This window comes from Chamaea fasciata, unplaced genomic scaffold, assembly GCF_029207755.1.
Source record: "Chamaea fasciata isolate MVZ Bird 193981 ecotype frontalis unplaced genomic scaffold, bChaFas1.0.hap1 SCAF_6, whole genome shotgun sequence".
Taxonomy (NCBI): domain Eukaryota; kingdom Metazoa; phylum Chordata; class Aves; order Passeriformes; family Sylviidae; genus Chamaea; species Chamaea fasciata.
The window spans coordinates 33112901-33184989 of record NW_027094091.1 but is presented as its reverse complement, the minus strand read 5'-3'; positions in this window follow the sequence as shown (position 1 = coordinate 33184989).

Sequence of the window (72089 nt, the reverse complement as noted above, 5' to 3'; positions counted from 1 at the left end):
GTATTGGTGTGTACTGCCAGCATATCTGAAAACCTGAAGCAGCCAACTGAAATCTACCAGTAAATGCAGTAATATTCCTCAGTACATTCTAGAGAGTGTTTCTGTGTCTATTCTCTAGAAAACAATTCTTGGCTGAAAATTTTACAATGAATAATTGCTTTACAAGTATTATAAATTTTCATTTGGGCATTAAATATTAAAAATATTTACTAAAGCCATTAACATAAATTTTCTGAATGACATTAGCATAAATTATTGTCCACATTTTTCTGAATGTTTTTAAAAGACTGATTGCTCCCTTACTATAATGTTAATTTCATCACTCACTGTTATTTAGAATAAAACAATTTAAACAATCTACCAGCAATAGCTAATGCTCTTTTTGCTGTTAAATTTGGTGCTTTTTCATTACTCCTCAAGTATATTGATTAGATTGGAAATTTATAGTATGTGTTTCTCAAACAAGTGTTTGAGAAAAATATCTGTCTCTTAAATGTATTTACAGATAGACCCTGAAACATAATAACAATGAAGAAGGTCATAACACTTACTCTTCTATTCCTGGATACATAGTAAATCTCATTCTCCTTTTGACATGCCTTCCCATTCTCCTCTTTTTTTGTGCAATACCCTTTACCGTTATTAGTTTTACTACTTATATCATTTTAAGTATATATTAACTTGTGTCCTTCAAGAAACTACAATATCTGTAACACTGAATTTTTATGACTGTTTTTCCTTCATTATTTACATGTTGGAGCATGACTTTTTTGTCTTGTCTCATCCTTCCTAGACCAATCTGAGTGCTGTTTTGTTGGGATTTTTTAAATTAATACCTGTATTTATTGTTTCAGCCATGGCCAAAAAAGGTTTTTTTGTGTTCTCTGGAATGTAAACTTTTTTTTTCTCTAAGTTTTACCCCTTTTCACGCTTGATTTATTAGCTGACATGTTTGTTTTCCTACCTTTAATTTATAAATGATATAACCAATTATTTATACTTTTCTTTCCCTAGAGAATCCTAGGCAGAATATTTGATTGTCCTCAGATAATTCATGCCATGGGGGAAGATCTCTCAGGCAGCTGGCAGCAGTTAGCCCAGCTTGTTTCTAACCTCTCTTGGGCCCTGACATGTGTCAGGCCAGCCGAAGCTGCCCGTGTGTTGCATCAGTGGTGACTGGCACTGATGCACTGTGCACGCTCACTTGCCCCCTCTGCTGAGTTTGCCTTTTTGCCTCTTGCCTGTGCAGTCAGAGCCGGTCTGGGTAGGAGAGGGTAATACACGTTAACTTCAGCTGTGCAACAGCCTTGCTTCAAAGCTAGCCTAGTGACTTCACAAGGGTCTATAATCACATTGGCATTCATACAACCTGGCTGAAATCTGAGTAGTGTGCACACAGTATTACAGAACTTGTCCAGTTTGTCCAGGCTGGCCTACAAACACAAGAATATTACTGCCTTCTGAAGGGCAAGCAGTAGATTTGTGCCCTTTGCATTGTTGCTAATAAAGTCCCATAGCTGTTCATTTTTAACTAAAGTACTAGTTTTATAAGTAGATGGCACACTGTCTCCTAGATTCTAATTAAAACTTATTTTTGGTCCTTAGGTGTAATGACTACTCTTCTGAGAAGAACTCTTAATTAATGCACTGAGATCCTGAAAGTCCCACCTCTCAACAGTCATGATTGACATCCAAGGATACAAAAATTGCACTAATTGAGCTTTCCATTTATACACTTTTCTGCAGCCAGCTCATCAGAAAAGGTAGGAGAACAGATGAGCATAAGAACAGTTATTTTTCGGCCATCTATATTGTCCTGAGGGCAGGGAGGGGAGAATTCTTGGAGATCTGTGGAATCTAACTATAGGAGTCAACTCTTCAGATTTGAGATTTAAGATTTGTTTTACTACGTAAATTATAGAGGTTTTGTTAATTCATATACAGTTGAATAATGGCACAGTATTCAATGTTAAAAAACAACAGTACCTCAGAAGTCAGTGGGCAATGCTTTGCATCACAAATAGTGTTGCATAGCAATATATACTTTCTGAACAGAAGTTGTGTGGTATTAAACCAAGATATTTCAATGGGTGAGCAATGGCTTATCTGGAGATGTTGTCTTAATTTTGACCCACAGTCAGTATCAGAGAATTGATAATAATTGTAAAGCAATTATTTCTTTCAAGATTCAATTTAGTACTTCAATAATAAACTTTGCTTTTTGATTAATTTAACTGCATAATTTTCTGGGGTCAGTTAAGATTAAGTCATTGAATGAAGTCATGCCTACTCACCTGAGCTGAAGCCCGCAAAAAGGTACTGAGAAGAACATGATAGAGAATAAGGAATAAAGAGTGGTGGAAAGTATCAGAGATATTTGGCAGAACAATTGCATTGCAAATGGTATATAGGAGGTACAAGAAGCAGTAAGGAGGGGAAAAATGGAAAGGAGGCCAAACGTACGCATACATAAAGATTTTTCTGTTTCAAAAAGTAATCCAGGGTACAATAAGAAGATTTTTAGTCTCAGAGAAATTTTCTGACGATGATTTTTTGACTGGATAACGTAGAAGACTTAAGCTTATTTTTTCCTTATTTACAGCTTTAATTTCTGGTGACTTTTATAACAAATGTAAGTGAAAATGAAGGTCATGAAATAGGCATGATTTTCATGAAAGAAGTTTGTTCCATTTCAATGTTTATATTTTAGATTTACCTGGTATCTCTGCTTGTGTCTAGAGATGGGAAGCATTCAAGTTGTGGGGAAAAAAATTGGACCTATTTCAGAATCTTTTAGGATTCTAAAATGGAGCCAGCAGTGTTTAATCAGGGGGGATAAGCTTCAGGGATAGAGGAATTAGACTTTCTTGGGGAATGTCCATACTGAAGAAGAATGCATACTGACATATGCTTAAAACTGGAGTAGAAACAAATCTAGCTATTTGTGTCTAGATTAAGGGATCCTTGGGAAAAATGTAAATATGTGTATTGTGAGGTTCAGGCTCTCCAACTTCTGAGATGTTTTACCCCTCAACTGCAGCACAAAGGCTATAGAGAAAAGGATTGAAAAGAAAACTAAGGCAAGGATTACATAAGGGAGGTCCTGGAGAGAGAGCCATCCCATCAAAGCAGAACAATAATTTTGCAACATCCCCTTTGAGCCCAAAGAGGTTCTGAAAATGTGTATTTTCTGTGCAAGATTACAGAAGGAGGCAAACTAGAAGTGGGGGTAGAGAATGACTTAAGAGTCCAGGCCTTTTTATTTCTTCTAATAAAAATATAAGGACAAAGTAAAACTTAGAGTTAAGAGTAAATGGAGGCTGAAGGAAAAAAAAGTAACAATTTAAAAATAAATCATTACAAAAATGTCTATTTTAAATGTTCTTTGTGTCTAGAATAATTTTATACTATTAGGATTAATGCAAAACTATTACTAGACCTTCTATGAAAATATTAATTTCATCTCCTTTGTGAAGTCTTTGTCCAAAAGTAACCTATTGCAAATTTTTATATTTACCTATAATTTATAATGCTACTGTGACTTTCCATATGGCATGCATGAGGCAGAATATCTTAGTTTTAAGTAATTTTTTCTCTTATTAGCTGGACATGAGATTTAACTTTCTCAAATAGCCAAATTAGAGTGCGTATTATCTCCTCTCTAATTTGGCTACTTCGATAAAGATGAATTGCTTAAAATATTTTGGTAGAACCAAAGGACGTTTTTACTTGTTAAGGAGAACAAAGATGCTTTTGTACAACACAATGCAGCCACTAGCATGTCAAGGTCTATCTTTATTATCACGCCTTCAGAATTTGTATTTTTATCCTTAAGAAATGATGAAAGCTCGCTGTAAGTTTCACTAGACTGTATATATATAGAAATAGCTATCAAAAGGAAATGCTTGCCTAGGTTCAGAGTCCTGGCAGTGGTTTTAAACGTAGTTAAAATGTGTTTTGTCCTAATTCAAAATAATAGTTCTTGCTGTAACAGCAGCTTTAAAGATCGTAGCAAATGTGACATAAACTGAGGCCAATGTATGTCTCTTGCTTTTGGTAATCAATTAGACATTAATGATAGGTATTTCATTTTGGATATTAGCAACAATAAATTATTCTTAGGGTAACATGGTGGAGCCTAGTCTCCTTTGGCTTTTGGAACTAGTAAAATAACAGAACATCAGTCAAGTTAATAAAGTGTGCCCTTATTACACATTCTGCATCTGTACATAAACTGCCAGCGTATGATCAAAGACTGCAGCTGTTTCAGTTATATCACAGTCACATCATAGACATTTTATAGTTATAGCAGAAAGAATTCCAGGGACAACCCAGTCACCTTGAAGACATACAGAGTTCAGTGGAACCTCATTAAATTGCACCTTGCTATGGTATGAAACTGGTAGGACATCTATTAGGTATGGTATAATAATTTCCATGCTAAAATTGTTTTGTATGCATGTTTTATGCATTGCCTATATGTCTTCTCAATAAATCCAGGGTTTTGTTCACACAAAGCTGCAGAGTTCCATGTTTACGTATTTTAATTTTGAACTGGTCGCTGCCAAAACCAAAGCATTATTCATAGCCAAATGGCCGTGTTTTCTTGCACATGTGAAGACATTAATAAAATATGAATTACTAATTAAAATATTTTGAATGCAAGCTGGAATATTAAAGTGTGTTTTCACAACTGTTGACACATTTTTCCATTTTATCTCATGGAATAATGTTTTGCTTAAGACAGTGGGGTTTGTAATTGACTTTTTAAAAAAGAATTTTACCTAGTTAAGTTTTAGTTATAATCAGATGTGTTTTTATAAAAACAGATTATCTTTTCTGTATTACCAAGTTTCAGTCTGAGAAATAAAAAGAGGGAGAGACCTCATTAAGAAAATGATTCAAAGAGTTATTTCTGAAAAATGTTTTATGTATTACATAATGTCCTATACAGAGTAACTAACTGCTGTATTGCAACAAAATTACACTGGCAACTTCCTCGTCAGGAATTTGAAAGACACTGTAATGAAACTTCAGCCACATTGTTGTTTTAGTGACACATTAGAATTCACCAAAATAGTATAACCTTATCATTTAGGTGTCTAAGCTCAACAATTAAGTATAGGCAGACGCCTAATCTGAGACTTGAATCTTAATAGTTTTACAGTGTTGCAGGATTTAATTCCCAAAGTAAAATAAAGAAAAAAAAAAAGTGCCCAAGTTTACTCAGGCAATAGCTCCAATAAAAAAATACATCCTTGTGTTATTAGCTATTCTTCCTAAACCTATTCAGACTTTACAGATAACTACATATCTGTGTGTTTGTTCTGATAATTCTCAGTGCATGTGCAAAAAAAAAAAAAAAAAAAAAAAAAAAAAAAAAAAAAGGGGGGGAAGAGAATGGTTTGTAAAACTAAAATAAGTTAGGTGGGATAATAATCTATTATGGAAACTGTTAAGTTGCTTGTCATGTCATAAAGGGTTATGCTTTAATTAAGCAATAAGGCATGACAGGGTGTGAATTACAATGTAATAATTCTTGTCTAGTGTACTGTTAGGCAAGGGGCCAAAGGCCTAGTGCCACTGAATGCTGCAGGAATGAATTATTATGCTGTAATTTAAACAATTCAATATCATATTGCAATAACTGTAAAATATTACATTTTCAATTTTAAAATATGCATACAAGTTTTCTATACCTAATTGCTCCTCCAGTAAACTGTTTAGTTGCAAAGGCTATCACAGAAAAAAAAAAGCATTTTCTATTTAATATATTATATTTAGATTTCTATTGCAAATAAACTTAACAGAGTTGTTTCTGAGAGATTTGAAAGGTACTATTTTGATAGCATTCCTTCCTAAATAAAGAGAAAACATCCAGTTGTGAGGAACAAATGCTCCTAAATTCTTACTTTGGATTGTAGTCTAGCTCTGTCCAATGAAAAGGAAGGGCTTTGTGAAATTACCCTTACCTAGGATTTAGTGTAGGCTTTGGTATCACCTTTACTTTTTGAAAACACTTTTCTTCTTTTTCCCATTCTTCTTTACTGACACCTTTTCAGAAGACACATCATTTACAGAGCCCTTCAAATTCATCTTTACAACTAATGTTTTATTAAAAATTATATTTTATTCTATTTTTCCCCATCTTCAAAAGCAAAGCCAATAAGAAGACAAAAATATAGGAATATGAAAGAGGTCCCATTTTATTCCTCTGCTGCAAAGCACAAAATCAAAGATACTATATAGTTGGAAAATAGTTGGAAATTATCAAAAAAGTGATGAATATTGATACTTTTCTGTATTTTCATCTGTCATATGATATAGGTAGAAAACACTGTGTAGTCAAAATTTATGATGCATAATATTTCCCACAGAAATATTATGCTAGGGAATAATTTCCTATGGTCCATATTGTAAAGTTATGTCATCGTTTACATGCCTGACTGGAAAAAGTTCATGGTAGGTTCCATGCCTTAATTGGGAGAAGTTAGAAGCCTCATCCATTGATATATTTATTTGTTTGTAGCTCAGTGACATCAAACATGTTAGTGGTATCAAAAAAAAATCCCAAAACTATTTTTTCATACTTGCTAGATCAATAGAACTGAACTAAAATATAGGGGCTTCTCTCATTCTTTTCCATTTCTTTAGCAGCAGAAATGTAAATCAATACAGCTTCCAGATGTCACAGGTCTGCTGTACAGTATCTCTCCAATCTAAATCTTTCTGTGTGTTCTGCTTTTCTTTTTTTTTTTTTTTTTTTTTTTCAGTTGCATTTTCCTCTTCAATCTGAGGCTGACAGTTGCCTGATGCACTACTGAAAATCAGATACAGGAGCAAATTGCAAGTTGCAAGATTTACTCCTTAGCTGACTAAAGTTTGTTTTCCTTAAGTAAAACCAATATTTGCCAGTTGATTTAATCCCATTACAACTAATATACTTCCTTTCAGTGTTGCAATATTTGCTATGATAGTACTTGCAGACCATGTTTAATGCTCCATTTTCTTTATCATCACTTCTCTACTGTAGTTTAGATGTAGCAGTAATAATAGACCTCATGTAAGAAAAGGGTGGATGTTTCTGTTAGTACATGAGCAAAGAAACTTTTTTTTTTTTTTGCATAACACTTGAATTACAAACAAATTTGCCTTCAAAGGATTCTTTGTATACTAAGAATCTGTCACTATGACAGTTCACAGGAGGAAACAATTGGTTTAGTTTTCTCAACAGCTGAGTAGCTTCCTATTCTTCCTAAGTACAATTCATCAAAAATAAAGTATGTTTCACTTCTGATATGTTTTAGCCCAGACAGTCAAGGCATTTGCTTTTGTTTTCATAGTTGTTAGGCCATTTCTACTTGCTAGATTTCAGCAAACAGTTTGCTTTAACCTTAGACTGCAGTCTAGATAAGGATTCACAGCAATGATTCATCACTAAAATAATTTTAAAGCTTGTAAGTCCTATAAACTGATGTTTTCACTTACTTTCTCATTTTTTTAGTACACGAATCTGTATAAATACTACATAACTTTAAAAGAAAAATCAAGCAGCAACACAAATGTCCAGGGCAAAGAATAATAAACTGCCATTTCAAGTTTCTATTTTCAAAATAGTAATGCTTCTGAGATTTGATTAGCAATGACATATTATATGACAGAAGAAGAAAAAAGATTTAGAAATTGAAACTAAAAATAGTTGTGTAGTAATTTAATAACCTGGCAGATTTTATTCCATCTGTTTGGAAGAGTTTGAAAGCCATTTCCTGCTGCCATTCACACTGCAGAGGCTTCAGAGTTCAGAGATGGAATCAAATACCTGATGTGAAAATCTGCTATTATGATTCACATCCAAAGATTTATATCAATATCGTTGCCTAGATTATTTTGTAGGTTTATTTAAAGAAATAACTTGCATCTAGAGGTTTAGGATTATTATTTATCAGTCTTATTGTCAATGCCACACCTGGAGGCTGATAAAGTACTAAGAACATTTATTCCTTTCAAATTATGAAAACTGTTGAAACTATTCTGTGTGGACAATTCAAGAAACCAGGTTTTTCAGATAAGTGTCCCAGGATTCAAATTTCATTAACTTATTTTCACAGTGAAAATACTGCACAGAAAGTACAGTGTGGTATTGACCTGTCCTTTACTGTCATTTGGAACCGATAAGAAAATTGGAGGAAGAGAACATCAGTCAAATTAGCGGACAGAAGGTATAAAGGAGACCATGCGTGGTGTAAACCTGTAGCTGATGAACTGGCATTGCAAGAAACAATAAATAAGTATAGGCACGCAGTTTTCTGATGATGGCTTAGCTGAGCAACCCACATCTACCTGTATACAGCTGGAGAGATGCTATAACTGGTTATTTCTAGGTGATGTTTCACAGGTATTTGATGGATGTAACAAAATATAAATTACTTAATAACAGAAAAATCTCTAAGACTCATGGTAATGTTAATTGAATCGACAGTATCAGAGTGGGGGAGCAACAATACGGTTTAGAAGTGTACATGGGTGAGTGGCACAAGCTGCTGTCAGCACTATAAACTCATTTTACACAGAAAAGGGTCTTTTGCATTTGGTCATTCAGGAAAACAATCAAGGGAACACTGAAACTTCATTTGCAGCTGGAATTTGGTTTGGGGTTGGTTTTTTTTTCTAAGGTGACCTGAAGAAACACACATAAATGTGTTTGTATTTGAAGAAATAATCTACCTTCCTATTAGAGTTTACATGAAAAATTAAAACCCTTATGTAATGCACTTTCCACCCATTTTCACATTCTCATGCTCTTTGCAAGTTTTAAAATGCTCTGGCCCAAGCTTGCTTTATTTCATCTGAAATACTAGTAAGAAATGAAAATGAAATTGTTTATTTTAATCGCAATAAAAGGAGTACTGACAGATTTACCTGACAGTGAGGGGTTTTTTTATGTTTGTCTTTTAGAAAATTTCATTCCTAATTTGTAGGAATCTTTGCATGTATATGATGAAAGCAGCATGAATATTTATTCTGATTCTGCAGGATGTGCACTTGCTCATATATTTTCAGAATGGGCTAAAGCAGAGATGTAAGGGTATAAATCCTGGTGCTAGATTATTGATCAACAAAGCTGTCTGCTCTGTCAGATAACTTGTTTCTTGCCCAGTCTCTGCAAAATAAATGTTATATTTACAAATATATGTTAATTGAAATAACACCCGTGTTAAGGTGTTATCTCAAGCATAAGAATCATTGTAAAGAAAACATAAGCACATGCATAAGAAACATTGTAAAGACTTACACTAGCATCATTTCTCAGGCCTAAGATTAGCCTGGTGGAGTAATTAGAAGTTAATAATACTAGATGACCTTGCTAAAGCCAAACTCACAATGGGTTAATATGTTTTCTTATTGCAATAATTTTCTTTTCTCCCAGTAAATAGACCTTGGGTATAATAAGACCAGCTCAAGCAAACAGATTTGTTGATGTGCAAAAACGTGCTTGGTGCATGTTACCTGGGCTTCTGGATAGCCAGCTGTAGGCAAGGAGAGTTATTTGCACCATGCTCTTACCAGCTGAGCTAGTCTCAGTTGCTGACCATGTGTATGTTTTAAGTAAAAATAATATGGACTGCAGTCTCATAAAGTACATTCTTAAAACTAGCTTTAAGATAGAGTTTTCCACGTAGAACAGCAACAAAATTGTTTCCTTAGATAGATACAGAATATATGAAGTTTTAATTAATTAATGCTAATTAGTGTGGGGAAAACTTAGGTTCAACTTTTCCTTTTTACAAAGCCTCTTTTAAGCATTCCTCCCCTTTCCATTTGACCAAGCATTAACATTTGGATAGGTATACCTTGTGATACAATATTTACCTTTGTCGCTTAATTTTGGCATAAAAAATCAATCCCAAATGTGACACTCTTGCATATATATGTCTGCATTTTAGCAATGATTGCTAGAAAGAAATAACAGTACATTCAGAATTTGAATACCTGGGATCCATTCAAAAAGTAATTGTGAAGTAAAATAAATAATGTAGTATTCCTAATTATGCAAAAGATATGAAAATGAAAAAATTATCTCAAGCATTGCATTAGTATTATTTATCTAATCCTTCTCCTTCCCTTCAATTGTGTGCTAGAAGATTGATCGAGTCAGACCAGATTTTAGCCTTTCCATTTATAAAGCAAGGATTTTTTAGATCTATAACTGTGTGCTGCACACCCCAAGGTGGCTTGAACAGCCAATAGGAGTAATAGGGGTGATTAAACCTTGTCACAGGGGGTTAGATGCGGTGCTTTCTTCCTACATGACAGGCTGTGACAGTCAAACAGCACTGAAGCAGAACAAACGACAGTGGCAGTTTGCTGCAAGCAGTGCTACTGTCACAACTCCCACTAGAAGGCTAAACGCTAGGTATTCAACTCAGGGAAGTTTCAAATAGACCATGCAAATTCTGGTTTCAAAAATTTCCCTGCAAATCAGTAGTGACATGCATTAACTGCAGAGTGATTGTGTTATTTCGTGAGTGATTGTCCACTGTCGGATGCTGGCCATGATCATCGTTTATGAGTGACACCGCTGATCCATTTACATTTGTGCTTAGCTGTTGCTGTTATGGGAAATCTCCTGTCATCTGAGAGAGCTGCTGTACTAATGCAATTAGAATGAAGGTTATCATCACTCTTTAATGATTGCATGTGTTTGTCACTCTGAGTAACTGTGTACAGGATGCGACAAACACCATCCACCTGACTGAGCCCAGGATAAAATCATGTATTCGAACATGTAAGCTTTCATTCCTGAGTAAAAGGGACTGAGTTTAAGACTACAGAGGAATAACCATGAATTTTTAAAATTCCTTATATGGTAAAAGTTAACCAAGAAAATGCACTCCAAAGTTCAGTCTTTTGAAGTATAGCATTCCAGGCTTTTGTAACAAAACAGGAGAGGGAAATTTTACAAGAAAAGGAAGCTAAAGATCTTAGTAAGTTCCATAAGATAGAGACATAATATGAATACTTTGTTTTTCATTTTAAGCTGAATTAATACTGTATTCCAAACCCTGAAGACTAGTACTATGTGCCCACATATATTTGTATTTGATTCTCTAAAGAAGGGTAGGAAGGGGTTGGGAAAAGTTCAAGAAAACCTCTACAAAATCAATAGCAAGATAATATAGGTAAGAATCTTTTCATTATTTCAAGATACATCTTTTCTGTATATAGAAGTGTTACCCTTAGATTTCTTACTGCTCTCACAGAAACTAAGCAATTTTGAATAAATTCTGGTTTAAAATTTTCAAGTTACTGATTTTTGCTTTTAGCAATAAGATTAGATGAAATGGTCTCATTTTAATTGAAGGTTACAGCAGTGTAGTTGATGCTGGACTGAAAATGTCCTTTCTAAAGGAACTAAACCGTTCCTTTTTACTTATTTATTTAAAACTAATCCAAAATGTTGCCATTTCTGTTCACAAAATGTTTTAATCTTGGAATAATTTTTTTTTACTTTTTAGTAATCCTTTTCTATAAGATTGTTAGCAATTAGTTTTTCAACATTTGTTTTACAGCATACTATTTTTTTAATTTCATGTAGCTGTAGATATTAAACACGTAAAGCTTTCATATTTTTCTCCTTTTCTCATAAATTCATGTCCTGACTCCCATACCTAGTATCTTTTTCAATTCTAAAATCAGTTAAGAAAAATCCTATCTTATTAAGGCAAAAATGCCAAAATTTATCTTTTGTCTGGTCGTGTGCACCCGTCTTCAGTGAGCTACCCTTGCACTGCTGGAAACGTTTCTTCTTGTAACTCCTGAGCTCTACTTCTGTGCTATACCCAAAGCAGTAACAGCTGTGATAACATTTCCTAGTTGAAATACTGATATGGCATTCCGCTCTTTCCTGACAGGTCATCTCTTTCACTCTGTTCTTTCTCCTGCAAACTCTGTAAGATTTTTTCACGGAAGAGATCCATTCTGAAACACAGGTTCAGTCTCTCTGACATACCTGTCCTTTCCTTAGCCCTTTTATGCCCTTGTTCCTGATAGGATTTGAGACGTGCTGGGAGGGAAGGATTTGTAGGCAAAAATGCCTGAGAAACTATATAGGGAGCATTGTTTCCATCTGGTGAACATTGTGTGGTTCGCCAAAGAAAAACTCATACCCATCTGTCTTTTCTGGGTATGTAAGAAGAGATTGCTCTCTAATAAATATTTTTAGGGGACTGGACAGCAGCAGGAGTGGTTGTGAGATGAAGTGGGACTTTCACTGTGCAGTAGTAAATAAGGAGCTTCCTTTTGGAGCACCTTTTCAGCTGCTGGTGTCCTTTTTTCTCACTTCTCTGCCCAGATTTTTGCAGCTCCTCAGAGGGTTGGCTGGGGGGTGTCATAATCCAGTTAAAATGTGTCGCTGAGCTAGGAATTCAGCCTTGTAAATCAGGAAAGGCATTTACAAGAGAGAAGGATGATAATGGCTGTCTCAAAATTTACACTCAAATTAAAGAAAAAATATTAATGTCAACCTCAACAACATTATATGTTATATTATAGTTATATATTTGCTTTATAATTTCAGCCCATGAAATCATTAACAGAAGTTTGCTACTAGGGTTTGAGAGTCTTTCTGAAAAAACAGGCATAAGCATTCAGTTAAAGAAGTCTCATCTAATCAAATATCAGTCCAGAGTATTTTCACAAAAAGTATAATTTCTTGAAAATTATGCAATTTTCAAGCAGAAAAAGCTAGAGGAGGTGATACTAATATCAATATGAAATGATTTTTAATTAGTGAAATTAGGTTAGTAAAATTGACAGCAGCTGAGTGGAGAGTAATCATGTTCAGAAAGCTACTCAGAGGTTTGTTTAAAATAAGTCGTTAAAGTCATGATTTAGTTGTTTTGTCTTGCTTACCCACCACATAAGCAGTTAAACCAAAACATTCCATTTTACTGTTATGAAAGAAAAAATGTGGTTTTTAAAAAGAGCTGTAAATTAGGTTGTGCTGGAAGCATCCATTTTCTTGCCTCCATCACTGCCAACTCCCACTGTTTTCTTTGATAAATGATTTGCAGACTACTATTATTATTTATGTGTTTTACAATTACTACGAATGACACCTCCCCTTCCTCAGCCCTAAGCCACAAATCTGAAATGAATAAATGCTGTTTATTGTGACAGTCTGCCTTTTGTCTGTGGAACAATGACAAACTACACCACTGACAGCCAGTTGCCGTTTTTAACTACTGCTCTCGAGCTCAGTCTTTGAGTGTTCTTCAGAACATGACAACAGCCAGTGTGGAAGAAAATGAGTGAGATTGTGTTGTGTTTGTTTAGCATGCTGTGACACCATTGTCCAATACATTGAGTAAACAGGAAGAATAAATTACATAACCACAATAGCTTTTAGTTCTCTGTACTTCATTGGGATTTGTACAACTGTGGTCATATAAAAATTAATATATTATTGCTTTTGAGCATCAATCATTTTGATATTCATATAAAGAATTGCCTTCTCACTGGAATTAAGTGAGGGAGGAGAAATAAAGGGAACAGTTTTAATTATTTGTGAAATCGAAGAACATTTCTATTTCCTCTGTCTGAGCTCTTCAACAGCTCTAAAGGCAGCATGGAATTACTTTATCTGTATGAATTTTATAAATGTCTTGTGACCTGCAGCTAGTCAGTTTTTAAGTGCTACAATGACCTAGCACATGTTTAATATCTAATTGTGCCTGGCAGAGCAGAGTTAGTAGGTAAATCAGCTCTTTATATTTTGACTAGACCTCAGCTTTTATCTAAATGCAAACTTGCAAATATACCAGAGTATTTATTTATTTATTTATTTAATGTAATTTTCTCTCAGAGTTTGAACATTAATTTAGCATTTCTTCTTGAAACCAGATGTTATCCTTTTGTTAATGCTTCTCCTCCCTTTACATACACCTGGTGCACGTGTGTGCATGTGTATGCACACACAAGCATACAACACTGCTAGTTTATAATCCTTTTTCTCTGCATTTTTGTGCATTTGTGTGCATAAATAATTACTGCCTTGGTGTTTTACTTAACTATCTAAACACCACAACATCACAAAGGATCTTCTGATATTTGTATTACTTTGTTAAATAAAACCTTGTGCTACTATTAGTAATGGAATAGAGATGTCTAGTGATTAACTTAAATTTTGTTAAGTTTAAAATGCTGTGTCCAGAAAGGACTCTTTTCCTGAATTGCATACAGTATTCTGATCACTATAGGTCTTTTAAAATTCTTCAGTTTACATCTGATGTTCAGTTTTATTTTTTTCTCCAAGCAAAGATAATGGAGAGAATATAAGCAAATTCCAAGCCTGCATTGGTGCTGCCAGTTTGTAGAAAAAGTATTTATAATTGAAAAAGCATAATCTGCAGTCTGCAGAACCATAATTTCATCCATTAAAAAACTGCAGTTTATTTTTTAATGCATCTCTGATAAAAATATTACCTTCTTTTCTTCACCTATCTGTATCCCCTTTGTTAATGTCTTTTTAAAATACTTTGATTTCCCTTTGAAATCTCCTTTACACTTTTTATTTTTTAGACATCTTATCTTTCTCCTTGCAAAAACACCTAGATTTGTTCTCACTGTAGTGTTCTACCTGCTATGTAGTGGGATGTATTATTTTCATTTTAAAATACAATTAAAAGCCATAAAGTAGGGAGCAGGGTAGCTTCAAAGCGCACAGATTCTTGTCCTTGCAACAGTTATTCCTCCAGGATTGCAACTGTTGTGCTCATACCCAAGGAAACCCTTCAAGAAAATACATGAAGTAATGTAGGGTATCGTATATCTTTGTATATTGATTAATAGATAATATAAATTCATACTCTGGTCATCTATGAGACCTGTAAAGACAAATAACATTCTTGGATATTTGAAAGAACTGTTTTTAAAAACCTATTTGAAGGGTAAATATGGTAAAGTACATTAAAATATAGTGTGGCAATATAAGTATGAAAAGGCTCATATAACTAGGTAGGAAGAGGGTGTGTGTTTTTTGTGGGCAGGAAGTCAGAACTGCAATTAGCTTCTCTTGCCAAAAGCTTAATCCACACTGAACCCAAAAGAAAAATTCTTCTAATTTCAGCCTTTTTAGCTTGGCCATTTTTTATGGTGTTGGACAGCAAGAAATTAATGAGTGAATCACATAGCACAGCAATATATAAAATCAAGAACAGAAATATACATTGAGGAAAGAAAGCAATTTGGACATTCTTATCTAGGTATTCTAATCCAATAGAGAACACTTCATCCTCTTGCATTGCTTCCTGGCTGCTGAACATATTCCCATTTGAATAAACAGTGTTGGCTCATTCATGGAGCTGAGGTATCCTTCCTAAAGACATAAAATGTGGTTTAACTATATCAGATAATATCTAGGTTATAGCCATTATCTAGCTATGATAAGCTACTTGCCATCCATCAGTAGGGCTATCCAAACATTAATGAGTTCCTTTCAAATATAGAGAGTACTTAAGCTTTCATGATAGTTATTCACAGCTGTATATTGATTTGGGGTTTTTTTTCACTTTCGCTATGAGTTTTACTGAGATGATTTAAGAAAGTCACCTTATTAGTAATTTCCTGTGTATTTAATTGAAAACTATTGATAGTTTAAAATAACACTTTTACACAAGGACAATGGATTATCTCTCAAAACCTTAATACAAAGCATGTAGCACTGTTTCTGATATTTAAGATGAAAATCTAACAAACAAAATTCAGAATTAAACTGGTGCTTATTGTCATTTGAATCTATGCACAGAGATTGATAAATTTTAATTAAAAAGTCAGTAAAACATATGAAAAGGTGCCTTACTAGTTTAACACACAGAGGAGGCTTCATACTTCCTGGCAACTTCTGTTATCAATTACAAAAACTTCAGAATAGAAATAATATGAACTGCCCAAAGTTAAGCTTTCATCAGGAGTGTAACAGTGAAATCTAATTTTCTGGGTATAGTTTCCTAATGTGATTTTAAATGTTACAATCTATTTAGATATGAAGATTTACATGAACATAAACGTTTACTTGAGTTATAGTGATCTGATTAACTTTGCTATTTCTCAAACCTGTAGAGAAATTGCTGTTTCAGACAAATGGAATAGCTTTAAAATAACTTGAAACAAGCTAAAATGGCGATGCCACTATTGAACAGAAGTCTTTCTCATGCTTATGAAACTTTATTCAGGGTTGATGTAGCCACTTGCAGAATAACAATCAAATGATCTTTCTTCAAAAGCAGAAAGGTTGAGGTCCCTTCATTAAGAGTGCTGTGTCTCTTCCCCACTACTCTTGCCCAATCATATAGGTGCAAAAGCCAGAGCTGTATGCATTCAGCTTCTCTTTTCCCCTCTCTAGTTTCATTCATTGCAGAACTGGACACCGTGGGATCAGTGAATGTCTCCTATTTCAAGTGACAATACATACATTTAAAAATAGGAATATACAGCCATTTTGGCAATCTGGATTTGGTATTCTAATCTAATAGAAAAGCTTTCATGCACTAACATTGCCTCTTGGCAGCCTCAACAAATCTTCATCTGTGAGAATAGTACCATGCCAATCATGTGACTGTGCTAGTCACACTTCAATTTGGATATATTAAACAGGTTTTCGGTTATAAAGGCGTTTCTCTTCCTTGGGCCATGTGGTACCTAGCGATATAAACCAGGAGCACTAACAAGGACACTGTAAAATGATGAAAAAAGGGGACATAAACTCAGACCCACTGTGGTAAGGGATCAGTAATCATAAGATCATTTTCCTAAACTACTCATTTGAAGCACCCAAACAGGTAGCCTATATTTTTTTTGTCTGCTACCATGACCATTCTCTGAGTGCTGCTCTATGTCTCACATTCATAGATTTTAGTGGAACTTTGGCATGCAAATCAACAATGAACATCAGCAGAAACAGGCAGACCTAGAATCTGACTTGTGACTCCCAGACAGTCTAGCTTTGCTGCAAAGTTGCCTTAGCTATCACATCATGAACTTGCAAAACAATGTGAAAACACCTTCCGAGCTGAATGCAACTTTAATTAATAGTCACCAAAATTACATAAATAGAAATATCTCTGAGACTGTTGCTAGTGTCAGTTTAATTCCTGATCTTAATCTCTAAAGAAGCTGTTACATCAACTACGAACTAACTGAGCTAAGGAAACCTCAGACAAGCTACCATGTGATTGAAAAGTAAAATGAAACAAAAGTCTTGGAAACTTTATAAAAGTTTGCCAGAGATTTCTTGTTACCAGTTAATTTTTTCTATAGTACATCAGAAAATATTATGAAAAGCATCCATAGTTCTAGTTAAATTGTCTGTTTTGAAAACATATTGACCATATGCAATTTGCATTAACTTCAACTGTAATAGGGTGCTAAAGTCAGTTAGATTTAAAAATGATATCTTACCGCTAAATATCTGAATTCTATTGATATGTAGCAGAAATTACTCAATATTCAAAGATTTGCAAATTATTCTTCTGTTGTCGAGTCAATGTTTCCTTCTCTAGTAGGGAAAATTACAAAACCCAGGTCCATATGTGGTTAGTAGAACCTCTGAAAATTCCATTTGAAGAAATGTATTTTAAAATTTAAGGGTTTTAATACAGATGCTCTTTCTTTGATTGGTTTCCCATCAACATGGGAGTTGACAAAATACTTAAAACTTGTCTTTAAATTCTAGTACTGTCTTCAGAATACTAGGGTGCTCTCCAAACACCAGAGCGGTGTAGAATTCCCACTGTAAACAGATTTGCTGATTAAAAAAAAGCGATGAAAAGATTAGAACTAAAACATATGCCATCTTTTGTAGAATATATAATGAAATCCCTATTAACGTGTAGTCTTGGCTATGAAGCTTCAGCATGGATCCCTCAGACTTTGCAGAGGATATAAAAAAATCTTTTTTGAGTAAATACATAAATATGCAGAGGACATCTCTTCATTTCCTCATGTTATCTGGCAGAAGCTTACTGCAAATAACAAAAGAAAGGAATGTCTGGAAGGATGCTAACGATTGGTATTCTCTGGAATATGCACTATACCTGGTGCTGCTAAAAACCTAGAAGTGGGGACCATTTTACCAAGGAGAAAGTTTTAGCCAGTGGTGAAAGTTTGTATGGATTATTGAAGACTAAGGAGAAAACCATAAGAACCTGACACAGCAAATGAAAATAAATTCAACAGTGGCTGATGAAATTTATCCTCCCTGAGAGGGGAGCAGCACACACTGCAGTGACTGAATTACAGTATCCTTTTTGTACTGAGGGACTCTGAATTAGACATAGCCTCTCAGGACAAAGATCTAGGCATCACTGTAGACAGCTCAATGAAGACATCTGCTTAAAATGTATCAGAGGTCAAAAAACGGAATAATATTTGCGCTGTGTAGGGAATATTATGGAAAATATTACAATGTTATATAAATTGATGGACATCCTCACCTTAACTGTTAAAGTCCATTTTGGTCAACTCTTCTGTGAAAATTGTATGAAGAGGAAAAAGGAAGGTTACTCAAGGGCACCTATAGTTTCCTCCTGTTTAGAAGGGAGGAAAGTAAAAAGAAATATGAAATTCTGAATAATAATCAAAATCTCAACTGGATGTTTCCCTTTTACAATCTTAATAAAGAGATTAGCTAGAGGCATGTTCTTTTATGAAATGTGCCATTGTCTTTAGCACTTAGCACCTTATATTTCTTTCAGTTTGCGATTTGTGAAAGTTTTTATTTAAATGCTATGAGGTTTTTCCTATTTGTAAAAAATGGTCTTTTAAAAACAGGAGGGTAGAGGTGATAGCCATTGAGGCTACTTCCCTAGACTTCTATCTGTATGTTTTTCAGGAATACTTATCAAATTGTGATAGCAGAGTGGCAATTCAGAATGCACTAAGAACAACCCAGTAGCCAAATGCTCCAGTAGAGGCTTGCCCGAATATATTTTCAAAGTGTTGTAATACCCTTAGGTGACTGCAGCGATCAGAGTTGTTTTACACAGTATGCACACTTCTCCCTTATGTTCTGTTGTAGACTTTAAATGGCTAGATATATGGGTTAGTTATTGCAATGGCTGTTGGAAAAGAAGACAGTTATCATATGATTAATTATTATTTGATAGAAGGACATTATGGTGGAAGATCCTTTCAAAATTATCTGTGCAATTAAACATCAGAACAAAAAAGAAGTAAAATGAGGAAAAGGCTCAGGAGCCTTCTTTCTACCTTCCTTGCTTTTCTTTATTTTCATTTTTCCTGTTTTTTCCTTCTCAATGTTTCTCTTAACTCTTTTCTTGAGTTAGAAATGTTACTCTACAAAGGTGAAGACTTCTTGATAAATTCTGGGTTTTTACACTGCCAATTTATTACTTCTACAATATGTAGAATAATATGTTCTGTTCTTTTTAATTTTCCTGGTGCTTTGTTCCTGGAGGAATTAACAGTGTTCCTTCTGGTCTTCATCCTGGCAAAAATACTACAACTCAGTTGTACAGCAATATTTAAAAAGAATGAAGTCTAAGTAAAATATGTTTTATGTTTACATTTAAAATTCCTAACAAGCATATTTTTTAATCACTTGCAAATGCAAATAAGAAGGGTCATCAAGGGTGAATAGACCTGAGGTCTATCTCCCTTTAAACTATAAAATAAAAACGTTTGTCCACACTACTTCCTTAAAATATCATTATTAGCTAAGTTAGCTACATTTTACTGAACTTCAAAAACTGTTGAAAGGGCAAGAAATGAAGAAATGAGCTTCCTGCTGAAGTCTAGGTAGAAAACAGACAGTCATAGGTTTCTGGGCATAAGAAGTAGGAGAAAAATGTTGGAGAACTGAAGTGTGCTCCCAGTTGTCTGGCAAGATTTCATCTGATATATAATGAATTAAGTTAGAGCCATGGGTTGATCATTAGACAGTTTTTGATTGCTACACTTGCAGTAGTTCTTAAATATCATGAAGTACAAGTCGTACAACAAATCCGTTGAGAGCCAAAGACTAAATCACTGCAGTCTCATTTCTAATGTCTTTTATGGCTGTTGTATAAAAATTGGTCAAGAAATATTAAATTAGTTACATAACTGATGTTTGAATCCATCTCTTTTTTCATTGTACTTGGCCATAAAGTAATAAATTAAGATAAGGAGGATAGTAAAAATTTAGACACCATCTGCATGGTAATGACTCCCTTTTTCTCATTATAAGACATATTATTTAACCAGTGCTTTCTCTGTTAATTATGTGTTAAAATGATAGTAGAGAGTAAGCAAGATTCTATGCTTTATCAAGTTTTATATATCATTGAAGTCAAAACCTCCTATGTTCACAGTAAAATTCTTATCAATCAAATATGTCAAGATATAAAAAATGGATGGTTTTATTTTGATAAAAACTATTCTTTAAAAGCCCATCTTGACTAACATCAGCTGGATTATATTCCTTCTTATGTTTTATATTACCTTTAAATCTTCAGTGTTTTACCTGGTACTGTTGACAGGCCACAGGCCCATACTTACAAAGACTTCCCAGTGGGTTATTTCACAGACATGTTACCGCTTTGACTGTGGACTCATAATATTTCAGCCCAATTAATTCCTACACATACTGAAAAAAAAATTTGCTAGCTCATCAGTTAATTCTTTCAAAACTCTTCTAGTTTATCTGACATTCTGGTTTTAAAATGATGGGTTTAAGAACTGTGCTAAACATTACTTCTAGGTACTGTCAACAGGGAACTGATTTCATTACCATGATCACGTATACAAGAAGCTTTCTGCCTAAGTACACAATGAAACTATTTTTTGATAACTCTGAGACTTTTATTTGTGCTAGCCATAGTATTTTCCTTTGTACATGTTCCTCTTAACTTTTTTTTAATACATGTTTCTTCTAACTGTCAATTTTTCCTAATTATCATGGATAGTTTCAGTTTCATTTCAACTGCCTAATGTGTTGTTCTTGTATCTGGTTTTGATTTCATTTGTGTTTAAGTGTTTATTCTTAAGAAACCAAGATATGTATATTTATCTTTCAGACTTCATATTTAGTGCCTGAGAATTAAATAGTCTACCAATCTTTATTCATGCAGTCTGTGCTTTATGATTTATATGGCATGGTTAATAATCATCAACCTACCTATGCAGTCATTTTTAGAAGACTAATTTATATTTAGAGCTTTTATTGTTTTAGAAAGAATTTCAGAGTGCAGGCAAGCAGAGAAATATCTTCAAAGTAATAAGATTTTTCTCAAAGGAGTAGAGTAGATTTTAGTGAAGATCAAAAAAATTCAAATCTATTAAAAGTGACTTTATGTGTGAGAAATCTACTAGAGAATTACATGAAAGTGGTAGGAGCAACTTCTGAAATGTATAAGATAAAGCTGAAAAATAAGCTGAACCTCAAGCTGCCATTTATTTTCCAGCTCAGTGATGTCACTGTGGCTGACACAAGCTGTGTTGCCTTGCACATGGGGCTGGAAGCCTCATACAGTAGGTCCTTGTTCTCCCTTTGATTCCTCCGTGCCTTATCAGAAGAGAAATGCACACATACAACTGTGCATAATACAAGGCAGTATTATTTAACTGAGTGCTCCTGTGACATAAGCAAACCACTCATTTCTTGTTAATATGGCAACAGCAGAATGCCTCCAGAGGTTTGTCCAGCCTTATAATGAGAGGCCTGTGTTATGTGCAGTTCTGTAGACTCAGAAGTGGCCATGGATTCATCCCCTGCTGTGAAATTTGGCTGCTGCCTGAGGCCCTGTGGAAATCATGTTTCTTGCTATGCTCGACCACGTGCAAGCCTCCCTGCTGAGAAAAGCAAGGAAATTTGCTGAACTGCGTTCATCTATTTCTCTCCCTCACCATCTGAGACAGAAAGAAAAGGATCTTTTTTTATTTTTGAGAGGGAAGTAGAACAGCCACCAATACATTCCTTAGGATGTGTTGACTGATGAAGTCAGTAAGGGACTTGATTTTTGGACGACAATCAGACCAGGCAGATGGAGCAAACAATCTCAGCAACTATGACCACAATGAAAAGGCAATGGAAGAAGCCTTGAATATTCCTTTCTCTTCAAGAAGTTCCAAGACCGCAGTGTAGGAGAAAAAATGGAAGGTGTAATGTGTATCAACCCTGCTTTAGTTAAAATGTGCCAAAGTCAATGAAACAGTAAGAATCACATACCTGCTTTTATAGTTTATGTATCTAATCTCATGTAGCTAATGTCTAACCCCTCATTTTTCATCTGGGAGATGAGTTCCAAGAGCCAGTGAAATGTAAGGGACCAAATGCTGAGGAAAAGTCTGTCAAACTATGTATTTAAAAACAAAAAATAATTACATACAAAAAATATTGTACGGAAAAGGGTATTTTATATGCTGCAGTGCTGAAGTGTTTAGAAAACAACAAATCAGAAAACTTTCTTTATTCCCCCCAGAATGTACAAGAACCATCAAATAGACGGTTCATTTTGTATTTGTTGGGGTCAGTCTGAAGAACAGTAAACCTGGAATGAAAGAAACAGTATGTTAGATGAGTATACGTGAAAACTACTTTTGAGAATGCAACGGATGTGATGGGGGGGAGTAAAGACAATTTTATTTGCTTTGTTTTCTTCTTTTTCAGTGTAATCTTTCCTATTGAAAAACCTGCAAAGATCTTGTCTGGTATAAATTGTAAGTGTATTGAAGTTAATAGACCTGTTAATATTATATGTCATTGTATATAATGATTTGAACTGGTAAAAGGAAAAGGTAAAATGTCGCTGATAATGCTAATAGCAATGTTTTAATAAGCAGGCAGAAGACATAGGTTTTTTTTGGTGGTTTATTCCATTGTGCCGCAGAATTAGGGAATAGCAGGCACCAAGACTGGAGAGAGCATTACAGGGAGCATTACTATAGCTGGAGAGAGATCCTTCACAAGTGAGAAAATACAACTTGTTATAGTGAGAGAAAAGAAGGCACTATATACAAATTGCACTAAATACACATTGCAGAGGGGTGTGCTGAGAATGATTTCAGATGGACTGCAGGGAGATGAGCACAGGAAGCCAGTGCAAAAGTCAATGGTTCCTTTCTCAGTGGTTCAGAAAGGAGTGTCTGTTACAAAATAACAGATTCAAAGAACAAAAGAAAATTTAGATCTAGCTCCTACTGAACAGTAGAAGGTAAAAGAGTAATGTAATAAGGAAAATCAAGTAAAGGAAAGATTTCAGTTTTTAAGTATATTTTTATATCTATATATTCATCCATATTTTTAACATAAAGAAATAGCTACTAGTGTCTGTGTGTGTGTGTGTGTAGATATGCATGCAGGGGTTGTGAAGTGTAAATCCTTTTTTTCATTTGAGAAATAATAATGAAGAATAATAAATCTTGTAACCCATAAAATACTGCATTTGCAGTTTTTTTCTGCCACAGTTTGTATATATACTTGCATTCACTAATATGGATCTTTCAAGTAGAATACTGTGTTTTCAATATATTTTTTAAATATAACTTATGACCTAATTTAAGACTGATGAGTGGCAACATTTGTGGGAATCCTATAGGATTTTGTCTTTAGGTCTTTTTTTGCAATAAGGAACTACCAGAAATTCTTTTGCCAGACTACTGAATGCACCAAAAAAACCCAAAGCCCAAACCAACCCCTCCCCCAAAAAATCAAAAACAAACCAAAACAAAAAGTAATGTGTTTCACCTATTATCCTCATAATACTTTGGAGATAGAATATATAGAATTATGTGAATATATTATCAAACTGCTTTTGAAAAAAACTGGTCCACATGACATGCTAAAATATTTGTTTTAATATTTTTCCCTTTTAAATTCTTTTTTTTAATCAACTGACCATGTGAAATCATTCCTTAAAGTCAAGAAATTTTCAGTAAAAGATTAGTTCCTGTTCTGTGGCAGGAAATGAAATCTAGTGTATTTAAATAAAGGATTTTATGTGGTTATTTGGAATTGGTAAGTCAAACAGTAGGTAGATATAGATAGTGCAACTAATGTAGAATAGTCAAGTGCCTTAAAATTGAACTAGACATATAAAGAGGGAGAAAAAAACCTACTGTGGTTGGCAGTTGCATGAAAGTGGGGAAAAAATTCTTCAAATATTGCTGTAATCCAGTAATTCTAGAGTTTAATAATACAGCTGATATACAGTATTCTTTTTACCTCCCTAGAGCCTACTTCCTTTAGACAACATGAACAAAAAACCCAAAACCCTTTCCCATTAGGACTTAAAAGAACATTTTTCATCACACCAATTGTCATCTTGGCTGCATTATCTGGATAATATTTTACTTTATTTCTTTTTAATTGTTATAGATGACTATTCAAACACTACTATAGCATTTCCAAATCTAGTAGACATTTTTCCATGTTTTTTAATATCTATTAATACAATGCTTGCAATTCTTTGTCTAGTTTTTAATTGCTCTATAAAATAATTTGCTGCAGTCTTCCTCAGTGAATGTTTTGCTATCTCAGGTGAATAATCTATAGGGCAGTTCAGTTCAACTGCATAAAACAATAAAGGGTGTCATTTCATTGTGAGCCCCACTTTTTTATAGCATTTGAGTTCAAATTTTAGAAAGAGCTAAAGTACTTTCTAGGTAACAATATAGTCTGTATTACGGCTTTTATTTGTGACTTTGGGAATAAATTGCAGTGCGGGAAAAGCAGCTGAAAACACGGATAAAAGTCGAATGCAGGATTATTGTAGACCCTGTCAAAATAAATGGTAGAATATTTTTTAGTATGTAATTAAATGTCAAGATTTGTGAGTTAATGGAATTTCTGTAGTCACATCAAGGTCAGACGAGCAATTACTGTTTATGAATTATCTGAAATCTTTTATAGCCTCTTCTAGCTAGTCTTATAGCATCTATTTATATTAGACATCTTTGCCATTTCTGATGTTTCTCCCCCATAGTTTCTGTTAACAGCAATGTGGTGCATTTTGTCAATTCTGTAGTTGTTTGCAAAACCTTCCTTTATTTCACTGAAGTGCTTGCAATTAGCCCACTTCTCCCCATTGAGAAGCATCTTTGTAATAACAGCTTTCCTGGCAGAGCTTTTGTTAGGGAGATTTTAAAATCAAGAGTCTACAAAGGTTGGGAAAAATCCAATCATACAAAAGTTCAGCAAATCCCTTTCAAGGTCATATCAGTTAAGATTACATAGATCTTCCACTTCAGCAAGCAGTAGAGTTTTGCATTTTTAGGGATGAATTCAGAATGATAGAATTAATAAAGTAAACCAATTTTAAAAGAAATTGCTTGCTAAACTCAAAGAAAAGCCTGGACGCATTCCCCACCCCCAGGGTCTTTAGTGGGGTTACCTTTCTCCCCCATGTAGCCTCTTGTATCACTTCCTTTGAAGTCGTTCACAGCGTTTGCTTTGACAGCCACTGGGTGTGGGAAGTGTAAGGCTATAGCAAGTATATCCATAGCATAATCCGCCCAGTCACTGTTGGTCACTGATCCAGCTGCATGCAGCAGCTTAGTAGTCAAAGGGCATGGTAATTCCCTCCTTCTCTCTTTTCTTTCTTCCAGGGCAAAATCTTCACCTGGTGTTTTTGATTCATGCATTCTAATTATGATGGCTGCCATCATCAGCCCTGTGGGTGACACTAGAAATTCTCTGAGCTAACAGCTAATACCACAGCTTGTTAAGCGACCATGTCAGCCTGATTTTAGGGCCCATTTTGCAGTTCACCGCAGGCCTATCTAAAAGCATCAGGAGTCTCCGTCTAGCAGGACAGGCTCATTGTCTTTCTAAATGTCTCCTTCTGATAAGCAGATCCAAATATGGTTCATTCACTGTGGATTTGAAGGCACAGTGGGGAACTTGGCTCACATAGTGGATGCAACAAAATGCTTAATATTTTCACTCGGTATAGAGCTAAAGAACCCAATTTTCAATTTCAGGATACAAACATTTGCTCCCTGACTATGATCAAGAGTTTGAAATTTAAATCAGAAGTCTTCGAAAGCTATTCTAATTCTCAAAGGAGCAGGCTTTCCCATACTTAGTACAAAGAAAATCCTTGGTTTGTATCAGAGTTTGAGCACACAGAATTCACACGATGACCAGAAGTATCCTTTGTTGCCTAAAGATATTGTAGGATTTTTTTTCTCTGAAGAATTTTGTGTGAAATATGTGATTCTGGTGACTGTGAGGTTACTAACAGCTCTATGAATGCTGCAGTCTGATCTGCTTTGCAAACTTTATTTGCTTTTAAATAATTGCTTCAAATACATATTTGTCTATGCTGCTCCATGTATTTTTTTTAATGTTTTGTCTAACCGGAGCTCTGGAAGTATAAGGCAATGAATATCTTTCAGTTGCAGGAAATGAGAATTTTTTCAAAAAGTATACTATTGTGACTCTGTATATTTAACTGAGTCTCTGATCTGCAAACTCCTGTTTTTTATAGCTAGAAAGAGGGCTAAATCTTCTCTGACATCATAGGCGTATTTTTAACCAGAAAACAAATAGATGCCCTTTCCTGCTGCATAAATCCACAATTATAATATTAATGCAACAGTTTTTGTCCTCTAAGAAGAAGATCAGTCACTTACCAATGAAGTATGTAAAAGTGCTTATCTTGCAGAACTATCAGTGTGAACCAGTATGCATATGGGAAGAGCTAATTTAAGATCTCCACAGGAAATTAGAGTGGCTCTTTTATTATCAGCATCCATTTCCTAAATACTGTGTTGCTTTTGGCTTATATTCCATTGACCTACAATAATGATGCCGCAGACTTATTTCATCTCTTTGTAAGTTGGCAAACTGGCAGCCATGCCAATCTATAAGCTTCCTTGTGGAGATAACTAGGAAGTTCATTTTTTACAGAAAAATCTGAAATTTTGTAGCTTGTATTCACTGCAATGATTGTGCTTTTGTGTGTAACATGCTATTAAGAAACTTCTTCCCTCTTATCCTTCTCAAAGGATTTTATAGGAAGAGGACACTTCCAATGTACACCATAGTTGTGCTTTGGCTGACTTGTGTGATTTTCCATTTTTGCAGTGTAGATTCATGGTTGTAACTAAGTATCTGAGGCAAATCTTTGTGACTGCACAAGACAATAAAAAAGGTAAAGATTTGATTGTGATAGATAGAGGTTAAATCTCACAAAATTTATGTACCTCTCTCTAAATATTAAATTTGACTTAACAGGCAGAATTTACATTCTCCTTATTTTCTATCCACTTTTCCTCTAATGTGTCTAGGAGGCTTTTTAAAATGGTATAAAATTGTGACAGAAACCTGAGTACAAAGTGGAGCAAAAACTGTTCTTGTAGAACTACATCGGCCTATATGGACTTAAAATACTAGAGGTAGGGATAGATGTCTAAAATTAGACAAAAAGAACCGGATCATTCAGAAGGAATAAAATGAGTTCTGTCATGTGGAACATACAGAAAAACCAGGTGATCAGAGTTAGCCAGCATGTGTTTGAAGGCAGGTCCTGCTTGACCAGCCTGGTCAACTTCTATGACAAGGTGATCCACATGGTGGATGAGAGAAAAGCTGTGGATGTTGTCTACGTGAACTTCAGTAAAGCCTTTGTTATTAATTTCCACAACATTCTTCTGGAGAAACTGGCTATTCATGGGGTGCTTGTTTGATGGGTTAAGGGTTGGCTGGATGGATGGACCCAGTGTGGTGATGAATGGAGTTAAATCCAGCTGGCTGCTGGTCACAAGTGGTGTTTCCCAGGGCACAGTACTGTGGCCAGTCCTGTTTATTATCTTTATCCCTGATCTGGACAAGGGGTTTGAGTGCATTCACAGTAAGTTCTCAGAGCACACCAAGTTAGGTGTGAGTGTTGGTCTGTTGGAGGGTAGGAATGTTCTACAGAGAGATCTGGATAGGCTGGATCAGTGGGCTGAGGCCAACTGTAGGAAGTCCAACAAAGCCAAGTGCCAGGTCCTGTATGTGCCTCTCAACAAGCCCATGCAGCGCTACAGGCTGGGAACAGAGTGGCTGGAAAGCTGTGCTGTGTAAAAGAACCCAGAGGTGCTGGTCAACAGCTGGCTGAACATGAACCACCAGTGTGTTCAGCTGGCCAAGACAGCCAGTGAGACATCCTGGTTTGGATCAGAAATAGCATGGCCAGCAGGACCAGGGCAGTGAAGCCGCACTTTAAATACTCACTTCCTGAAAGACACCGAGGTGCTGGAGCACATCCAGAGAAGGGCAACAAAGCTGAAGAAGTCTTATGAGGAGTGGCTGAAGGAGCTGGGGTTGTTTAGCCTGGAAGAAAGAAGGCTCAGGGGAGACCTTATTGGTCTCTACACTACCTGAAAGGATGCTGTGGAGAGGTGCGGGTTGGTCTTTTCTCCCAAGTAAGACACAGAATCAAATGAAATGGCCTCAAATTGTACCCAAGGAGGTTTAGATTTTGGATATTAAGAAAAATTTCTTCACCAAAAAGGTTGTCAAGTATTGGAACAGACTGACCAGGAAAGATACTGAGTCACCACCCTGGAAGTATTTAAAAGATATCTAGATGTAGCTCTTAGGAATATGGTATTGTGTTGGATTTGGCAGTGCTTGGTTAATGGTTGTTGGACGGAATGATCTAAAAGGTGTTTTCCAACCTAAATGATTTTTTAATATGATATATTTTGTGAAAGTAAAAAGACAGCAGTAGGCTGAGGATTCATTCCCACTGCTGTGGTATAGAGCTACTTACGGAGAATTGCATTACATTGGACCTGATAATGTGGTTTGTTAAGCTTAAGCTTATTTGAAATTTATTGAGCCTAGTCTACACAAGGTCATAACAGGGCTTAAACTTGAGTACAGCACCATTTTCTCTTCTTCACTATCCTAAAATATAAAACATCTCTTCCACTTATGAAAATATCTTTTGTCACTGTAAGTATTTTTAGATTGTGGTTAGACGTTAATACAGTTAATTCCAAAGTGAACCAGCAAAAGTATTCCAGCATTGTTATTAAAAGATGAGCAAATGGATTTCACTAAAAAAGTCCTTCAACCCCAGCCAGGATGCCATTAAGAGGACTAAAACCCCACAATTATTATAAATCACATTTCTTTTTAATTTGTTCTCTCATATGCAAACTCTTAAAACTTGTTTTAGCAAGTCTTGTGTTTTTCTGTATGACTTTGTATAAGAGAAATACTGGTTATGATTTCAGTACTCGTGGACCAGTCTGCAGGCTGTCAATCAAAGTATCCTGTCTGGACTTTATCTCCCTCCATTCTTTCCAGCAGGCTGCAGACTGCTTTCAGGTCTCAGAAGATATAAGCCTTTCCTTTAAAAATAACCAAGAGCTTAGCAATGAATAGTACTGCTGCCTCAATTCCTTCCATTATAACATCCTGCCTAATGCTTTTCACTGTACGTTTCAATTCCTTTGTAGTGCTGAGATCTGGAAAAATTAAGATCTGTGGTACTCCGTATTTAAGCATATATTTGAGATTTGCAGCATTCTCACATGATCTCTGCTATTAGTGAATGCAAAAACAGTTTCTACCCATCTCCCTCTTCCTATTTCCTGAACTAATAGATCAGTGGGAGAAATTTTCCATGCATAATGTGAAGAAAGAGCAGTTTAGCTCAAAGATTTTTTGGTTTACCATTGATCAGAGGAGATGGGGAGAATCCAGAAATTTTTTTAAAATTTTTTTTTATTATTATTATTACTTTCTGCCTGGAATAACATCTCTAAGAAAAACATTATCCTGTTTCTTGTGGTAGTACTGGCAAATAGCTGTTAATTTCTTCTATAAACTTATTTTAATGAGTTACCAAAAGGCCTGGATGATTCTAGAAGAGTAATATAAACATTGTATAGGAAGACTTGGCAGGGGGAAAAAAACAACCATGAATCATTCATTTGGGTACTGGTCCACCATAGAAAGCTTATTATTACATTAGACTGTTACTATTAAGGCTAATGAGCAAGTATCCAAGTTGAAACTAGAGATCACCATGATACATGCAAGTACTAAGCGTACTATTCTTTGTAGACTGTCAGGATCAGAGGGCATGACAGATCTTTGCAGTGTATCTTGCTTTCTCATAAAATACATAGCTAGCACTGAAGAATTAATTTTAGTAGGAAGACCTTTTTTTTTATTATTATTTTTCAGTATGTGCATAAGCACAGCCTTCATCTGATTCTGTCTGGGACTTCAAAATTATCTCATTCCTGCCACTCATAAAATACTTTGCTTCTTGTTGCAGAGCAATCTCACAGTACATGAATTACGTATCTCTTGATTAAAAAAAAATTTGGAGATATTCTGGCAATATGCTTTATGTGCTCCAATTCCTAAACATTTTGTCTGTAGGGTCAAGAGAAAAGACACAGTCCATAACAGAGGCTGAAACATGTATGGTGTGTGATGAGATCTCAGTATCCACTGTTGAACTTTACAAATCTACTCTTATGGCATCACACTAATATGAAGACATAGCCGTAGTTTCTTCTGTTTTATGTAAGTTTATTTACCCATATCAATAACTTGGTAACTGTCTTATAAATTGCGGGAAATCTGGGAGAAACTGGAGTACTTCTTGATGGGTGTCTCAGCACCCAACAGTACTGGGAAGGACAGCCGTAGGAAATAAATCTTAGCTCTTCTCTATCCTTTTGTATTAATAAACATTCTTGCCTGCTGAGAAGAAATTGTTTTAACTCTGATGTCTGTGTCAGAGATGCTTTAGCAACTTCCCTGAACAATTTAGCCTTTGAATGTTTTGTCCCTAATTCCTAAACCTGATATTTCATTTTTACACTTAGTATGTATTTAACAAATAGTATTTCAAATAGAATTTAGAATACTGTAAGATACAGGCAGTGAGAAAGGACAAAAACATCTATTCTTTCCGAATATAATGAGGTCTGTAAAAAAGCAGTTCATCAAAAATGTAAATGTAACTGAATTACGAAGTTCTCATTTTCTGAGTAGCAGCAATTAAATAAACTTGAAACTGGTGGCTATAATCCTCAAGATTGAATTTGATTAATAAAGCAAATGATAGCCTGCTGATTTTGAAGTAAAAAGCTGAATAAATACCATTTTCAGCAATAAAGTAATAAGCTATTTAGAGTAATTGTGATTGTCATAAAATAATGTTAGAAACAATGTCTAATATGCTCCAGAAAAAAGGATGTTAGGATGGATTTCCATCAAATATATGCAGAGTTTGAGTCAGATTTGGGATGACAGATATGGTAACAAATTATTAACGGCATAAATTATGCCCTAACTTGTTCTCCAATAGCAGTATTTATTTAATCAGAGGATAATCATTCTTGGACAATTACTTTTAAGAACTTCCCTAAAATCAAATAGGTAATATTTGTACAATTGTAATGGCTCAGCTATGCAAGCATTTGGAAGACTTACACAGCTGTCCAAGGGAGTAGGGACCTAAAAGAATTTGGTATATCAGATCATCGCAATAAAGCTACTAACAAAATAAAACACTTTCTGCTAATAGAATTACTTGCATATTAAAGAAAGCAGATATTGATATTTGATATCTCAAACTTGAGAATTAACTTGCAAGAAACAGAGAAGCTGGTAGCCATGTAAATTGCATGGGATAATACAAGTTGTTTCCTTTCTGGTATGGCACATTTCTGGAAGTGCTTTAATTTTTCAGAGTATAGCAATGGCCCCAGCAGATCAGGCGACAGTTCTATCTAACCTCTGAGTCTGTCGCTAAGAGTGGCCATGGACGGATAGGCAAGGGAGGAGAGCTATGCAAGGCATGTCTTTCATTCCCTAATATTCTTCCAATTACCAACTCTTTTAAGCTTAGAACTTTGCAGAGACAGATGTGGTTGTATGTGTGTGTCCTCTTATTTGTATACCCTCTTTTGCAGTCTCCCCTCAAACCGATGAAGACTTTGCACATGTATAGGCTTTCTTAGGAGTGCCTTGGATAAGTATCCTCTCCTTTTCTTTCAAGCGTATCTTCTAGTTTCATCGCTGGTCCCTAATTCTTGAGACAGATGACCAGTCCCTATCCACCATCTCAATAAGATTTTTGATGTAAATTTCTGAAACCCACATAAACACATCTTTTAACAGATAAATGGACCTTAATGTGTTAATGGACCTATGCTATTCTTCTTCACAAGACCATGCTCCCACTATTTGGATAGCTATTGAATTCCTTTCTGAAGCTTTCTGAATTTTCTGAGATGGGGAGACACATGGTATTCAAGGCATGGGAGAACAATTATTTCAGGTGCAATTAAAATAGCACAGTGATGTTCATTGTGTTTCATCCTGACCTGTTCCTAGTACTTGGATCTCTTTCTGCTGCTAACCTTGACTTGCACTTTGTGTTAGAAGTCATTTGGAGATTGATGTTATCTCAACTGGACTACTCTGTACCTCAAGTGGATCATACACATGCTCCATGACTCTTCAAAAAAGCTTCAGAGTTTGCCAAAGTTATGCCTCCCAAGTAGAAAACGTCTATTCGTGTGACCATTAATCAGAATATTGATTTAGCTGGCACAGACATTAGGATTACATACAGTCATGCAATTCCTCAGATTTCTCCTGCCTTCCTTCATTTTCTTTGTAACTAAGGAAGTTTTAAGGAAGAGATTTTATACTAACATTAGCAGTACATACATTTCACTCCTGGGTTCTCTTAGAAAATCTGACTGAATACCATCTGGCCTGAGGTGTTTATGGCCATTCATTTCTTTTTCATAGTGTTCTGTAACAAATTCTACAATCTCTGTGATGTCAGATCCTCTAATGAGTCTCTGCCAGACAGTGGCTAGCAAGGAGTTGTTCCCAGTTTTTTCACAATGAATTCAGGGAATTAACTGAGTTTTTCTGGAAATAACTTAGTTTTTCTGGAATTACCTTAGGCTGTCTGAAAATTCTTTTGTGCTATCCTCATAAACTGATGATACAGAAACCCAGGAATGTGTATTTCTCCTGATACATTTTAAGAAAGTTTTTATTATTATTATTGTGTATCTTTCCTACTAGTTGTTCCTCAAACTCCTTTTTTAGACTGTTTGGTTTTTCTTTTACATTTAATCTGCCAGAGTTCATTGTTCTTTTTCTTTTATTCATTCTGATAAGATCTCAAGTATTTGAAGAGTAATTCCTTCTTTGTCATAACCTCTTTAACCCTTTTTTGATTGGCAACATGCACCTGGGATTTTTTTATTCCAATGTAGTATCTTTAAATCATTTCCATACTACAATTCCCACAGTGTCTGTAGAGATTTACTTCTCTTAGTTGCCCTCTGTAGCTTCTTTTCAATAAGTGTCATTAAATTTATTCTTGAAAAGCCTGAAAAACATGGTTCCTGAAATCTTCATGAGGAAGAAGGATACTATTTCACAGTGAGAAGCTTACATCGGACATATTGCAGCATAATTTTCCATAATTCATGCTGTCTGGGGTTATAATGACAATGTTATTTTTATTTTTTAATTCAATAACAGAAGAATTATATCAGCATGTATCAAGAAGGATATTATTAAACACTTCCTACAAAAAAACATTCCTTTCTGACCTTCATTAGAAAGTTTTAAAGTTTGATCTGGTACTTCCATAAAAGATCCCTGATAACAGGAAAATATCAGAGTTGTTAGAGCAGCCTGTTGTCTAACAAAGAAAGCAATTCAGTTTTCCAGGTGAGATGTTTTAGTTTTAATAGTGCATACATGCTGTCTTGACACCAGGGCAGCCATTCCTTCCTTAGCTTTTAAATTATGGCACAAACATTTCTCATCGATTGCAATTTTAGAGCCATTTGAAAGCTCAGATTTGGCCCCATGGTTTCACTGTGCCGGTACAATTGAGGAGAATAACTTCTGTGATGGGTACTATTATGGTCATTGTGTTCCTGTGAGGTGGACCCACGTCTCTGCTGAAGCTGAGACAAGTATCTGCAGTCTTGAGTATTGCTGAGGGATTTCTGTGAATTCTCAAGATGTAAAGTGTGCCGTTTTCTCTGTTCCATGCAGGCTATGAAAGTATACCAATTTTTCAAAGGTTACCTATTTGCACCACTACTCTGTGGTTGATACTTAATTTTAAGAAATGGGCTGTCTATAGAGGGTTGAAACAGGCTCCCTGAGTTTATGGAAGTAAATAATCATGCTCTGATGGTTTAAAATCAAGAGCTTAAGTATCTTTTTCCACAATTAGCTTTTAAAGTGTAGTTCTTCAGTTGGGTGCTTTTTGCCTGTAAAATTGAAATTCATGGAGTGTACTTTTATGTTTATAGGATACCTATTTTGTGTGATTTATCGTCTTTTATACTTAACGTATTGTCCATACTATGACTGTATATTAATGCACAAAATCTTGGGGAACTGAAAGTTTCAGAAATCCATTTCACAGCAACTGCTTGTACTGCTACAAATAGTATTAGCATAGCAATATGAAAATCATATTTAATAATATCTTTTTCAGAATTTTATAAACTACAGTCAGCTTTTCTCTGGACCTTTTCAATTTTATTGTTAATTATTATCTGTTTATCTGCTTAGAGGTATTTGAGTTAGACACTGGTATTACCAGAATTCAAGATGTAACCCAAGAAAAATGAAGAGTGGTTTGTCATGAAAATGGCAGCCCTTACTAGTGATTCACCATATTATCATGAAACCATAGTTTCCTATTAAATATGTTCTTATACCTTTACAATCTGCATATACCTTTGGACACAGTCAAAGGCATAATCATTGGCTGGAAGAACTTGTGGTGTGACCACAAGCTAAACTCATAAAATTTGCAAATACCAAATGGCAGTAACTGAATATTCAAGTTTGTTGACTAAATTGATGACCTATATTTTTATTTTTCCAAGTACTTCAAGTACAAATTACTTCTTGGCCAAGAAGTATGTCTTGGTTAAACAAGCTTGAAATTTTCTGGAAAGAAGCTTTTATTGTGCTGCCTGTATGTTTCACCTTTAATTCCCCAGTCCTATGTAGTAGAATAGAAGCACATGTAATCGTAAGAACTCTCAATTACTTCTGCCAGAGCAGATTATATTTTGTGCCTGTTTTAGCTTTGCTTAATCCTTTTAGGAAAGCGTAGAATTTAATTCTCATCAAAATGGGAAATAATTAACCTGGAAACATTGAATGGTTTAAAAAACATTTAAAAGACTTTAAAAATCCTGTAGTTGCAGACCCCCCACACACCGCCATGGGCAGGGAGGGACACCCCCCACTATATCGGGGCTCCATCCAACTTGGTCTTGAATACAGATAGGGTATTCAAAACTTGTCTGGACAGCCTGTCCCAGTGCCTCACTGGCTTCTGAGTCATGAATTGCTTCCCAACATCTAATCTAAATCTCTCTTTCACTCTAAAATCATTTCCCCTTGGCCTATAGCTATCTCCACTTGTAAAACCTCTAGTAGACGTTCTCCTGTTGGAGAAAAAACTTGTTGTTACTATTTGTGCGTATTCAGTGAACTGAATGGAGCCCAAATCCTGCTTGAAGTTTCAGGTTTTGAGTTTGTTTGGATCTAGTTTGCTTTCCTAAATCTAGCAAGGGATCTTCAAACTTCTTTCTAGGCAATTTAATAGAGCTCTTTATCTTCTAATTCTCCTTTATTATTTAAGTAAAACTCATCTCTGCCCATTAAAAGAGATGGGAAAATTAATATTCTGAACTGTAACTATTCTTCATAAATTCCCAGAAGAATTCTGTTGATAAGTTCCCTCTTCTATTAGGTTAAAACAGTAAGATGTCTGTGGTGTTCAGTTTTTCGTAGATTTACTTTGTTCCAAGGAGTCTGTTATATTTACTGACGTTGCCTTCATCATCTCTGTTCCATGGGTTAAAAAATCTCCCTTTTACCCATTCCTTTGAGATCTGAATGTAGTGATCTCATTCTCTATCAACAAAATGTATAATCTATTCTTTTATTTAGCCTATTCATGACTAATTTAATGCAATGCTGTGCTTATTTGCAGGTTACTTGAAGTATTTCTCTCTCAAATATTACTTTGCTGAACATATTACTGCACTAAAAATAATGATGTCAGCCTTAAAAGTCAAGGAAATCTAATAACTAATAAATAACTTCTTAAAGGTGGATATTAAATTTCTCTATTTCCACACTTAATTCAGATCTTTTTTTTGAACTGTTAGGCAGTTCACTGTTTACATAAACTCACTTACTTGATCTAGATAACTAGTTTTAGAAAGAAATTATTAGTCTTAATCCATAAAAACAAACAGAAAAAATTATGCAATTTCTCATTTGGGAATGCTGAAGAGTTTCTGTTCAAACTGCATTAATAGAAAAATGTCTGTAGCTAAAAAGAACCTGTAGAACTTTTAAAAATTAAGCTCAGTTAGTCTTATGATCTGAGAGCTTTGCACTGCATTACTACACATTTTCTGAGCGTTTTCTCACATGCAGTCACCTTGATCTTTAGGCCACATATACCCAAGGCCTGTCTGCAGGCATTCATGCAGATATGCCCTCAGCTTGTCTCGTTCCTCCATCTTCTACTATCCTTCTTTCCCTCTCTTTGAAGATCAGGCTATACGCTCTTTTTTTTAATGAAGCATGAAATTCTCTCTTAGTCACTCAGAAAAGGGTACTGGGAATTTACAAATAAAAAAAAAAAACCCTCTTGTGAGACTCAGCTTCTCATTTTGGTTTCCTAATTCCTATCAACTCAATGTTAATTGGAAGAACAGGTATTTCATCTTTCACACAGACAAACTTACCCATATTATAGTTCTGTAAGAACAGTTGTTTGCTACTCTCTGAACAGTCCTCACTATTTCAAGCTGCTTTCCACACACTGCATTTTCTAGGTCACTGAGACCTCATTAGGTATTTCAGAGCTGTGTTTGCAGATTCCTAATACTTGTAAGCCTGAAGTAAGTATTCTGTCCAAATGCTGAGAAACAATCTTTCAGTTTCATTCAAATGGCATGTAGTTTGCTGTTATTTTTCATTAGACATCATTATATCTGTAAATCTGGAATTAAAAAGTCTAGCCAGATTTTTTATGGCTTTATTAAAAAAAATTAAATCCCCAGATTATGACCTTTTAGAAAGATTCAAACCAGAAGAGCACGATTCAAAATGAATATACGCTTACATTGCAAATTACAGTTTGTCTTGATTTTTTAAAAGAATTTATAAGACCTTTTCTAGTTATTTCAGTGAATAGCATTAATGCTGAGGGCACATTTGGAAGTCAGCTTTCAGTCAAAGACATAAGATTACAAATCCAAGTTATAAACACTTTTCAGAATACATAGCAAATTTATGCTTCTTTGGTCACCAAAAATACACTGCTATGAATATGCTGTAATTTATGGGGGAATTTCCTCCATGGTTGCACTTGCTGAACATTAAATTTAGAATTTAGATTATCTTCTGAATTTATACAGTCCCTATGGAATTGAAACTACAGCGTGTAAAAAATTTTCTGTATTCACGCTTTAATCAAAGATGAAAAGGATGAAGCATGCAATCAGCATAGCCATTCAACAGAACTGGGTATTGTACACCCAAGAATGGCACCAGGAACCCCCATGGGGATGTGACAGGATGAGACTAGGAAATGTTTGTGACTAACAGGACACAGAAAGTTCTTTAACTTTCTAATGTAAACAGGTTCAAATTATCCATACTACAGCACTTCTCCTGTGGGTCACCTGAATATTTTCACAAGAGAGTTATAGAAAGAGGACTGAAAATCTACCATGTCTTCTAGTGCCCAACCACTGTTAAAATAAGTTGATTACACTTCTCTTGGTTTCAGAGGTTTGTAGATAACAATTTATATTTCTGAATTTCAGCATGACCTTGAAAGTGTAAGGTGTTGCAATAGCAACTTAGATTTTAGAGGCTGTTCAAAATATGGTATCTCTTCATAGCACTGACTTTCAAATCCTAAAGTACAGAACTGATTATTTGGACTACCTACTACCATCAAAGAACAGAACTTTGTGTCATTGTCAATTGCTCTCTATCCATTTTAAAGCATAATTCTTTTTTTAATCATATCATATCATGTTGTTTTGGAAAGTATATAGTGCTAATTCACAGCAGTATTTAAAGTATAGTTCAGTATCATCAACCTTAATTGAACTCATCAGACTGCTAAATTAAAAGTTCACATACAATTATATGAAAAGAAATATATATGAAGTTATATCTATAGACAATACTTCACTTATAAATATGGACAAGGAAATATCTGTGGTTCAGATTTTTTTTTATGCAGTCTTGCATTTGAAAAAATATTTTGACTGGTAAAAGCATGTGTTCACCTGGTGTCAATTTGTAGCAAAGGACTTTGTGATAAGTAATTTGTATTACTTGAAAATTCATCTGTATTGTTGGAAGGAATGCTGCATATTCTGGAGGCAGTGGAAAGTAGCCATAACTATGTATGCACAGGTCTTCAAGCTTAGAAGAAGCTGGAATTAGATCCAAGCTCTCAGTCTGTGGGTCTCGTATGAATATAAAAAGCACAGATTCTATACTAAAGAAACAATGCTCTTGTAAACACAAATGGAAATCTCTATGAATCTCATCTTGGTTACACACAAGGGGGGTGTATTCTCCACTGAAGTCTAATGGGATGTGCATCGAGGGGAGAATAATATGCACCATTGCCTTGTTCACTAACAGGTGAAGGGTAATATAGATGAAATTGGAGAACTAACGGGCAAGACAGTTCCATTAGCATATACACGGCGGTTTCACATTTTGCAGCAAAGTAAAGGAAAAGTAGTGGCATAAACCAAGGAAAGATTAAGTCTAAGACCTGCTGTCGATGTGATGAAAACAACTTGACATTTGAGTGTTTCAAGTGCTGGTTTATCACATGAGTGGCTCAAATGATTACTTTCTCTGTAGAATCTCACAATGAGAGAGCCTGAAGGACCTGCACACCATATCAGATATGGTGCAAAAAAAGATGTTGAACTGTATGAATTTGGAGATACAGCATGAAGTTGTCATTATCTTGGACTTTTATAGTAAATGACTGAAGGGAGCCACCTGCTTGAAGGAGTAGTCTGATATTTTTGCTAAAAAATAAACCAGTCAATCAACAGATCGATCAATATTTCAAAACCTCAATCAATTCAAGACTCATGTCAATGATGTTTTAGCATGGTAACATTCAAAGGTTCACAGTACATACAAACACACTTCCTTTTCTTCCAGTGCAGATGTAAAGTGGTTTTTTTCATTCCTCAGTAGATATCCAAGAATGAATTGCTCTTAAATGAGGTAATTCAAATACAGACCATATGATGTTTAAAATGTGTTTCTCAAACTTTTTAATATTGTGAATGGATCTTTGATATCTTCCATCTGGAGAAACATATTTTTTTCAGTGTTCTCAGTTAAAAAATAGAAAAAGGTCTTGTAGAACTGCTGATCAAAGATAATTATGCTCCAAAATTAAAACACCTCAAAATAGCAATATTTAGAAAAATACTATATCCTGCTCTAAATATGAAACAAACATATATAAGACCTGTCGTATTACTATTGAATAGCTCCAGAAGATATTTAATCTCATTTTAACTGGTTAACAATGCATCTGTGAGAAATCAAAGTCTTTCCTTTGTTTACTAGAAATAATAGAACAACACCTGCAGAGGAATCTTAGTATTCAGTGTTATCAATTAAAAGCTGTGCATTCTTTTCTCCTACAAGATAATATACATACAATAATTTTTTTATATTTTTGTCTTCTAATAATCCATTATGTTTTCTAGAGGTAACAAGAGGAAATGAAAAGTCCCTTGGCTGGACCAAAAGGTTTATTACATTCAGTATTTTGTCATTGTGGCAGTACTCAGTAGTTCTCTTTCATTATGGGCATGTATGACAGCAGTATACAGTACCTAAAATACCCATCTACTGTCAGAGCCTACATAGTACATAATCATAATTAACACAATTCTTCCAAGTTGAATAGTCAGCATAATACAAGGTATATAGACCTTTAAGATTTAATCTTTTGACTATAGGAGATCTGTTCCATAATTGTGTGTCTGATTGCATTCAGAGGATGATGATGAAGTAAAATATTTTACAAAGTGAGTTTTCAAAAGAGATGTACTGATTTAAGTAGGTTTTACTATGTTCCCATTAAAATACTTTTCATTTTAATGTAAAAGGTATTTCAAAAAGCAGCAAATCTCAATCCTGATTAACACAAACAATTTCCACTGAGTTTCTTAGCAACAGTTTGGAAAGCCACTGTTTTTCAAGCTGTAGTAAGCAAATTCTTGAAACAAAAGCTCATTTAAAATATTTTTTTTAATATTTTAAATTTCTGTTTATGTTCTTATTTTTTTTGCTTGAGGAAAACTCCTTTTTTTGCACTTTATTCAAAGCTATATGAGGCTGTTTAAATTATATGGGGTTATTTTCTGCACTCTATTAAAATTTTTGCCAGTGAAAGATATGCTTTGCTAGATTTATGTTAACCGGAAGTACTGTTATCTATATTCTACATTCTTGTTAGCAGCCAGAATTATTACTGGGAGGTAATGTAATGTTGCAGAGGGAAGCTTGAAAAATTTTTTTGCTCTATAAAACAAAGCTGGTAGAGAAGTGAGGTAAAAAAATCAGTGTCCCAGGGTAAGCTTTCAGAGGCTCTAAAACTTTCAAACTGTAATTTTTTTTTTTAATTTTTTTTTTTTTGGCTAAGCATTGTGGCAGTCCAGTAATTTCTGTGCCTTTGGGGGACAATATGTTCATAGGTGTGTGCACCTGTTTTTTTGCTCTCTGCTCATGTAGCCAAACCATTTTCTTCATAGAAACTAAGAACAGTGCAGGCATGACATGTCCTGATTATCATTTCGTGCTTTCGTGCTGAGAAGGAATAGTAGATCTTTTAGACCTATTTGATTTGGACTTCCCGTGCAGCACCTATCTACCTTTGCTAGTAGTAATACTAAATCTTAGTAAGCCTGCTGTGCCTAAAGGCAAATTCAACTTGCACGCAACAGGAACAAGTTTTAGTCACTGTACATCATGAAGGCTGAACTGGGGAGGATCCACTTCAACTTAAGTGAAAGTTTTTTTCTAATATTGCCAGGCTAACACCACTACTAAGCTGACTGCAGTATATAAATTTTCTGCTATTTCCATGCTCTTTTACTGATAGAAAAATAGTGGTCCTTGTCATGGTGAATAGAATGGGGCTACTGATGGTGGGCACTGAGCAGATGCAGCTGGTTGGAGCCATCTAAGCAGGTCCCTGGATGTCGGGGGGTACAACTGGGGAAGTGGCAAGGCATGAGGTGCAGGGCAATGTTCATTCTTGGGGCAGCAGTATTTCTTCTCAGCCATGAGACCAGGTGCTCCATCTGCAGCAAAAATTGCCTCTAAATGTAGTTTTCTTTTCATATTATTCTGTTCCAAAACTGAAGGCCCTGTTTTTTTCAAAGAAAATACAAGTATGCAAAGAAGAAATAAAGAAAATGTGCATGTATTTACTAAAAGAAATAGCATTTTTGAACTTACTTCCTTTGTATATGAAGTGTTCCAGGCTGCAAAATTTTATCAAAAGTATTTGTGTTTCTTGTGCTTCTATTCCAGTGGCACTATGAACAATTTAACCAGATGACCCATATTTTCTGTGATTTTTTTTTTCTTAAAAACACTGTCATTCTTGATGAGGTCTTGAATGTGTGCATGGTAGTAAATATAATCCTGTCTGCAGTCAGAGAAGTTGTATCCAGAGATAAAGCAGACCACAGGTTTTAACAGTATGTTATTAAAGGAACACAAATCCTCTTTAACAAAGGTAAACACAGTACACTCATTATAATGGAAATTAATATTAAGATACTTTATTTAAAACAATCAATTTTTAAATTGCTCTGAAAATGGCTTTATCAGAATTTTCTGAACTTAGGCCTGAGTTTTGAAGGGCCAATGATAAAAAACACAGAGTTTTTTGGCAAACATTTCTCAGAGGCCATTACATAATCTTGTAGGACAGTAGCTATAATCATCTTTAAATCATAATCATACTGTACGAGTACAAAATATTTTCACGGGTTTTCTTTATATATCCTCCCTTGCAGCCTAAAGACAGACAGGCACAGGCCCAACTGAGTGGCTGGATTTTTAGCTTCCTGCCACGAACCACAGTCCCCTGCTATCATGAGCATCCATGTCACATAATCCCTTTCATCAGTACAGAAAGCTAGTCACAGATCCCTAATTCTGAGGTCAGTTCTGCACCAGCACCATCCTCGATTAGAACAGCTGGGGGTAGAAGTGGTCTAATTTGTACCTTCTTATCCAGGCTCCAGAGAGGTTAGCCAGTGCAGCCCACTGTGGCCACCCCCTGCGGAAGCACTTCTAGCAGCCCAACACGCTGCACTGTGCATATTAAAATGCGTTTCATAAAAAGACAACTTCCTCTTTGCTCTCATTGCTCACCCAGTTTTCCTGAGCCAAACTGTGATTCTAGTGAACTGAATGGAAGGGTACTCTATGAGAAGACTTGTGCTTTTTATTTCTGGAATATCTCAAGCTAATATGAAAACCGTAGACCTCCTGATCAGTTCAGAAGGTGTAACAATCACCTTCATTTCATTTGGAGGAAGACGGTTTTGCTGCAGAATTACCTGTAATATGGCATCCTCTGGTTTGGGTTTTTTTGTCTTTTCTAATTTTAAAAACTGTGTTAGATATGCCTATTCTATGAAATTGAATTTAGGGACATACTTATCAGAAAGAATTCTAACTGCTGAGATTCTTCCAGTCCCCTCTTCTGAGACCAGGGAGCTTATTCATCCCTGCCCTTGCACTGCTGACAGTCATCCATATATACAGTGTGAAGAGTGCCCTCTGTTTAAAAATTCAACATGTGGTTTGCTAAAATGCACCCTATTTCCGTTTGCTCTGTGCAAAGTTGGATGATTAAGGAATGTCAAAGACTTAGGAGACTTGCACTTCATGTTTTCCAACATGTATTTCTGTTGGCAATTTCAGAGCAGGTAGTGTAGAAGCTCACTAAAACAAACCAAAGTGTGAATTTACATAAATCTGTGGTGATACTAAACTGGAAGGGTTTTCTTGACATCAGCATATAATCTGTAAATAAAATTCAGCATATTTGTGTCTGACTTTTTTTTTTTCAAATAGCTGTTTGAAAAATTGCATCAGTTGTTCCTGAGAAAGGGGGGTTTTAAAAAAAATAATTATCATGAGAAAATACTTATTTTGTTCAGAGAGTCACATACAAAATACTATTCTAATTGCAAAATGAAGAATTTGCTAGGTTGGAAAAGAGTGAGCATTTCAGCCAGCTCCCTCAGTTCCCTTGTGTGGTGTCCTCTGGCCCCACAGACTTGTGTGTGTCTAAGCGGTGTAGCAGGTCACTATCATTGTCATTGCCCCTTGAATTATGTGGTCTTCATTCTGCCTATTTTCCCTGTTTTCCATCTTAACAGGCTGGGTACCCTAAGAACAGCTGGCCTTACTATAAATACTGAGCCAAAGACATGAAGTCCCCCGGCCTTTTCATCTTTCTTTGTTATTGTTTCCCTCCCCATCCAATAAAGATGGAGATTCTCCTTAGTTCTTCTTTTGTTGCTAATTGATTTATAGTAATTCTTTTGTTTTCATTTACAGAAGTAGCCAGTTTAAGTTCTAGCTAGACTTTGGCTAGACCCACCCTATCTTCCTGAGGTCACAAACCCTTCTTTTTTTCCCAGCTTCCTGCCAAAGCCCTCTATTCAGTCAGAACAGTCTCTTCCCCACTGGCTTGTCTTTTGCCTACATGGAGACAGCCTGCTCCTGCACCTTCAAGTTTTCTTCTTGAAGAATGTCCAGCCTTCCAGGACTCCCTTACCCTTCAGGACTGCTTCCCAAGGGACTCTGTCAATCAGTGTGCTAAACAGGCCAAAATCTGCCCCTCAAAAGTCCAAAGTATCAGTTCAGCTGAGCCCCCTCCTTCTCCAAGGATCAAAAGCTGTATCATTCCATGGTCCCTGTGCCCAAGATGGCCTCCAACTACCACATCACCCACAAGTCCTTCTCTGGTCACAAACTGAGCCTTCCCTAGTTGGCTCCCTCAGCAGCTGTGTCAGGCAGTTCTCTTCCACATACTCCACAAACCTCCTAGACCATTTTCTCTCTGCCATGTTGTATTTCCAGCAGACATCTGGTAAGTCGGAAGTCTCCCACAGGAGCAAGGGCTAGTGATTGTGAGACTTCTCCCAGCTGCTTATAGAATATTCCATCTGCACCTTCACTCTGGTTCAGTAGTCTGTAACACACCACCGCCAGGAGACCTGCCTTATTGGCCTTCCCTTGACTGCACTTGACCATAAACACTTGATCCCTTAAGCATCATCAAGCTCTAGACAATCAAAACACTCCCAAATGTACATAACTACCCCATCACCTCTCCTGTCTTTCCTGCCCCTTCTGAAGTATGACAAAATGTATATCATATATGTATGAACATATATAAACACACAAAAGGATGTGCTGAACAGACATAACAAATGCTTTAACACAGCTTCAGCTGTGGCAAACACATGCCACTGTGAATTTTTGTGAGACCCAAGAACAGAAAAAAAATTTCTTTGCTAGATTGAGAGGTTGTTCTAAGGGTGTATGTGTTCTTTCAGATATTTTCATCTTTTCAAATCCTAGATCTTCATTTTTGCCTCATCTTGGCCCTTTCAGTGTAGGAGATGGAATGAGCGTTCGCAGTGAAATGAAAAATCCAGACCTATGAAGAGACATATAATGCAGCCAAAGCCAGTTCTAGAAGCCTTTTTATAAAGTATATTCTATTTTGTAGTTACCTATAAAATACGTGTCTGTTATGCCAGTTAATTAATCTTTGTTCTTCTTTTCATCTAAGATTCCAGAATTTTCTTATTGAGAACTAGAAAGTGAGTAAAATCTGATTTTGATCAGTTTTTAAAACAGTTATTAGGAATGCTTATATGTTAAGTGTATCTGCAGTTAGATATTTTCAATTAAGGTTAAGTGCTATTTATTTATTTGCAAGATCATGTGCTTTTCTTTCAAAAAAGAGTGAATACATTAAAAAGGCCTATACTAAATGACAAGCAATGAGAACTGAAATAGCTACATAATTTAAAAATTTATTTACATTATAGTATCAGAACTCAAAGTGGGAAACTAGCTTTATCAAATCACATAATGAAGGAAAAATCAGGTAATGTTCAATTTTTTCATTCCTTCCTCTTAAATTCTAATTTTATTAAAAAGTTTAAAATAAATGTTTTTGTACATAGCCAGTCATGATTGTAATTGCTTTAAAATGTTGAAAAACTCGAAAAAGTTGTGTCTCCATCATACAGAATTCTTCTCATCAAAGCTTATTTGACAAATAATAGAAGGGCCCAGATGCCATCTCTCTCATTTTGTTAATCCTTTGGCAGGTAAAGTTAATAGTTTCATTTTTTGCGTTACTTGTAGATAATCACTAAAATAGAATATAATGCAAAGTTGGAAAGGGAAGAAAAAGAATATGCAAATTCTAAAGAGCATTCTTTAAATTATTACTCAATGTGTTTTTCTTCAATCAATGTAAATGTTAAATAATGTTGTATAATGTCACTGAAAAAATACAACAGGAATAACAGAATCAGAGACTAAGGTCTTGAATGTGTGAAAACCGTAGGAAAGCTGATAAATAGAAAAAGAGAAAACAGTTATCATAAATTAAAAATACAGGACAGAAACTTAAACAAGATTCAAAGGTCAATTCAAAGCATATTTTTAAGGAGTTCTTTATCATATTCTTCATCCCCCACGAAAAGAATTCCATCGCAGGTTCATTTTTTAATAATTCACACAAAATTCTAATTTCTAGTAGAAATGTCATAATCTGGTTATGCTTTTATAAGCAAGAATGTTGGCCCAAAACGTGGGGGACAGTAGAAAGAGTTTTTCAAATATATTAATAGCAATATGCAGTGTAAAAATAACTGTTACAGGATGATGAGGATGGTCACCTCCCAAAGAGGGACAGAGACCAGGCAGAGGTGTTTAATGCATTCTTTGCCTCTGTCTTCAACATGAATGAGGAACAAAGGGGGTTTCAGTGCCCTGAGCTGAAGCACCATTACTGTGAGAATGTTCAACTCCCAGTTGACCCTGAAATTGTGTGGGATCTGCTGCTTCAGCTGGATCCCTACAGATTCATGGGGCCTCACGGGATTCAGCCAAGAATCCTCAAGGAGCTGGCTGATGTCATCGCAATTTTTTTGATTTTCAAGAAGGGCAAGAAAGGGAACCCTGGAAACTACAGGCCTGGCAGTCTCGCTTCAGTGCCTGGTAGTCATAGAGAAAATTATTTTGGGAGGTATTGAAAAAACACCTGAAAGACAGTGCAGTCATTGGTCACAGCCAGCATGACTTCATGAGGAGAAAGTGCTGCATATTAAACCTGATTTTCTTTTGTGACAAGGTAGCCCAACAGTTGATGAAGAGAAGCCAGTTAATGTCATTTTTGTGGATTTCAGTGAAGCCTTCAATACTGTCACTTACTGGACAGAATGACCAACACAGTTGGATAAACACAACATGCGATGGGTGAACAACTGGCTCACGGGTCAGGCACAAGGAGTTACAGTGAGTGGGGCGAGATCAGACTGGGGACCTGTCACTAGTAGAGTTCTGCAGGGTTCCATCATCAGCCCTGTGTTCTTCAGCATCTTCATAAATGACTTGGATGCAGGACTAGAAGGGATACTAAGCAAGTTCACAGATGATACAAAATTGGGAGGAGCCGTGACTTCCTCAAAGGCAGGGAGGCCCTGTAGAGAGACCTTGATAAATTGGAGGATTGGATAATCACCAACATTATTGAAATTCAACGTGGGAAACTGCTGGATTCTGCACCTGGGATGGGGCAACCCTGCATGCACAGACTTGGGAATCAGATGCTGGAAAGCATTGCCACAGAAAGGGACCCAGGGACCCAACTCTACAGCAAGTTGAACCTGAGTCAGCAGTGCCCTGGCAGCCAGGAGGGCCACCCATGTCCTGGGGTGCATTAGGCACAGCATTGCCAGCTGATCAAAGGAGGAGATTTTCCTGTTCTGGTCTGCGCTGGGGCAGCCTCACTGAATACTGTGTGTGCAGTTTTGGGCACCACGATATGGGAAAGATGTTTAACTGTCGGAGAGTGTCCAAAGGAGGCCAACAAAGATGTTGGAGGGCCTTGAGGGGAAGCCGTATGAGGAGTGGCTGAGGTCCCTTGGTCTGTTCAGCCTGGAGGAGAATGAGGAGACATGAGAGCACTCTACACTTTCTGTGTGTGGGGAAGAGGAGGGGCAGGCACTGATCTCTTCTCTGTGGTGCCCAGTGACCTGACACGAGGGAATGGCCTGAAGCTGTGTCAGGGGAGGTTTAGGCTGGATAAGAGAAAAAGGTTCTTCCCCCAGAGAGTGGTTAGATACTGGAGCAGGCTCCCCAGGGAAGTGGTCACAGCAGCACCTGACAGAGTTCAAAAAGCATTTGGACAACACCCTCGGGCACATGATGTGATTCTTGGAGCTATTCTGTTTAGGGTCAGGATTTTGACTCAATGATACGTGTGTGTACCTTTCACCTCAGTTATTCTGTGATTCTGTGAAAAGAATAGCAAGGAGGAAAAAAAATAAAATAGACATGGTATAAACAAATCAAAGCTCTGATGTAGTACTTACGATGGTCCAGAAGGAGGCAGATAATTCAGATAGAGGAATTATTAACCCTCCTTATATGGAAGTACGTAGAAAAGTGTTTCACTTTCTCACTTCTGTCTCGCCCTTTTTTGTTATGGGATGCCCATATAGCACTTGCTACGTTTTCAGCTAATTGTTGGTTGCATGGTAATGTTATATGATTCTGAGAAGTTACTGCTGTCATTAAATAATAGAGTTGCTTTTTATGAAATATTTGAAGGTGGTGGATTTGTCTTGTGCTATTTCTCCTTTTATAGTCATAAATTTCTGAACTTCTGAGACAAATTTTTTACCATCCCTACCCTCACCTACCCAGAACTAAAATTGGAACAACTTTCTTCCTCTGTGATGGTAGTTTGGGAATATGGTTGAAACCATACTAATTAGAATGCAATTGGTGCTTAAGTGTTTGTTGAGTATAACTATCCTTACTCTCCATAATACCTTTGGGTAATTTTTCTACAATTTTCATTTTGTAAGAACTCTCATCAGCACAAGAGTGCTCAGCAGAAGGAAGAGATCAGCTGCATCAGAGTGTTTGTTTAAATCCTAGCAGGCCAGAGTCCAACCATCTTTAGGTCACACAACCTTAATCATTAGAAACATTTTTCTTCCCTCGAACTCATCAAAAAAAATTTTTCTGTGAAAAATCGCACAGAAAAAATAGCCTTTGTTCTTATATGACTATTCATAGTTCTTACTACAGCTTATAGATCATTTCCTAGTAAACCATAATTGAGGTAGGTTAGATGTGGTGCCTGGTGGAAAGGGAATATGGCATTTTTAGGTCTACACAGATGAGCTAACACCACAAACATAGGACAGTGTTCTGACATAGCCAATATGTATTCAAGGCTGAGATGACATGTGTTTTAGTCAGCTAAGTAATAAGCCCAGCAAGATGCAGTCTGGGCAACACTCATAAATTCTACCCTTATTACTGCCTTTTTCTTGCTCTGAAATCTGACAGTGGCTTGTTTAAACATAGTGCTAATCCAAGAGCTTTGTAGAGCAGAGAATCACAATGTTGTGCCCCTCTGTCCTTCAATAGCATTATACTCTTTGCAGTGTGCTGCAAAGTTCCCAACAGCATTTGTGCTGCGTAAAATACATCTGCGGAGAGGAAAATACACCTTGAGGTTCCAATATTCCACCTGCCTGAAGAATTCTTATGAATAATGTAGTGGTTTTGAAAGAACAATTTAAATACTTTGTCTTAAATTTCCTTAATTATGAGTGTCATTCTGCTCTATGTTTTGTGATTGTCATAATGAGAACAATACATTTTTCAATTTACATATTAAGTCTTGTGATATGATCATGTCTAGTGACATGATCAGTAAGTCTCCTTCTTTTGGTTTCTTTTGGTCATTGGCTTTCAGGGTGAAGGAAAGAATATTGTTTTAATTTTAGGTATAGGTTCCATTTTAGGCTTCTCAACTGTAACTGTGCCCTTTTAATGGGAGTTGTATGCACATATCGAAGAAAATAGGTACTTAAATATCTGTTTTAATTGGATGGATCTCTTTAAATAATTTATATACAACTGTAATCACAATGTTTCTTGTCTGCTGAGCTTATGTGCTTGATTCAGTGATGGGGGAAAAAACCAATAGGCTAAGTTGTTGATAGTAACTCCCAGGGAAAATATTCTATACTAAAGGATTGCTACTGTAAGTATTGAAAATCTTGAAATGTTTGAAAAATTGAAATTATAAAACCACTGAAGGAAACTATTGTATGTAATCACCGTCGTCTTTTTCTCACAGCTTGACTCTATGACAGTTTGATGGGTTTATTGCAGTTGGCATGGATTGCTTTGGCTGAACTAAATGGAAGCTATCTCGCATGCCCTTGATTGTGTTCAGACTAATCAGGCGCTTTTGAAGTGATGGCTTTTGTGTGGTTTTGAGGAATGATGCATTTTTAAAACTGATATATCAAGACATTTTAAAATAAAGGTATTCCAACAAGACCTGTATTGCCTCAATGAAACCCTACTGGGATCTATCTTCCTCTCTCTTCAGTAACACAGGGACAAAGATCAGGATAGTTTTGCTATGACAGTATGAGTCTTTTCTGGTTTTAAAAAAAATTATATATTGCCTAAAATTACCATCTTATTATAACAGAATTAATTCTAAGCCAGATCTGGAGATCCTCAGCACAAATTCTGTTATAGTGACTAAAATATAATTGGCTTAAATGACAGTTAAATAGAGACTGGGGATGTATTTTAAAAGTCACAAAATATACAGGGAAAATTCTATTATTAAAGAGGTTTAATGTCAATATATTTAATGGAGTATTTGTCCTCTACTTTGTTTTGATCAAAGCTTCTGCTTATAGACAGATAGGTAAAGATAGATAAACAGAATGTAGACAGTACATACACTTGGATAGCTACAACATAAAGCATGTAAGAAAAGAAGGGGTTCCTCTCAGCTACTTCTTGTGAGGTAAATTTACTGAATGTCCTTTTTCATTGCCTGGAGGGTGACATATGTAGTCCCTCACAAAATAAGGGCAATAGGATTAGCCATCACTTAGTTTAAGTCTTTTCCATCAATCTATCAGTTTCAGCTGCTAATATTTACATGTAATGCACTGTGTCTGAAATTTGTATTATGCAAGGTAAGTCATGATGGAAAATCTGGTTTGCATTGTTTTCTTTCTTCTGTAGCAAAATGGTATAATATGCCTTAAATGCTTAGTCTGGTGTAGCTATTAAATGTCTCAGGTGATCTATCATAACCTGATCGGAAAAAAATCCTGCTTCTCAATGTAGTGTAATACCTTCTTCTGTGATCAGCCTTCTTGATACTAGTGGAGGTAGGATAAGGTGCTACTGTCCATCCAACCAACACAGACTGTTATTGTCATCATTTTCCTTTTCTTTGTCTATAGCATGTAGTCAATTCCATCAATTCCATCAATTCCATACATCCATATGTTTAGATGTATCCCCTCTAAAGCCCCTTCTATTTAAACAAGTCTGTTTCTCTTCAGGAAATTCATGTAAGGAATAATTAGAAATTGAATCATGAGAGCCATCATTCTTTTCTCTAAATTCCCTTCTTTCTGGAGTCCCTGATGCATTATGGCCTATACAATACACAAACCATTTTCATATGTTCCCCTTGTACTAATCTCTTACTTCTCATTTGTTCACTAGAAGTGGAAAAAGTCACAGTCTTGCTTGCTACTTATTCAGTCACTCCTCAGTCCCATAGTCCACATAGTCAAGGCTGTAGTGTTTCCTATTCTTTTTCTTAGATATACTTATTGGGAATCTTGGATGAAGATGTGTATCATGGAAGACTGGACTAAGGCTTCCCTGGGTATCTGCCTTAGTGTAAATTATAACTTAAAATATATACTTGTATAGAATATGCAATTAGATTTCAATCACTCCAGTGCTGGAATATTTTTTCCCTCTTTGAAATTCCTCTAATTTGCAAAAACCTTAACCTACAGTTGACCTAATCTGTCTGCTCATGTCAGAATAATTCCAAATCTCTGCAGATAAGTCAAAATACAGTGTCTATTCTATTACTGCCAAACACTGCCCTTACCAGGTTATCTCTGAATCCATTTTCCCTGCTACTGAGGAGAATTGGTTACATTCTCCCTTGCTAGGGGTCAGATCAGAGTGAATTTTGCTAATTGCTGTTCAGTATCAGAGCTGACAATGGTAAAAATTAAACAAGCAGACAGAAAAAGAGCAAGACACAGTAAGCAGTGAGCAAGTGTCAATGGCAATTATAGCTTGGTTCCAGCATCCATTTTATTAAAGGTAATGGAAAAAATGGGGCAAATGTTTAAGGGTTCAAATATGGCAATTACTTTTTTCCTTCACATCCTGAAGAGGTGTCATTTGTTTTACTTTTTTTCACCTTCCTTTAATTTTTTTTTCCAGCTCCCAGTGAATCCTCTCTAAAATATGTTGAGACAATTAATGGGCCCTGTCTCTTATGTTTGAAACAAAAGTAGGAAGATTCTTCCATATTGTAGGTTGGAGATCGTGATCCCAACCCTCTTTGCCTCAATTAAGATGGCTTTAAAGGTCTGTGTTCATATATAGTCAAGGGAACTGGAAATCCTCCAGAAGGAGATTTCAGCATCGGCCACTTAAGTGCAAGGTTTACATTCCTAGTGGAATTTGTAATACTCTGACAGCCATGAGGCTGAGCAAGAAACAGGGGTGTTACATACTGAAATACTAGCAAGACACCTTCCTCTTTAAAGGAAAAAAATTAAATTCAAATTCTACTCTCTAATAAAAATGAGATATTTAGTTCTATAAATTATAGTTAGAGTAACACAATAAGATATATAATCATGGAAGTAAGAGCTTTAGTAAGGGTTGTATCTAGCCCTCCAGCATTACTTCTATTTGTATCAGTTACATTTATTGGGTTTTTTTGTCAATTATGACAGTGAAAACTGATTTTTTTAAACAGTATACCCTGAGATTTCTGTGTCATCAGATGATACCAGGGCTGAAGGTCCTAGGCACAAGGTTTCAGTATCTCTGTCTAAAACTATTTAAATTTCTCTGGTATTCAGAATAGTCCTCACTGTGAGGAATCAAAAAACCAGAATACAAAAGAAAATTATGACCACAACTATAAGCTGCTTTTCCATGGATGAAGAAGCAATACATATAGGCTTATATGATACCTCTATTCTATAGGAATAGAAAGAATATGTCTTAATTTAAGTTTGCATTTTTTCAGGAGTGAAGAAGGCATATAAATTAAATATTCTATTATTATTCACTGTTGAATTCTGAACAATACAGGTGTTTTTACAGCATTATTTTTCACTGTAAACTCTTATAATAACTTTGTCATCTGATTTGAAATCTTCCAGTCTAAGAGATTTTTACCCTTATCAGACTGATCTACATTGTGATGTATTTCAGTGTATGACACGTCCTTTCTTTCAGTTAAGCTAGTTGAATGATTAGCCATTGCCATTGAATAGTGGCCTTCAGGAGTGTTTATTTTACTCTTTAGTTATTTGCTTAAAAGTAAATTATTGCAAAAAGAAGTTTCAACCAAAACTGCAGCATTTGTACACTTCTGAAGGATTTTTTTATTATGAATATATGAATTCAGATCTCATTCTTCATAGACTTAGGAACATAATCTGACTGGTATTTAAACATTTAAAAATTCCATCAAATCAGCTCCTCCCATCTGCTTGATGTTTCTGTCAGTAGTTTTTCTTCGTTCACTTTCTATTACCTTTCTCCTTTGCATGCTTCACTAGCTTCTTATTTGTTTATATCTACATCTAGATATCTTGTCTTTGACACTGAAGTTCAGTCCACTTCCAATTATTTATTTGAGTGCCAGATTGGCCATAAGAGAGACACAGAGTTGTCTCCTTGCACAGCTGGTTCAGGATCAGCAGAGCTTGTTAAGTGCTGAACCTGCATCATGGGGATGCAAATGCATTGCTCCCAAGACCATCACAGGTGGTTTTGGTTCTGCAAGCAAGGTATAGAAACTTCCAACTTCTGCAGAGACAAACTGGGCTCTTGCCACATTCATAAAACCTGACACAATGCTGTTCATGCTAACCTTGGCTGACTTCAGTAACCTTTGTTTGCCTTGTCTCTTTTATTCCCATTATTTTCTGTATTTTCTGTTATTTGGGATATTTCAGCTCTCATTACAGAAAACTTCTTTCCTTTCTCCTCTAATTTTATGTTGTTCTTTTTTTATATGTATTTTCTTTATACCTGAACTTTATATTCTGCATTTGTATTCTGTCAGGGCTTCTTCTTGTATCTTCCTCTTTTTTCACACTTTGTCAGGATGATATCACCAACATTTTAAGTCATATTCAAGCTTCTCAGTACGATGTCTTTGACTAATAGGATTGTAAGTGCCATGGTGAGGAGGTAAGGCCTAGTCATTTCTATTTGTACAGCACGTTCTTGTGGTATTTTATGTTTAATACTGCATATTCTACCTCTGTCACCCTGCCTCTCCCAAAGAAGGAATAACAGTAATAGTAAAACAAAAACAGATTTGGATTCTCTGTAGAGTTTTACCTATTCCTGACATTTACCTAGTGATTAGAATGCCATTTCTTCTTACTTGTATGGTATTTTATTCTTCTTTCTACTTTTTGGCTTGATTTAGAACCAAAAGCAAAATTGCATCCAGTGCAGATCAACTGTTACAGACTGAAAGTCTGCCTCACTACCTCCAGAGTTTACCTTTTTCTGATTCGGAAGTGCTGACATTTTAATAAAATATCCTGTTCTGTTTGTGTATGAGGCTCCAAGTGGATTAAATTAACATATAAACATATGTGTGCTTGTCATACTGGAGTGAGACACCAAATTGTCTGTAATATCACCTTTCCTTAAAAGAGTGAATTAGCTCAGTAGTTCGATTGTAAGTAAAATGTGGTGTGGTTTTTTTTCCTAGATTATAAAAACTTGAGCTTAGAGAACATTTGGTATTACACTTTGTTATGATCATTCATTCTTTATGAAATCAACAAAGAAGACAGTACCGATGCAATGCAACCATGTATCATCTGAATGCAACATCCTTCTTGTACGTAGGATAATGACCTTTCATTGACTTTATTGCTGGCTAGATTTACAGATGTTAAAGGCTTCATTTCACACATTTAGGTTTCAGTAAAATCATTATTGTCATGATGATTACAGTAGTTACGCTAATAATGTGGCTTCAGGATACCATTGAAAAACTACTCTGGATGGTCAAAGTCAGCTACTTCTAATAACCAAAAACAATCAGTTTCTGGTTGTTCATTACAAGTTTAAAAATGGTATCTTCTGTATATTTTTATATCCAGCTAAAATTAGCAAGCTTAATGTAAACTAATTAACCTTTTTCAAGGTTATTTAATGAAGAAAAGTGATATCTTGATGGTTGGCCTTGTTGTGTATTGTGTTTGTTCATTACCTGCAACCATGAGTGTCACACCAGTGAAATGGTAAAGTAATAACAAGATCTGGATCTAGCATATTTTAATGCTGCAGTAAGTGCAACTGCATTATCAGATGAACACATTTGGGGTATCTATATGGCACACAGCTCTAGATCAGAGGCTCTGATTTGCCAGTTTGAAAATATCTCAGCTTAGCAGGGAATGAGGCTTGTTACGTGAATACTATTGTGTGAATTACTTAATTCACTTCCTAATTGACAGGTTGTTATATCCACAAAAGCTAATGCCACAAATGGCACTCTAGCTTGCACTATTGGTAGACACAGTGAGTACTGAATGGTGTATACAGACTACACTGTTGTCTTACTGACACAGATAGTAGTTCAATGGCAGCAATTATGTACGCTAGTGGGAAATTGGGGTGGCTTTTTTCTAATGAGAACAATGCAAGGCTCAGGATTTGAGGGGCGTCCATTTGGTGCCTTTCACAGAAGCAGAATGTATTTCAAAAAGAATGAAATCTATTAGAAGTGTGATTTGTCATACTGAATCACCATATGTTTGTGTGTACCAAGTAAATATTCTCAGAGTTCTCTAAAGGATAATATTTTTCTATCTATTTTGATGATCTTCAGAGCTTTCCCAGTGGTCAAAAGGGCTTCTGAGTATAAAATAATTAGCATACATTAATTGTATTTACATATTCTAATATACTTTTTTTATCATTTGTACTACTCTCTCAATATATACTGCTGCTCAAGCAGAATACCTTGTATACTAAAATGTGACACAGATTTGGGGATCTGTCTTTTATTAAGAAGGGGAATATTTCAGTAAACCTATACAGCACTAGTATAGAGTGAATAATAAAAGCAGTTACACAGGAATGGGATTTTTCATATGCTAGCAGTTCTTGTTGGTGGATCCTGACAATTTTGGCCAAAAACAGAGGGATAGGGAACAGAGCGAGACTGAGTCTCAGAGGGAGGGAAGGAGAAAGAGAGAGAGAGGGAAGAAGGAAGGAAACATGGAAGGAAGGAAGGGAGGGGGGCTCTTTCACATTTAAAATAGCTTCAGGGTCCTGTGCTTCTTAAACAACAAATAAAGGTTTAAACTTATATTTAATATTTTTTTTTCCACAGGTTCTCTTTTTCTGCCTTACTTGACAGATTTATTGCATTATCTGGTATTCATATCTATCCCAAACCAGTAAGCTACTGATGTCTTTAAGATGACAACTACTAGGAGAACAAAGCAAAATAATCATTAGAGATTACGAAATAGCAATATTTGATACTTAATTAGTATTATTGGATAAATTCAGAGGGCCATGAAATTATCCTAAAACATACAGAAAATCTGAAAATCTCTCACGTATGTGACATTACTGCACTTTTTGGTGTTTACTTCTTCCCCTAAGCCTAGCAGTAACATGATACAGATCTTCCAGTATTCTACTCTTTTGCTATCACAAATATTCTAAATTATGGTACAGGTTCTAATAAGCATGCTTCTCCCATGAAAGCACTCCTCTCTCTCACAACTGAGCTACTGAGAATTCAGCCTTTTGTAGACTAAGAAGCCTGTTGGATCAAAGTTCTGGTGTTGCTCAGCTCTTGGAAGTAAGTGATGATTTTTAAATGCTGCTGATGAACTGGACAAATTCTCATTCTCTTCTTTTGAGGACAAGCCATGGTCCTTGCTTAGGTATATTTTCACTTGCAATTTACGGAAAACTATTTCCAACATTTTGTGTCTTAAAATTTGTCTAATACTAATTCTGATGACCATTTTTAAGGTTTGTGGGAGGAACTGTCAATGAGCTGGAAGATCTAGATTAACTCTAACTTAGCTTGCCTCATTTATATTTTAAGACAGAATTTGATGAGAATATTCCAAAAGTAGATATACATAGCATTTCTAAATATTGGGGCTTGCAGTGCTGCTCCAGTTTAAGCACAGATTCCCAATACTCCCTGAAGATCAAAGATGCATGCACAGACACACACAGAGCCCCCACCTCACTCCTGACCCTGCCTTGTCACCACTCCTGCCATGGCGGTGACTTCAGCAGTACTTCTGAAGGGTCTGTGTTCTTTCTGAGTAAAGCACTTAAGGCACATTTTGAGCCCTGTTGGTTGTCATTTTGCTGTTCCTTCTCATGGATTGTGAGAGAGGAAATGAACAGCAGTGGCCATGTCAGGTTGCTGCTGACTCACTAGTCTTCTCTCACTACTCTCCTCTACTTAGTGGGGGCAAGCAGGATTGCCTAGGGTAAAGTAATTGATATGTTACATTCCAGGAATTCTGATTTCTTCTTCCCTGGTATCATCACATGCTTCATCACGCATCTTCCATATCACTTCAGCTCCTCAGTTTCCGATTCGACTGTATCAGTCTCCTCAAGCCAGCACCAGCCCACTTACTTTCACTCTCCAAATGCCATATTCCAGTCTCAGTGTTAGCTCTCTCATTTTTATGATTTTATTTATTTGCTGAGAGAAATAGGGAATACTTTATTTTTCTTAGATCTACAGGGAGTTTCTTTTCATTCAGATACCATTAACTAAGAGGCCAATTTCTAGTGCAGCCTCTTCTGAAGATGTTAGCATCCTTTATCACATGTTGCCCAGTGTGATAGGAAGTTTATCCCAGAGGAAAAAAAACCCAAATACCAGCATCAGAGAAAAACACTGTGGAAATGTGATACTTTTCATCAATTCATAGTTGTTTGATATAAAAGCTAGGAGATATGGAATTTGTGAAATTGTGCTTTGCTGACATCCAGGCAGAAAATGGATCTTAAAAAAAGAATAAAAGACCATTTAAGTTGTAAAAATACTTGAATCATCTAAAAATAAGAATAAACCATATTAAAAAAATCATAGCCATATTGCTGCTAAGCTATCTGACCATAAAGTTCTTATATTATGCAGCTTGAGGAGCATGAATACTGCTTACAGTTAGACTATAAAATAATGAGTTTATTTTAGCTGGTAGTGAGATCAGAGGTGAATAAAGTAAACTCTAATTTCAATATCTGTTAAAGTACTGCCACCCTTTTTGATGCATAATTTTTTAAAGTATTTAATCTGTATTTCCTGCTCAAAACTGAAAGCAGCACATCCTATATCTTATTTTGGCAAAAACATAAGTATGGAAGAATACCTTAACCTCAAGTATTGTGATGAGAAATTTGTTTTAAATTGGGACCTATGTCTTTAAAAGGGATAGGGCTGTAAAGTTGTAGGTCTTCATTTTCTTCCCTGAAGTCACAAGCTGCTTGCTGAGTTGTACCATAAAACTTTAATACACTGTATCTTCAGTAAGGTACAACTAGGATGTTCAAAAGAAAGAGAAGAAACATTTCATCCATATAATTTTGTGCCTGTTTCCTCCAGGAAGTACTTAGGATATAGCATTTGGAGTTTTAAGAGGAATTAAACAATATAATGTGTCAATGAGCCTGCATTCCCTCAGTCATCTCACCTTTATAACAGAGAGAGCCTTGGAATGATGGAGTTTCTATTGCACGGCTTTGTATCTGCTACATTTGCAAACAATTTCTCAGATCTCAAGATGTGCAACTACAATATTGTTTGCCCAGTGAGTAGATGAACTCTTGCTCTTTGGCAACCCACTTGCTGTTTAATTAGTTGTGGCTTTAGGTTTATTAATTATATGACTAGGATTAAGTAGTAACAATCTGTCCCCAAAACTTTATTAACACAAAAAGCCTCCACCATTAAATACCTTATATTTTAATAAACAAAAGACTCATCTGAGCCAGCTCTCCATTTTTCATGGACAGAATTTTTCTGCAGGTCTTTTCAGAGTTTCTATAGGACCTATAGGCTAATGAGGCCAGAGATTGGGCCTACACAACCACCAAGTGCGAAATACCAGTTTTAAAAGGGTCTAGATTCATATAAAGAGTTGAAATTACTTGGAAGAGCCATGTTCATCTAGGAAAATACTGGCTGCTTATAACTTAAAATGAACAGCTTCTGTGCTACAATTAAAATACTTTTTAGCAGACAAAAATATTTTCTGCATACACTCTCATAAGAATTTCACATTTGCCTTTTCAGTTCTTAATTTGAATGTACTTAAAATACATCCAATCTTATGGCATGCTAAATTTTATAAAACCTTTTTGACTTTTTTTGCAAGACAACATAAGATTTACTATTTCACTGGGAAGATGCTGCAAAAAGAAAAAATGAATATGATCTAAATTTCCCCCTGAATGTTCACAAATGTGAGAAGTTTTCCTATCAGTGCATAGTAAAGACTTGCATTTTGTCAAGCAGTGTTGCTCCTTGAAAAAGTATATTTGATACCAACTACATTAAACATAAGTTGATTTTTCATGTAGACGGCCTTGAGAAAATAGAATGTCATCTAGCATATTATGATTTTGAAATATATTCATCTTTTTGTGTTCATAGCTTTTAATATTTGTAACTCCCAAGAGCTTTAAGAAGTGGAGCTCATTACATGTGACCTGTCTTTCAGTGGAACCTGCAGGACTGTCATGACCATAGAATTCAATACCAGTCTCAGGTATTAGTTCCACATGTCTAATATTTTTACCTCTTCTGGTTTAAGTTCGTAAACCATAATCTCATGTGTAATTTACATCAGTGTTTTCTGGAAGTTCATAAATATGTATTTGATGCAAGGGATAGACCAGAACTCAATCCCAAGATGCTGTTCGGGCTAAGTGGAATCTCCTTAGGAACCGCTTTAAAGATCAATTCCTCTTGTCCATAAAAAATAAGTTTAAATTGTCTTCTATGAACCTGCTGTTAGCAATTGTACTCTTACATTATGTATGATTCTTTGACTGCTCATTGCTTCAACAAACTGCACAGTGCTCCATTAGTGATTTTCAATTTCATGCTAAGCTTTGCAATTTATTAGTGTTGTTTAGGCTAATGTACTATTATTTTGCATATTTTATATCATATTTCATTTGCTATTCATATGACCTAACAGTTAAGTATTGGGGATCAATAAGCCCTCTAAGTGTTGTCATATTCATATTAGGAAAAAAAGGAAAATCATGCAGGCAGTCCAATACATAGACAATTAAAATGGAGTTATTGGGGGTTTTTTAGCAATTTACAAGTTCCCTTCCAGTTTGCTTACAGATTTGACTGCAGGTTTCCAAACAGAGGCATAATGGCCAGATGCACTTAGTCATGAAAATAATTTGGTTTAGTAATGATCCCCTAATTGCAGATACCTGGACCATGTTCATGTGGATTCTTTGCCAGTGTGCAGTCTTTCTGTATGTAAATACCAAGATTAAATTCAGCTTAAATACCACCTACTTCCAAGAAGCAGGTGCAGTTCCACATTTATTTTGATTTTGTCTTTCCCACAGCTTTGTACTGATTCCGAAATGGAAGTATTTAGTATTAGTCCAAGGAACACATACTCCTTCCTCCAAAGCTCTATAAAACTTAAAAATTTTGTGTGGTCAGTTGACATGTAGTAGAAAAGCACAAAAAATCAACATGCACCAATTCAAATTTTCAAATTAGTTTACTTCAAAACTTTTGGCATTCCTTTTCTTAAAATGCAGAAAAAATGAAGAAAGCAGTACAGCTACAAAAATAGACTTTTGAAAGTATCAAAAATGTGATTTGACATGGAAACATATATATGTAAACATATGTCAGGTTTGCTAAAATATTAATGCCAGCAAGGAACAAAGTATCAAGTATCTCACTGGTGCATTGCAAATAGGGAGTAGAACTTAAATTTGGAATGCTCCTGAGGATGTGGATCAAGACACTAATGACTGCTCAGTAAATATTTTAGTGGAATCAGCATATAAGAGAGTTATAAAGTATTGATACTCCTGTTTTTCCTTTGAACATTTGCTTTTTGTATAAAATTTAGCCTATGTAGTTTTTCAACACTGATACAATGTTACAAGACTTTTTTTAAAAGGGAAAATAGCTATTAGTTGATAAGCAGTAGTTAATCTTACAAGATTCTGTTACTTTCTGTGGTTTAGATATTACATCTTGAATGCTAAAAATTCTAAGTTTTTTTTTCATATTCAGTAAAGAAAAAAATTAAGACCTAGCTTTGTACAGCAACTTTGCATTTCCTCTACAATTTCAGCAACAGTATAACCTGTAAGTAATTTTTGGATAATTTTTTTTTAATAATGAAAACTGACTTTATTATTTTCATTTTTGAGTTCTCTACATTTATAATGGAAATCCAACACGCTTACCTTCAGCCTAAACAAATGTTTTCCCAAAACCAGTCTATTCATTGATTTCCAAAACCCATGTTACAAAGGAAACTTAAAGTTGGTCTGAAGGTCTGGAACTAGCAGGAGGCATGTTTAATTGCTTTTTGGAACTACCGAGTGCCAGATTCTCTGCCTGGATGCTTTGGGGTCCTTTGTGTCCTCAGCTGTGGGCAACCAACACAGCCAGACAGCCCCAGTGGCAAGATCTGCAAAATCCCACTTACCAAACCAGTCTCCACAGGACTGATAAGAAATCAGACCTTTTCCTCAAAACTCCATGTGTCCACAAGGTATTTCTGGTTTGGCACTCCATCACAGTCAAATTAAATTGAGTTTGACTGTGTCAGGTCAGGCTTGTGTACACACACAGGCACAGTATTTTAGATATGTAAGCCCAGTGTCTTCAAAGCTGTAATTTGAAAGTTCATTAGTTGTTAATTTACAGGCATTTTACTACTAGACTTTCTAGATCTATATGTGTTCCATACTGGTATATTGAAATGCAACAGGTACACAATGACATCAGTAGTAAAATCTCAAACTACTTTCCTTTATATCCCTGGCTTCCCCATTTAGACAGCCAGTCAAGAGCTTCTTGGCATGTCAATGGCTTCTTTCTCTTCAACATACGGAGAAGAGAGAGCTTCTTCCTACATTCCCCTCTGACACATGCAGCCCTCGTCGTACCCATCTGGATCTGCTGTTACTCCTCATAGACACCTAGCACATTTCTTTCCCAGGGCCAATGTTGGGAAAGTAGTGACGTATCACCATGTGCCAAAACTCCTTCATGACAGCTAACGAGAGCAAAAGTTTCCTTCATAAGGACAGGGGTTTTTTCATGTCATGGTCTAAACCAAAGATAAATGGAAAATGCCAGGATGGCATAAAGAGAATTAACATAATATTTATAAAATGAAGTACTTTCTCAAAATCTGTGAATAGCAACAAGAGCTGCAGCTTTGTCAGACTACAGAAAGGCTTGCATGTCATATGGCTATCACAATAATTGCATTTGCAATAAATTCCTAGTCTAAACAAGGCATAGTTAAACTTCCATAAATATTTAGGAATTTATCCAGATCTGCAGTGATTAAAGATCAGCTTCAAAGGATTATTTTGGTTGTTTGCTTTCCTTTTTGCTGAAAAATGCACATGTATATACAACAGTGGTCAAACAGATATAGACCATTAATGAAAAAGTAAAGCAGGCGTCTGTGCTGAGAGATAAATGGTTGTGGTTCACAGCACTAACAATCTCTGCTGATGCAGCTGGTAGAGATCGTAAACCCCATGATGAAAATATCTCCATATCCATATTATGATGCTCTGAAGCACTGCAGGCACAGATGGCAAAACTTGTAAGTTCTCTCAGAAACATAGTTATGGTTCACAACATTTTCAGATTCTTTTGAAAGAGCAAATATAGCTTGTAAGCCCCGAGGAGAAGTTGATGGCACTTACAGACTCTGCCAGTTCAGGTGGCAGACCTCGTAGACATTGGGAAAAAATAACTGTGATTCACAATGCCTGTCAGAGAAGTGCTAGCATTTGCAAGCTCTGATGACGCAGGCAGCAAAGCAGAGTTTTGGCATGTTTATTTCAGGATGACATCTGAAAAAACATGGGGAAAAAGTCCCCATTGTGCAGCAAAGTGCCTTATATTTCTGGTTAGACATCTCAGGTAGATAAAAGACTAAACCAGTCTTCTCAGAAGTTCACCTATCAGTCCTAGGCAGTCTCATTAGTTCTTCTTGTGCATTTAACAACACATTTAATACAAAACTACACAAAAATCTTTATATGTTATGCAAAATGGCAGGTTACATGAGATGTAAATGAAAGAACGGTGCCCTGTAATTAGGTGTTTTTAAATAATTAAATTCTAAATAATTTGCCTAGAGATAAACACATGGATATTTGTGTATGTTTGGGGGAAAAAATGGCCACATCAGATGCCATTTATTTCTTTGAGAATTATTCAGAACACTTCTATTGACTTCATTGTCAGTCTGTAATGAGATGGCATGTAAGTTTAAAAATACAGAACTTTTCCACACTTGAACATTTCATTTGTAGCAGCAGTCCTACAATCATTTCTTTCTTTGTTTTTGAGATAATATTTTGATAGGAATAGATACTTAAAGCTATAGTGATTAAGAAATGTATTTGAGTCACCAGTACTTGCTGGCTTGTAAAGCAAGTCTAGAAGACTATTGAAGGCAGAAATGAGTAAAACCACATCATAAACAGGGAAAACCTCTGAGATGTGCAGTATTTCTCTGCCAGCAGAATTTACTACTTGAGTGTTACCCAAGAGCAGATGACTACCAGTTGGAAGCACTGAGGCAGGAAGTTTATGTGATGTGAGAAGCATAATTTTGATAACTTGGTGTTCTTGAGTACCTAGAGAGATATGAAAATTAAGTACCTGTGACTTAACAAGTGCTCCTTGCCATGCTAAAAGAATTATGTGTGTGTTTTAATTAAATTATTTGCAATATATGCATAACACTTCTCACGTGTTTCTATGTTTATTTAAAAAAATATATAAATGCCTCTATGGACCAATGGTTTTGTGCACTGATCTTCAACTAATGGGGGTACAAAAGTGGACATTAGGAAATTTTTCTGATTTTTTTGTTTTGTTTGAAGAACAATATCTGAATGATTCAAATTGCTTTTTTTGTGGCTAAAAATTAGATTGAAAATAAAAGTAATTTAAACCATTTTTAAAAAATAATTTAACACTGAAATATACAAGCTGGCAATGAAAAAACCCAAGACACACCCCTTAAAAATCAACCTGACACACCAAAACAATAAATAAATGAAATGGAAAGACAAAATATGTTCTCTGGAGGTGGAAAGATTAAAGTGCAAAAAAGTAGTACTAGCAAGTAATGCCACAATACCAAAAGAAACCATTTTAGGTTCAAAATGTATTTCTAAACTTTAAATCAAACCCTGTTGTCAGATCAGTTGAAATTTCTGAAGGATGAATGAGAAAATCTTTGTTGAAAAATCTATGTTGAAAATAATTTCTTTTCAATTTTCTAAAAGACATTATTTTCAATCATAGATGAAAATATAATTTTTCTTTTTTTTCAGCACTGGCTCAAGCTTCATTATTATTATACAGTTTATATGTTGTTAGAAAAATATTGTAAAAGTTAAGATGCGTTTTATCCTTTCATCTTCAGTTTTGCTGGCCTATTTAAAATGTTTAAGTGATAATGTGACAAAATCCTTGGCGGATACAACCACCCATATTTACATTCTGGTGAAAAAATTCTGGCCATCTTCACAGGTATAGATGTATAGAGCACATACTGGTCTTCATCTGTGTATTTCATAAACCATGAAGTAGGATAACCTCTTTTCCACTTCTTCCAGTAGATATCTGTTTTCAGATTCAATAGGAGTCTAAAAGCAGTGCATTTTTGGACTTGAAAGAAAGGTGTCCACAGCCTGTGGTATTGGGGGTTCATGTAACACATCCAAAACATTTCTTAGTCCTTTTCTGTGTGACTAGAAAACTCAAATGCAGAACAGAACAAACTGAAGCAGGAAGAAATTAATTATGACAGAGAGAGTTTAATCTCTATTGCTATTTTAACTAATAATGTGTAATATGAATGAATTGATAGCAAAGTGAATGCATTAGTAGTATCTAAATACACTGCTTTTCCTATGCACAGGTTTTGCTGCCAGATAAGTATGGCTTTGCATTCATTCTATGAAAGATAGTCTTATGTTTTAATTTCTGCTCTCAAATAACTTTTCTTCATATATTATTCTCATACTGTAATATTATTAAGGGCTAGAGACAAATGAAAAATGGTTTAATTCCCTTTTCCAGTAAACTAGGTTCACATATTGTTTTCATATGAATGTGACATCTTATTAAGAGCCAATAAAAAAAAAAAAACATTGACATTATTTCCCAAGGCAGTGTTCAGGATTCATGAAAGTTTCAGTTGAGATAGTATATAATACTTCTGAAGTATAGCTCAAGTACTAATTAATATATTTTTGCAAAAGCCGTGTGAGCATATTAAGTAAATATTATTTTCTGTTTCTCATGTATGTGGAAATTGTGGTACAGCAAGGTTAAATGGCATGTACAATGCATAATCAAAACATTCAAGTCAAATTGTTGCAATGTATTTCCAAGCATTCCTTTGATGCTCCAGAGGAAATATTTATGAATGGAAATGCCTCTTGTTACTGAGTCCTCTTTCTATGACAGTCACTACCCTCAGCTCTAAGAGATCTCCAGGGGAAAAGATTAATTAGGTTTCAATTATGCTACAGAAAAATATGCTTTACATACTTATCATCTGAAAAGCATTGTGGTTTTTCTCTAATGTGTTTAAAAATTCAGAAATATTTTTAAAAGCCACTTAAAAAGTCAAGCCAAACTCAGACTAATGGAACATGGTGTCATCCTTGAAAGTGATGTATTCTCTATTCTTCCAGACCTTTCTGTATGATATAGTCTGAATTTCTGTGGATCATTACTGAAATTTTTCTAGGAGATTTATCAAACCAGTTGATGGATGTAGAGGATTATTTCTGCAGCTTTGCATGGCTTTTTAAAAGAAACAACTTCTAGACCTGAAACATTAGGAAAGCACCCACAAATTTTCTTGGTTCAACATGTAAAAGTTGGAGTTTGTCTCAAACTTTTATTAGCATTTGCATTGTCTCACAGTCATCTGATACTCTAGTCTCTTTCTCAGGAGAAAGTTTGACTTCCAGTCATTTCAAGTATATATTGCTAATTTTATGACATTAAAGCAAAGTTACAGACAGGATGCTCTTGGATTTTTTTTCTGTTAGAATTTGAGTTTATCAGTGTTCTGCTTTTCAATAAAATAAGTGCTTGGAGATTAGTTTGAAATACCCTCTCAAATCCTCTCTTCAGTAGAACCACATGAGAAACAAGAGCAAACAGATTTTTTTAGGATTACCTTAAAGAAAGGCTGGTTGAGTAAAACAGCATTGTAATACTTTTGTGTGTGGGTTTATTCTATTTACCATTGAAGAATGCACCCAGAGTTTACTATACTGACTAAGCATCTATATTTTAGTTCAGTCTTTTTCAAAATTCTGTACCAGGCTGGGCTGATCTTTTAGTTCCCCAAACAAACATGTTTATTTATCTGTTCTCCTTGTGGCTTGAAGATCTTCTCCTTCAACAGTTTCATGTCTCTATTATTCACCTTACCCAAGGGCTCACATCAAGCTTTTCACATTCATCTGATATGCTTGACATTATTGGAATCTTAAATTATTGTTCAAGTGACAGTGCTGAAGTTCAAAACCTTTCAATCTCTTAGAGGGGTCAACACACTGATATGTAAAACCAATGCATATACATTTTGTGGTTTTGATTTGTTTTAAGTAGATCTCTAATCTCTGCAGATAATGAGTGTGCATTTGTCACAGAAATTCAGTTCCAGCGCAGATCACAAGATGTTGGAGAAGAATTTTTTTCCATCATGAAGAAGAGAAAGACATTTGTTATGTCTTTAATAAATCATAGGCTTCTTTGCTTTAATAGCATTGAATGTCTTCTTCATTTCCAAGCAGTATAAAATCACTGACAGAGGAACTTTGATCTTTAATAGAAACAATATATACCTTTTCTTTACAAATGGCTGTGTTAAATTTTGTTATCAATAACCTCATCAAAAAAGGGGTGAGTAATCAGAAGGCCAGCTGAAATAAATAAATAAAAGATTCTCAGGAAGAATTGTGTAAAATAAATAGTCCCTGAAAGAGAGGCAGGTTGTTGTGAACATTTGGGACCTTTTGGTAATGCAGATCATTACCAGGTAATGACCTGGAGCTCTAATATAGAGGTCAACCAAATAAAATAGAGCTTTATGAAGGCTGTCTAAGAGCTTAAAAAGATGAAGTACACTAAAACTCCTGGAATACTACAGAATGTTCAATAAAGAACATTTCACCAGTGGCAGCACTGAATTCATTTGCAGAACATTGCAGCTCCTTCAATTTTATAAAAATATGAGAGAATAGAAGAGAATAGAATATATAATTCCAGTTGGAAGGGATCTACAACAATCATGTCACCCAACTACCCGCCCATTTCAGGCATATGTGAAGTACATTGATATGTACATTTTTCATTAAAAAGTCTTCATGCTCACCAGTGAAAACATCCAGCCAAGATTGGTGCTGCTTCCTTTACACAGAGTCCTATCTATTTTTATTACAGCAGTTTTGAAATTTTTTATTAATTGCTAGGAGAGCTCATCTTTGTATTCTTGTTAAACTCTATAACACTGCTCCTCCAGGAGATGTAGTTGACCCCTTCTTCACCTGCACTCTGAGTGTACAACCCTTCCCTGCCAAAATGCTTTCCAAACTGTAAATTCCTCAAATTGCATGGCAACTGGTTCACTTTTTTAATTGCTGGAAAATTTCCTGGATTTTTGGTCAGATTTTAGCATATGTGAATCCTGAACAAAATTCAGGTCATGAAAAGCTTTCTTTTATGCAGTTAAATTCTATTACTGGAATGCAGGCTGCCTCCCTGCACCAGTGGGGTTACCTAAATACTTCTACCCATGACCCAAAAACCAGTTCTTTCTCTTATTGTCTGGAGACAGGCAGAACAAAGTAATACAACTTTTATCTACTCTTGTATAACTTATTTATCTTTTATAAATTTTTAGTCGTTATGTCTATACTTGTTATGTCCTGTCCTTTTCAAATTGCCTTTTCCCTTTTCTTATTTAGACCTCCTAATGTACTTACATGAGTGAACCAAAAAATGTAGTTGAATTTCTACACTATGAAAAAGACATGAGAACAAGATAGGATTTATCGTGAGTCTGTATATAGAGTTATTTTAAATGTGTTATCTGCAACTGTAAGGAGTATTGAAAATATATCTATACTTGTAAGTATTTGTTTAAAACCTTGAAAGTCTTAAGTATAATCATTGAAAAGTTTTCCTCATTTTAGCCAGAAAGCATTTGAGAATATTGCTTTGTAGTATCTGTCTATTTAACCATTGCTTTAAGTCCAGAAAAAGCATTCATTTTTCTTTAATTAAGATTTTATGCTGAAGTTTTTGGAATAGTGCAGTGAAATTGAGCCCACAGAATGGTATGTATTTTGTGGAAATGGGACAGCTCAGAAACCACAGATCAAAGCAGGATACCCTTTTTTATATTAAATGTGAACCTGTCATTTGGTTACTAAAAATGAGAACGAGAGAAAGACAATTCTGGGGATGAGCCTACCTATATCAGGTCACTCTTACAATATTTTTAGTACTTTGTTCAGGTCAGCAAAATCCTCTCTGCTGTTGCAAAAGACCTTCTGCAAAGCCAAATATAATAAAAATTCTGTGGAAAACCAAGACAGGTGTTGAGTCCATCTGCTTTAGGTATCTAATTTAAGGTGTGTGTGTAAGTTAGCCTCACTAAGCTCTCCACAGTCAGTGGAGAGAGGGAGGCTGCTCTAGGAGCTCATTCCAGTGCTCATACTCTACACTGTGCAGTGGCACAGCCTGTCTCTTTCTATGCTGCCTGCAAAACTTGGCTCCCAATTTAGAGACCTGAAGTTAAATGCATAAATTAGACATTGTGAAAACCAAAAAGACTACTTTCTGACATAGTTCATATCTATGTTGTACATGTATGTATTTTAGCCTTTTACTTATGCCAGACATAAAGGTAAGTGGCAATTTAGAGATCATTTTGTCATTAGTGTTTTTGTATAGAAAAGGCATGTCATTAGAGAACATTTTTCAAACACTGGGTGCTTTTATATATGGCGTCTTTCTCTTGTGCTAACAAAACACAAAGCAAACCAAAAATCACTGAGCTATGGTAGATATTTAACAATATAGAAGGAGGAAATAGACATATTTTTGAAGCCTCTAGTGGAGTTAGTATGCATTTCCTTGAGAGATTGCTTTACACAGCAAGTTATTTTGTTTCAGATCACACTGGAAAATCATAATGATGAACCATCTGATGAGAAAATTTTCATTTAAATGTTCCAATGAAAATATCAACTTTTTCTAGGGAATTTTTTTTTCAAAATTTTACAGCCTTGGCTGATCTTTAAATGCTCAGAGCATGGTATAGGTTATTTTACTTATGAATCCTTATGCAGATTATGCATAAGGAATATCCTTAGAAATGCATTTTAAAATCACAGCATGTATTTCTGTCCCTCAGTTATCCAAGCTGTGTAACAACAGGAATACTACCTTGATAAATTACTGATGGCATAATGGGTATGGAAATGGTCACTGACTGATCATCAGTCACATTTTATTTCATATCAGTGCCTCCAATTTGCAGCATGAATCAAAGCTCTTTAGTATGGTGCAGCTCTTCCTAAAAAACTTCTTCTGAAGAGCATTATAACCTTGTTGAGCATCATCCGCTGTGATGGAAACATTGCAAGGCAACATGGCCTCAGGCAGCCCAGAGCAGTTCAAAGATCACTGGGCTATCACATACTCACAGGAAAACTGTTGGCGAGACAGTTAATTAATTAATTAATTAAGTTAGAAACCTACAAATGTGCCAAATACAAAGTCTCTCTTTGGACACAGAGTATATATATATATATTATTTTTTCCCATCCATTTGGCAATAAATGATAGCATGTGGATCTAATTTGCTATTAAATTGTATGTAAATTGTTGTTGAATCATGACATAATGATCTTTTATATCTCTCAAGCCATTTCTATAAGAGGAAATATGATTTGTACATTTTTGTGGAGGCAATATAGTGTTTCATTATTTCTTTCCAACATATTTAATAATTGTAGTAATTTTAGGTAAGTGAACCCCAAGTAAATGACTCCCAGTGGTATTATTGCTTACTATTTTTCTAATTTCTAGTTCTTTGCCATTTGCAAAGGATTATCTACATATGAAACAATGAATTAATACCTCGTGGAAAGATTTTCTTTTAAATGGGGGTTATCAGGGCTTAAGGCCCCATTTTCTTCTTATGTACTACTTGAATTCAGCTGCTGTGGGCCCTCTCCAGCTGATCATCAGAATTAGTTTTGGAGAAAATCTCTTTTTTTTTTTTTTATTTTAAGGAAAATGATGCTATTTCACTATACAGATACCAAAATTCCTTACACTTTAGCAGGTTTTACTAGGAAAAAGGTACAAAAGTCCAGAATATGCACAGGAGAGAAAGTTATGGATCTGATAGGAGCTTATCAATTCTCTTTCCTCACAAAATATCAATATTTTGTCTTTATGAATGAATTTTGTTCTCATACACAGCTTCAGTTTTGGTCTATATAGCTAACATATTTAAGCAAATGATAGGAAAATTTTATCTTCTTTACGTAATGAATTTGTTTTCAAATTTCAAAAATATAAATGAAGTAAAAATTTTAATCAAAATATCTTCTTTGCAAATCTTTTTAGGGTGTAGCTCTTTTCTAAAAAGCCCAGTAAAATCTTCCTGTGTACTTACACAGCTGTAGATAATAATCTTCCTGTTTGTTCTCACCTTTTTGTGAACTCTCCTTTGGCTCCATGGCTAACCTGCTATCTGACAGAGGGGATGAAAGGCAGCGAAACAGTTCATTATAGTGTTCAGCAATACCAACAGTCATGAGATATGTATCTCATTGTATTGGGTACAGAAAATCTATAATCATCAAAAATTATATATATTCAGTTCCAAGTCTTGCCTTTTGGAGGTTTCTGAAAACATGTGAGAACAAAACTGAGGACAGAGCATGGAGAAAAAGCTTCCATTGGTTTGGTATAGGTTTTTTCGGGGTTGGTTGGTTGGTTGGAGTTTGTTTTTTTGGGGGGCAGAGCAACTTTTTCTGAAACTCAGTTCATTGTGAAGAAGCCCAAAATACCAGTACACTTATGACAAACTCAGCTGTTGTATAAAGATCACTATTACAAGTTTAAATCAAGGAAAATCTGACCTAATCAGAAAAGAAATGCTTTTAAAATTAGGTCAAAATCTTATTTATTTCAAGGTTTAATTGGACTTTTATTATACTTTAATAATGAGATTCATAAGCATCTCAAAACTATTCTTTTCCCTTCCAACTCTCTAGAAAATGTCTTTCCTGTTGCTGGGTGCAGAATTTGCCATTTCTGAGCCATACATCTGTTATCCTTGAATTGGAATAAAGAATCTCACTATATCAGAGGCTGAGTCTACAGACATAGAGAGATACTGAAGGTATTTGAGCACTTCCGCTATTGCATCTTTACATATAAAGGCCGTGCTCACTTTCAGTAAAATTCCATACCAGTCTGGGGCTTTGACATTCAAAATAATATTTAGTGCAATTAATGGATTTATTCTTAGCTAAATTTAGAAAATTAATTTTGAAGTACATAACCCCATTCTTTTTCTCCTGTAAATTAAAATTATTGTATCTATAATATTATAAAATATTATACATTAAATATGTAAATATATTTTATATTATATATTATTATATATTAAATTTACATATAATATTATAAATATACACAATATTATAATATATATATTATTAAAAGTAGATTATTAAATCTAAAGTAAAAATAAAAGGTCCAAAATCAAGGGCATCTGTCCATAGAAGGATCAAACATCTAGGTAACAGCAGATGTGTCTAGAGCTTTATGAACATCTTTGAAAAGACATTTCCATCATAAACACAATTGTGGTATCATGACAGCTCTTTTCTCCTTACAAATCCCTGCCAAAAAGAAAAGAAAGAAAAATAAGAAGTCTTTAAGAGACTGGAGGAAATTCTGGAGACTCTTTGCAATCCACTGGGGATTTGATTGTCACTATTCATTTCATGTAGAAGGAACTCAAATATTTCAGTAAATGTAGCTGTCTTTGAAAGCAGTGACTTACCAATTTTGTCACTAATATGGTATCAGTCACAATAAATATTAACTGAGACTCAAATTATAACCCATTATTTCTCTATGAAAGTGGAGAATGTTAGTTAGATATTATTAAGAGCATGCCCTTAACAAAGTAAGCAATAATAGGTTTTACTCAAAGTAAAACATGTGTATAATCATACCATTGGATGCATCCCTGTCAAT